Source organism: Pinus tabuliformis, chromosome Q, assembly GCF_031772625.1.
Source record: "Pinus tabuliformis cultivar Carrire ecotype Pingquan chromosome Q, CPIR1, whole genome shotgun sequence".
NCBI lineage: Eukaryota > Viridiplantae > Streptophyta > Pinopsida > Pinales > Pinaceae > Pinus > Pinus tabuliformis.
The window spans coordinates 796,220,366-796,292,454 of record NC_142296.1 but is presented as its reverse complement, the minus strand read 5'-3'; the positions used below and the strand labels follow the sequence as shown (position 1 = coordinate 796,292,454).

At 37.2% G+C, this 72,089-nt stretch overlaps 1 pseudogene; it reads right to left on the bottom strand.

The window, feature by feature from the left end:
- Positions 1-29,029: 29,029 nt before the first annotated feature.
- LOC149221879 (serine hydroxymethyltransferase 3, chloroplastic-like) lies at positions 29,030-60,639 on the bottom strand (annotated as a pseudogene).
- Positions 60,640-72,089: the final 11,450 nt, after the last annotated feature.

Genomic DNA, 72,089 nt, shown 5'->3' with positions numbered 1-72,089 from the left:
GTCTGATACTAGCAAGGAAGTCATTTTATTGCACTATGAAATTTCTTCTTCCACGACTAACAAATACTTCACCTACAGGGGCATGCCCTTTAGGTATTCTTCTTCCTCAACTGCCTCTTCTTCTTCTTTGGACTCAGATTTTGCATAGAAAACCAAGAGGGTGAGGTAATTAAATAATAGATTTAAAACATTTTTACAGTGTCATTGAATCAGTTTCCCTGAAACATAATCAACCCAGAAGATGAACAAGTGACAAAATAGATGATAAACACATGACAACATAAATGACTAACATATGGCATGTTCCTAAAGGACGAGGGAAAACAAAAAAGATTATGAATGGACTCCCCCTTAAAGAGTTCCTTCAGCATAATTATTTTAATATATTAGGGATGGTACTTGTAAACACAGTTGGTCTTGGTGTATCCATGTGAGGATTAAGGATATATTTATTTCACTGCATCAAGGTCAATACTTCCAAACAATTTTTTTTTTAAATCAAAATTAGATAGATATTTTAAAAATTATAAATTTATTTTATTTTATTTATTTATATATATTAAAATTGGTTTTAAATAATATAATTAAAATTAATAATTTACATCACAAAATTCAATTAAAAAATATATTTCCTCCATACTCTATTTTAGGATTTCCTAATGAAAATTATAATCTATAACATTCTTTAGAGTCTCGTGACATTTCTTTTGTACTCCATTTTTAAACTTCTCAATGAAAATGGTTTCTATAATATGTTTTATAGTCTCTTGACATTTCTTTTGTACTCTATTTTAAAAATTCTCAATAAAAATGACTTCTATAATATGCTTTATAGCCTCTTCTTAATATTTCATGTTGCCTTTATAAAATGTTCCATAATAATATTCATGCAGGCCTAACTAATAAAAGGAAATAAATGGAAGTAAATAGGGAAAAGTGTAAAGTGTTTACAAAGTAGCCAATTTTATTTTTATGGATATTGTTACAACTCTCTATCTTCCATGATAAATTAAAGGTTTAGAGGTAACTAGTTTATGCTTGTTCAAATCCTCCTTTACAAACATGAAAAATTAGGAATTTGCAGTTAATATTGCTAGAATTATAAATTATTCCTATTATAATTTGCACTATAATCCTGAAGCCCTTCACTATATTATTGAATCCCAATTTCTTTCATATATATTTATATGTACGCCCAACTTAGAAACTATTAGTGACTTTGTGGCATTCGTCATCATAAAACATAATATTATAGTTTGAAATCTTGTTTAAGAATAACAAACCTAAATTTATTAGTCATAGAAAACAATTGTACCATGGCGAAAAAATTACATTTTTGCATACAATGATGTGAAGTTTCTTAAACATATTTTTGTTCATGATCATGTAAACAATTTTATATCTAATTTCTAATGTTGTATAAGATGAGTGTTTTTTGCAATGATGGTTATGAAGCATATAATAGTTTTCACAATTTTATATCTAATTTCTAATGTTGTAGAAGATGAGTGTTTTTTGCAATGATGGTTATGAAGCATATAATAGTTTTCATTTATGAGAATTGCAAAAATTGAGTAAAGTATATATATAAGAGAATAAAATTATTTTTATAAAATATAAAGAAAATGTTTTATATATCAAATTTATTATCATATAAAATATATTTATTTATTGTAGATACTATATAATAATTTTTTTTATAGTGTGTGCATAGTATTATAGTGTGCTTTATCTATGGTGATGAATTCAATGAGTTTTTACTTTTTTTTAATAAAATATTTGATAAAGTTCATATAAATGGGATTTTGTGTTTAAGGTGTTATGTGTGGAAGGATGTTCATTTACATAAGGTTATCTTAAAAGATAATGGCTAGATACATAGAAATAACAATGGTAGGATGAAATGGAGGCCATAGAGCTAAAGTGTATTTAGAATATCATAAGGTGAAAAGTTTCATAACATTGAACTTTTAAATTTTTTATGTAATTTCATGATTAGAATATAAGCTTTTCTGAAATTTTTCAAAATTAGATTAGGATCTTATTTATTGTTAATATCACTATTTGTGATTATTTTCTAAGTGAATAGTTTCATGGAGGTGGCGGGGTTGAGTTTGATGGAGCGGAGAATAACTTATTATGTGTTTTGAATGGTTCAATATCTATGCTTTCGCTGGATTGAATTAATCTAATGTGAATGGAAAATGCTCAAGATTCGTGAATCCCGATTTTCCATGGTTCATGTATGTGCATGTCAGTTCCCTATCATTATGATTTGATAGAGGTAACAACGATGAACATGGGACTGGACTGGTCAGTATGAGCTCAAATCATTAAACAAATCTAAAAGTCCTAGATGGTGGGAACATGATAGATGGTATATTCATAAAAGATACAAATTTGACAAATGATGTTTTTTTTTAAGATGCATGACTAGATATCATGTGGGCTCTACCAGTGCATGTTAGAGTCTTTCCATCCATGCGAGAAATATTGATAACCACAGTTTCACATTTTCAAAGTGATACATTCATAAAGAAGATTAAGAGATCCAAAATTTACCATTTATGATAGATAAAGCTACCATGATTTTTAACAATAGTATATTATTAACACTAAATTTTTTTAAGAAGAGAAATTGATTTATAGAAATAATATTTGTAAAATATCAACAAAATACAATAGTTAAGACAAAAAAAATTATCTAGAAATGTGAAAAAACGAACTCATGGTGACTTCAATCCATAATTGAAATTTCATTGCACATTATCTTAAATTCATTACAAATATAATAGATACCAAGAAATTGAAATGCAAGGAAAAAATACATGGAGCATGGTGTCTCGTGGTTCTTTTAAATGGATGAGCTTACACATGAGACTTTGGGGTTTTAAATTCCTTTCATGATAACATGTGTTAACAAATTTGTAAAGATGGACAGGTTGAGGTTAGTCTTAACTTAGATTTAATTGCTAAGATGGATTTAATTCTTGAAACACAAATACAATCAGAAGTACTTGAGTCACAAGGATCTACTCAATATAGATCTAGGCTCAAATACTACATACATATTGATTTATATGTATTTTTGGTAGGCCCTAGAAGAGATTGATTAGTTGGAGAGGCAGTGTGCTAGGTGTGTCCAGTAGTATGGAGTAAATGACCTCTTAATGCCACATGAAAGCATATTGAGATTTCAATCCTTCAAATATGTGGTCAATGCAATGTTTGTAGTGTCACTTGTAAATAATATTGATTGTAGAATGGTAGAGAAAAATCTAGGTTTTCATGGTGGTGTATACAATCACTTGGTTTGGGTGCATTTACCCACTAGCATATGATTTATCTTGAGGTAACTTGGGTTAGATATTTTTTGTATCTGCCACAACACCCTCCAAAATTTTGGCTTACACTAAATTTCAGAGCGTTTCTTGGTCTTGCACATTATTGTTGCAAACATCGAAACTCATTTCATGTACTTTATTGAAGTATTTTTCTCCCCTTTGCAAGTTGGGTAAATTATTGTCTTTTGGCATGATTTGTTGTCACACAATCTGTAGAAGCATGTTCTGATATTTTAAAGGGTATATCTTTTTGTATATGATTTTTTCTAACTATGTAAACATATGTCACACTCATTCACAAAGTTTTAAGCATTGTCGCACTAGTGTCATCACGTTCGTCCCAAAGTCTACCTTAAGTGCCGCACTTATCGTAATTGGTCATAAAGTTGTTACACTGAGGGAAATGCATTGTTCATTGGTCATGGGTTATATATGTTGTTGTGTCATCAAGTATTCTAAGTATGAGATCACAGTCGAAGTGTTATCATTGTTCACATCAGTCTAACTGGTCTTACACTTCGCCATTTCTGAGAAGGCTTCCCGACTAAGAAATTTGGCTTCACCTGGCCTCTCTGAACTATGCACTACGTAGTTTCAATCCTCTAGTTGTGACCTTTCCCCTCGGAACTGTGAAAGGCATAGTTCATGCCTCCCATTACTGTTGCACTATGTAGTTTTTATGCCCAAGCTCCAAACTTGACCTCCATAATTGTGCAATCATTCCTCCCTGCCTAGCCTTCACTATGAATTGCGTAATCACAAGCCTCAAGCTCATTCCCTGATCCTCTTAATTGTGCATTTTCTCAGCATCCCACCATCCCTTGTCTCCTGAAACCGCGCAATATGCCCTCTCAATGCCCTTCCCCTCAGCCTGTACCACTGGCTCTCAAAACTGTGCAGTTTTTTCCCTCAATCTTTCCTGAAATTTGCACTGTGTAGTCTCACAACTCAAGCCTCACCCCTGGCTACTTGAAATGTGCAGTTGTTAAATCATTGAGCCCTCTCTCCCAGCCTGCCACTTGATTCCGGCTCAAGTAGTGGATCATAAAATACTATCTTAGACTAGGGGTTTTCAGACTAATGGTGTCTCGTCATGAGTGAATTGCATATGCAGGAACTCTATATTACCATGGAAATATGATGAAGAAGGAGATTAAGGAGGGAATCATGCTAAAAGACACACTTGTAGCTAAACACACTAGCCGATCAAACAATACAAACGAAGAGACACTATTTTGTGACCACCATTCAAGACTTGAGACCCTTGAAGATTCCCCATCACGAAGGCATGCAGAGGTGAAGAGAAAAGAATTCTCATGAAGACATTTAGGACTTAGCAGCAAAAGTGGCTTGACATTTCCACATCAACAAGCATTCTATGTCAGCAATGTCATGTCATGTCATGTCATGAGTGGTCACATGCCACACCTTGTGGCCAATTATGTAACATATGTTTCAAAAATGTATTAAATTGAAAGTACAAATTACATGTGTGGAATACGAAGAGTCATGTAAAGTTTAAAATTCATAGGAATTCAAACATTCATGAGGGTATATGAAGATTCACAAGGAAGGTGAAGCCTCACCTCCTCATTTTTATATATACTCCCTCGTTTTAAGAGAAAAATTATTTTCACCTTGGCTCCTCTTGCAAAGCATTAGAGAGATAAGCTAGTTCTTTTGGGGAGCAAGGATTGTCTCTAACGCTCCACTACTGGAGCTAGTGATGTTCATTATATACATGTTTCTTGGAAATTTTACTTAATAACAGAAGCCTTCAATGCCAACATGTTCTTCATGCATGGATTATGAATGTTTGTAAGACTATTCTCTAGATGTTTGCACTTCATGTTTTCTTTCACATGTGCTAAGATAGTTGAACTATTTCGGTTGTTTTAGTACTTAAATATTTTAGAATGTGTCATAGTGGTTGTTATTGTTGTCCCATCCTTGTGGACTACTCCATAGGATATTAGACAAACTTTTCTCATTTGGTGGTTGCAACGATCGTCGCATCCTTTGTGAAATATTCTGATGGATGTTAGATGGATCCTTCTGGTTCATGTGTGTCTCTTCTTGGGTGGTACTACTACCTCTCTCTTAGAGGCTCACTTTCCTCCCCTCTCCGCAGTAGAAGAAATTTGACACATTTACAACTGAACACTCACTAAGCACACCTTCTTTCTTTTTGAAGGCACCATTGCATCCCTCTCTCTTGCTAACAATTAGAGCCAAGAAAAATATTTAAGAACTTGAAACTGGGCCTTTATACCAGATGGGACTCCTACACCAAATGGTGTGAGGTCTAATTGGGACTTCATATCAGGGAGAGCCCCTGAATGTTGGCAGGTTCAACACCATCAAAAATTCATGTGCTAGAAGTAGGGAAGCTAGACTTTTATGGTTGATAACCCCACCAAGATGAATCTTACTTCCTCTAGTCAAGGAAGTAACAATTCCCAACAAATCTCTTATGCACATTCCTGAAGTTCGTAATTCTTCTTATCCTAGAACTGCGCAACCTTACAAAGCCTCTTACAATCATTTCTAGGCCATCCACCCCATCTCCGAAAGTTTGTGAGAGTTATTGGATTGATACCCGAAATAGAAACTCTTCCATATTTTCCAAAGAAGAACAAAACCAACCCCATTGGGATAGTAGTCTCAACATTTGAAGAGTTGTTTCTCGCCACCCTTGAAGAGTTAGCAGACTCTAAAGAAAATGCAGAAAAACCAGAACAACCTCCAACCTTCAACGGTGGTGACGGTGATAATGAAGTGCTCTCAGATGACATTTTCCATGTTGTGGGTGGAGAAGAAGAAGACTAGTCAGATATGAAGACAATGCCGAAGACATGTCAAACCAAGATCTGGATTGGATGTCTTAGGACCAACTTACACTACTAGGTTTGTTACACAATATGCCAAGGCATTTGGAAAATCTCCTAACGAAGTACGACCCTAAAAAAATAGTAGAGGCAAAGGATCATTTAGAAAACTTCTACCTACATCTGCAAACACTTTAGGTATGCTATGTTGATGTTTCATGTAGACTCCTTATGTATACCTTAGATGGCATAGAAGTTGTAGGGTATCATAGTATTCCTCTGAATTCCATCCAAAACTGGAGGGGGTTTAAGAAATTTTCCTTTAGAAATTTGTTGATGACAAGACCCCCACCATGTTATTTAAAGAGTGGGAAATATTAAGATGGAGCACAAGGAAAAAGAAATATTTCTATCATAGGTTTAACTGTATTATGAATAAGTTCCCAACAAATACTAAACCTCATTACTCCATCACCATCGATTATTACACTTCTACCTTGCCAACCAACATTGTGCAGTTTGTAAAGATAATTGTGAAACGATATCTTTGGCTACTAGTGGCTACAAGGGTTGATGACTAGCCAACTAGAAGAGATGATGGGAGAAAAATTTTCTCCTATGGGGTCACCCAATTTTTTGTGGGTAAAATTTGGCTCTAACTAGGACATGAGCCCACCGTAGAGTGCATAATAAATGTACTCTAACCGGGAGTTCGTGAGAACTCCATCAATCCCTGGGACCACAGACTTGTAACCTACACATTGCAAAAAACTTATTTGGGAGCATGTGCACTAGGGGTAGGTTATTTCCCATGTTTTATACAAGAGTATAAATTCATATAGAAAATAAAATTTGTTCTAAATGCAATATAATCTACATGAAACATGATATGAATGTTATTAACATGACAACATGATATGAAATGCACCTAAACTACTATGAATGATATGTGGATGTGCTAAGTATAGTCATATGATCAATGTAGCCAACATATGATCAAATCAATAGAACACACCTTGTCACTATGATTCATTATGAGATAGGACATGAAAACTTTACCCCCACCCTTGCAAAATTAGCATGTTGAATCATGAGGGTGAGAGGTGGGAAAATAATATTATTGTGGATTGTGAAAAGGAATCATGGATGTAGGGGAAAAAGGGGAATCAAACCTATACCATTGAGTCATCCCTTCAAGCTTGAATAAAGAGAACTCAATGATCAAGTTTAGGCATTTCCTCTCAAAAACCTTATTACGTATGCATCTCTCCTTGATGTTCTCTCTTTGATGTCATTATGGGCATGTTGGAAGGAGTGTGATGAAGGAGATGGATGGCAGGAATGACCATGACAACTAGGTTTCTTGATCATAAGGAAGGTAAGGCAAGACAAGTCTCTCATTAATATCATCATCGGTATCATAAAATAGGTCCTTGTCACAATCATGGCCACTATCCTCCCATTTCCCTTCTCCTATACGCAAGTAATCTCTAATGTAAACCTTCAGGGGATGAATAGGATCACCCTTTTCAAGGTGTTCAAGGTGTTCAAGGTGTTCAAGGTGTTTGTTGAGCTGCCTTTTTATCTATAGTTTTACGATTTTTATCAAATAATTCTATGCTTGTGGCTAGTGTTTTTAATCATTATTATCTTATTAAGTTCATAGTTAGAGGCATTCAAAGGCAATAGCTATTAAATTATGAATTATTCTTGTTAATTATTTTGAAGAATGTTTTTTTTAAATGTCAATAATAATATGCCATCTTGGTGGAAGTTGAATAAGTCATGTACTAGCATTTTTCATACCTGTAGTGCAGGAATGCTTACTAAAACACATTTGAGTACATATTCATCTCATGAAGAAGCAACTCGAATTCAATGACAAAGATTGAAGAAATTGATGGAGGAAGTCAAATAGAGTGATGAGATTATACTCTTCATAGACGAAGTCCATAATTTGACTGGTGATTGGTCTAGTTTCAATTACTGGGCCTTGTAAGAATTCTGGCATAATTGTGCAGGTAATTGGGGACCTCATTGCACCAATGGACAATAGTTTGTGGAAAGGTGACATCAACTTGTACTAGTTGGAGTTCACAAATGTAAATGGTCCAACCATCAGCAACGGGGGGAGTTTGGATGGAAAGGGAGAAAACCTTGTGAAAACCCTGTTTTCTATAACAATGGCTCCGAACATCCAACTGTTTACATTATCAATATTATCTTTTTTCCCCATTTTTTCATTTGGGTTTTCTCCCAAGAATCGTATGGATCAGCACATTATCGTGCTCATGGATGATCTAACCATCAAGTCATCTCATTCAATTTTCTTCAAAACACTCATAGATCGCAGTTTCGATTTCGACTACAAGCTCGCACATGATCACCATCTCACGCTCCAAAGATATGGCTAGTACTTGTATGATGGAATCATTCTCTTTGCCCCCTTTGTTGACAATCTATGGGGCTCCTTGGATTTGTCTGCAATTTTTGACTTTTTTGACTCCGACCATGATTTGATTCTTGCTGCTAACACTACCACCTCTGATCTCATTCATGATATCACCACTGACTGTGGGGTTGATTTGTTTCCATCAAGGAGTGAGCAGAGGATTTAATACGGAGAAACATGGAGGATCCAAAGGAGAGGGAGTGGAAGCATATATGTACGTTGTGAAGGAGCGATGTAAGGAGAGACTGAAGGTAACAAGCCTCCCGATGCACCCTTACAGCTTCTAGACATTCGATAGGAAAAATATCCACCTCTATTGAGCAATGCAGATGAGTCACCGCCCTGGCTACTCTGATCCATACGACAACATCTCCGTTAATCCCAGTGACATCCCCAACATTGATGGGATTCATGTTTCCTCTTTTAACATCCATATTCCAAATGGCCACATCGGAACAGGAGATGATTGAGCATACCATCAAAACGATGAAGTTAAATTACTTCTAGAAGCTAGATTCGCACCAATTCGAACCCCATTTGAAATAAATCTTCTCGATGTAATATTAACCAATTTGTATTAATTATAAATTTATACACCATGTAACAATCAATCTAGTTAATTAGGGGCAGCACAGGTGCTATAAGATTGAGATTTATGTACTAATAGAAAATTTGCACAGGGTGTGGGATTGCAAAAGAACGCTAGGCTATGGAAACATGTACATTGCATTATTTGCAGAGACTGGATTTCAATTGTGTCTGGAGAGGAGTCTGAGCCCAGTGGAATGATCCCTGGAGGGGATCACTGGAGCCTAGCATTTAATTGTTTCACATTTCTGTAATTTGATTTTAGTAGTAATATGATTCTGCATTCAATTTACATTTACAGGCTATTTCGAATTTCTGAGATGGTGTGTTGATTTAATTTTTACAGTGAGATCGAGCTGTTTGTTCGAGCCCATCATCTAGTTCGTTACCTAGACTACTTAGGATTTATTTATTCTATTACATTTTATTTCTTGCTAGTGTGATTTACTTCACTGCATTTTATTACATGCTTGTGTAATTCATTTGACTGTGTTTCATTTCCCGAATTGTGTGGTGTGCTTTAAACTTTGTTCTGCCATTTCATGATTTCCTTTATGTTTTATATTTAATTGCATAGGTTTGATTAGTAAATTTAATGATATCGTTAATTTATTTTTTTTCCAGTAACTAGACTAAAAATAGAGTAGAGATAACAAGTGCTTCTTTTCTCATTTTCACTATTGCCCTATTCAATTTATTTTATAACGAAACATATTTTGATTTGTATGGATTCAAGGTGAGAATAATAATGGTATGAGATAAACAAGGTTTTCATTTAATTCATTATTCATATTATTGGGCACTTATGAATTGATTTTGGAATTGTAAGACAACAACATTTATTTAAATACCAAGATTAGATTGAATACATTTTTAACATAAGTAAAGTGTCCAACAACTTGAATATATCCTCACTCAATAATTTAAATTATGGATTGAATATTTCCATACCCTTATTATTCCTTTCTAGCATCATTCGAAACAAGCATTTTAAGTACAGATTTGAAAATAGTTTGAAATTGAATTTGTTTCATGCTTTTATATTTGCAACATAGCTATAGTCTTTTAAGAAGCTTTGCATTCTTTATTTGTTGCAGTGTGTTTACTTTGGAATGTCTTTTCTTGAATGATTTAATTTTAGAATTTTTTTAGGATTTTCATCTTACAAATCCCTGAGGTCATATTATAGCATATATTTTGCTACGTCTCTAAGTATCATGACCTCGGATTGACAATTTAAATGTGAGTGTAAATCTAGCATTTATGCCTCCCAACAATGTTCATCACCAAAAAAAACATACATGAAAGGGATGGGGCTTGCCTCAAATTCTCTTCCCAAATATTTATCTTCATCATGATCCTCACCATGCTCCCTTTTAAAATCATCCTCGAGATATTCATCAATGTCTTCATCCTAACGATCTAGGGAGGACTCTTCATCTTTCTCATGGTGTTCTCCTCCAACTTCTTTAGGACCACCCCACGCTTCCTCTGATATATCAAGCTCTAGAATTTCTTTGGGAATGGAGTGAAATTTTCGATAGGCTTGGTTTGGATTGCAATATTTATCCCAAACAACATCACACAAAACATTTACTGAATAGTACTTGTAACAGAGCTCAAGAAAGAGGATATCGATAATATTTTCTTCATATTCATGCCATAATTCATCGAATTCCTTCCTTCACTTACTGCATAGGTTCAATAGGAGATTCATATCAAGGAAATCCCTAGTGAGCAGCCTACAATATTTCTTATATTCATTCACATTCTCATGAAGTATTTGGAATTTTTATTGATTCAAGCCCTCGTTACTCTCTTTACCATCATAAGGAAGTTCATGTACTATTTCTTCATCATTAGAATGATATTTTCTTTGTTTTATGTGATCTATAGGGTATACATTAACTTGTGGATGGTGATGGTCTTATTTAGCCTTTTCACCTTTAGAAAGACAAAGGCAAAATTAGCTTATGGCCAAGCCTTTATGTGCATCTTCATCAGTGAATAATTGTGGCCTCCAACACTGAAGAAAAATTCCAATCAAAACTTCAAATGAAGTGATGCTTTTAGGGTCACATAAATCATCGACTTGACATGTCCCAAGAGAAACAATGAATAATTTTCCAAATTATCTTCATGAATTATATTTACTTCTGAAACATATGTGATGAACCTTGCTATATGATCAAGCGTTGACAATGGATTACGATCAAATTTTGGGATGTTTGGTGTAGAAATTGCATCACAATGATTTGGATATCCAGAAATCCATTAACATCCAAAGTGGGGAATATCTCATGCAAATTCCAAGAATCCATTTCCTTGAACCTTGCATAGCAGAGAGATGAGGAGTCACTAGGGGGAATTCAAGGTGCCTTGAAATATGCTTTCTCCACCCTACAAGCATTGAATTTTGGATTTCAATGAAGAACAAGTGATTTATTCTTCTAATGGAGTATCCAAAGTAGGATCTCTCTTGTTATATATATTCTATTCAAAGGGAATAAGATAATTCATCGAGTCATGGGGAGAAAAAATTGCTTTTGTCCCTAGCAATGACACCAAAAATGTTGATGCAAAATCTATTAGGCCCAGAGAGGGGTAACCTACAAGGATATTACTAGACCAAGAGAAAACAACGAGGTAGTGGCCCACCATCACCACAGCCAAAACCCCCACTCTTTATAGAATTTCATTGATGGGAGGAGTCTCAGTATGTGTATGGTCACCTAATGGGTATTCTAGGTTCTAGGCATGAGGTGACGTGAAGAGGTCTCCAAGGGAAATACTCAATTTTAGGTTGAATAGGAGGTGATTTTATTTCCCTATGGAGACCTAGAATGGGGCATAAGGCATTAGGATTAATTAGTAGGTTGAGTGTTGTGATGGCCAGAGTTCAAGGCAAGGAGAAATGGTTTCTAACAATCATTTTCAATGGCACATGAAACCCTCAAACAAGACCCCAAGTTGAAGCTAGAAACAAACTAGGGTTAGCTTAGGGCCAGTAACTAAGGAAAAGAAATTTATGGAAAAAATTGAAGTGAAATCCTACCAAAAGAAGGGATTTTGTTACAACCACTATTCCCTTGGCATTTAAACTCTTCAAATCTGGAAATTACTTTTCCATAGGAATTCCCACCAAGCCCTATCTTGACCACTTGGACTTAAAGGGAATGAATTAGGTAAGAGAGAAAGAAGAGAAAATTATATGGATGAAGAATGATTTGATCACCATCAAAGGATTTCCAATGCCTTGTTCCTTGGAATAATGGAGTCTATGAGTTGATTGAATAGCTAAAAGTTGTTAAGGAGAAAGGATGATTGATGCGCTAGCCTATAATACCCTAGCGTTTACCTATGTAATTGATAAATAAGTTTCATGGGAGAGTTAATCAAAGTTCACCAGTAAAACTATCATTCACATTCTATTCATGAGTAATTCATGCAATAATGGTATATAGAGTCTACCAAATAGATTTTCAACTTGTTAGGGCATAATAGAAAACCATAGATTCAATGTATTCCATACATTATACATAAAGGAAAGATATATCCAACAAAATAATCACTTACCAGATAAAATGCATGAAATTCCATCCATTGATCCAAGAAAATAGCTCCAAAGAAAAACAACTAGCTCCAAATGTCAAAATGCATTCATACATCCAATTTACTCCACAAGAGAAGAAGGTTGAAATCTCAAGAGGTTGAAATATCTAATCCAATCGCTGATAAGATACAAATGATTCATCACCTCTATTTATAGGATAATTAATAATGTTGTTTCTAACCTAAAAACCCATAAAACAATACAATATTCCACAATGACAAGTTAGGTCACAAACCGACCTACTAGCTTAGACAAAACCATAAAAAAATTCCCACATGTGTGAGTCGTAGGGCAATAATTGTTGATGACATCCATGAATGAGGCTCTATAAGGAATTCATTGAGGGATAAAGGTAGCATATGCAGTGTAAAGACCTTTAAAATAATGATGTGAAGGTTGACCTTCACATTTCTATCAAATCTCACTATGGGCCCCAAATTTCATCTTGGGGATCTGAATGTGGTCTCCAGGGTCTCCAATTGGGAAACGTGCCCATATTTTCTCTAGCATTGGGGGATTTTAAAGTGATGCAAGACCTCCCATGTATTAGAAGTTGATACCATCATCATCTAAGCTCTAGATTAGCTACCATATCTCTAGAGTGATAAGGTCTTCCATGGGCACCCTGGATCTAATGTATGATATCCTGAAGAATCGTGAAATAGTGTGAAAAGTGGTAGAACATACTAGTGTCCATGGGTGAAAATGTCATGTTGCTACTTCTTAGAGACCCAAGGCTCTCAATGGTTCACCTGTGAGTGTTAATATGCTCCTTTGGAGGCATATGCCCCAGTTACGTTTCCCAACTCATAGTTGTGTAACTGCCTAACAATCACATCATAAATTATAGCAAGTAAAAAATTATTATGTACAATAATCATTTATGCATATAACTGGACCAATATTAAAAGTAATGGGCTATTTAAAAATTTAAACAAGACTTATTTTCTAAATTTGGGGCTTCGAACTCGCAATGGTGTTACCTCCCTATGTAGGCATGTCTAAAGGAAAACATTATTAGGTGTTTCCATCCCCCAAAGGGAAGTTTCATTTCCTCAGTCTACCCTTCAATCAATAGGTGTTATATGAATAATTATGGTAACAAAGGGGAGAATATTTAATGGACAAGTGTCTTGATCAAAGGGACCAACATGATCAAGATTCACAATCTGAGTGTATAGATGTGAGGAGGGTGAAATCGGGGATGCATGAGTTACCAACCTGGCCTTTTCTTTTCCAGCTCTCATGTGCACCTTTTAATTTTTCTTAATTTTTCTTTGTATTACTTCTCGTATACCAAAGAGTTAGAGCTTGCTTTGTATGATGTATAACAGTTGTATCACCCCTTAACTATGAGGCATTTCATTTCTAATCGAGGTTGGGACATGTAAGGGTTCCTTTCATGATGTATAGGAGAAATATGGTGCTCAGAAACTAGGTGATGACCATAAGGGGTGAGGTAGAGCTCATGCTATAATTTTTCCACATGCTAATGTGTATGTCCCAACCATATTTTGCATTTTGATATTCTTTTTATTTTTCTTGTGGCCATATATGTTTTTTCCTTTTTGTTTAGTTGCATCAACCTCCTAGGGAAAAGTTTAAGGCCCTACCCAGGTATGATGATGTATGGGTGTTAAATACTAGAGAACTAATGGTCAGTTGAACCTAAAGAATGGAAGTGGAATATTGGGCCTGTAATATAAGATGGAAAGTGGTAAGTATGGAATGGGGATATATGGAACACACTATCTCAATTAGGGATTCCCAAGTAGTGACCCTCCTACACCCATTGGGCTATTAGGGGAGGTCCCACTATATTAGGATTGAAGATTAACCCCCACCATTTATGGTGAGGGAACAAGATCACGATCAAAACCCCTCCTCCTTCCAGTTTACCCCATAATCCATGCCAAAAATCCAAATACAAACAAGCATAAATACCTTATTACAAAATGAATAAAGCACCTTTTGGTCAGAAGCCCACCTTTGTTCATGTGCTCCTACGAGATGGGTAAGAAGACATATGGCTATTGCATATGGTGGATATATGAATGGAGCATCTTCTTTGGCTAGTGGTGGTTGTAGGAGTTACTGGTTGGCTAGCTGGAAGAGATGGTGGGAGAATATTTTTTTTCCAAAGGGGTCACCCACTTTTTTGTGGGTAACACAGATTAGAAGGATCACATAGAAGTTACACCCTATTGGGATGATATGATAATCACCATGTTGAAGTTAGTAACTCCACCAATCTGGTTCGCCCACTTGTAAAATAAAGTCTGTCAAGAGCACTCGCAACCAAGTTCTTGTAGGAGACAAAAAATAACCAGCATAGGCAAGATGAAAACTTCTTGGATTACATGAGGGAGTACCAGGTGATGGGGGCAGAATTCCAGGCCCAAATTTCACTCTAATATTGTTGTGTCATACAGAATATAAGAAATCTAAGGGATTATAAGAAGTGATGGATGAATAATGATATTCCAAAGAAGGAAAGGAAAATCAATATTACAACTTTTAATGGGACTTTTAGAGGCACAGCTAAAGCATGGGTGCAGAAACTTGATACCTATTTTCATCTCAACCCCATGATGGAATCAGAGGCAATCTAGTATGCCACACTACATCAAGAGGGTGAAGCACATGAATGGTTGTATCACAGGTTGACTACATCTAATGTTCTCTCTCAATAAATTCGCTAAGGAATGGTGAAATGTGCTATCCAACCACATAATCTATGGTCTTAATAAAGGGTTAAAACTAAAATTTTCCAATGTTGGGGCACAATTGTGAAAATATTAGGTTGGCTAGTGCAAAATAGCCTAAAATTGGGGGTTTCATACATAACTCTCCACATGAGGAATCCCATGGAGAAAACTATAAATATATGCGAGTGTAGTTTTTAACCCTGTACAAAAATTACCTGCAGACAAATTTTAAAAATAGAAAATAAACAATGACAAGAATATAAAACAAATACTCAAATATTTCCCCTAGATCCCAAAATCAGGACTACCATATTGATTTTTCAGTATGTTCCTTTCAATGTTACAATACATATATATACATGTCAAAGCATTCGTTGTAGGAATTTACAAGGTAAGTTCCTCAGAAAGAACACCAAAGGACACCGCTCACAAATAGATCACAGATCAATACACTAATATTGTTGACATGGTTAAAACTCTCAAAGAGGGAAACATTCCACAGCCTGAGCCAATGTGGCCACTTCAGGAAATTTATTAATAAAAGAATGAAAATTTACATAAGCTTCTCTCCTGAACGGTTACCCTAAAAATGACCCTCCATGCTATTTAAATAGAGATCATGGACCAATCGGGTGTTAACACACGGATCAAGTGTCGATAATACCAAGGAGAGAATGAACTGTTGGATCACTACATATCGTGACCATCGGATTGTAAGTTACAAAAGTACATAGTAAAGAAACACACTTTACCTAACTCTACACTAGACCAAGTTATACTTAACTACTTCCTATGTGTCAAAATATCCTAACATCCCCCCTTAAGAACAACTTGGGATAGGATTGAAGGATTTACAAATATGAAACAATAGGAGTAGGAAGGAGGCATTAGAGCCTATCACCCCTTAGTGACAACTTCCTGAACTCCAACCATAAATCAAAGTTTAGTAAACTTCGCCTCTATGAGATCCTTTGTAAAGGTCTCTGCAACTTGATCATCTGTTGAACAATATTGCACTTCAAAAACATGATCATGAGTGAGCTTTTTGATGAAGTGCATGTGTAGTTCAATGTGTTTTTTGTGTTGATGTTGGACTGGATCTTTGCATAGTTGAATGGCACTTTGATTATCACACCAAAGTGTAGTTGAATGCTGCTGCTGAAAGCCAAGCTCTGACAGGATTTGACGAAGCCACAGGGCTTCCTTACTAGCTTCTACAGCACCATGATACTCTGCTTCTGCTGAAGAAAGAGAAATGGCACTTTGTTTCTTGCAAGCCCATGTAATAGGTCCTGAACCAAGAGTGAACACATAACCTACAGTAGACTTCCGATCATCAGGGTCACCAGCCCAATCAAAATTAGTGAAACCAACCAATAGAGGAGATGCTTATGCACTATAATGAATCCCAAACTGAACTGTGCCTCAAACATAACGAAGTATTCTTTTAGCTGCTTTCCAATGACTTTCATGTGGGTTTTTCATAAACCGAACAATAAGGCCAACAACAAAGGGAAGGTCAGGACAAGTATGGGTCAGATACAAAAGTTTTCCTACAAGTTGACGATATAAGGTAGCATCAACTTCAGGGGAAGTACAAGTGAATGAAAGTTTGGCTCCAGACTGAAAGGGAGAAGGGGCTAGCTTAAAATCTTCCATGTGAAAATGGCATACAAGATCACAGGCATAATTGGATTGGGAAAGGGAAATACCTTCCTTGGATTGCAAGACTTGAAGACTAAGAAAATAATGCAAATGTCCTAAGTCTGTCATTTCAAACTTCTTTTTAAAGTTGGACTTCACATGGTTTATAAGGTTGGGATCACTACTAGTAAGGATAAGATCATCAACATAAAGAACAATAATGATAAGAAACTTTCCCACTTTCTTGGTGTAAACGACATTGTCAGAATGACACCTAGAAAAGCGAGTTTCTAAAAGAAAGTTATCCATTTTTGCATACCAAGCCCGAGGAGCTTGCTTGAGACCATAAAGGGATTTCTTAAGCTGACATACAAGGTTGGAGTTTGTTTGTATAAAGCCAGTAGGTTTTTCCATATAGATTTCTTCATGCAAGTCCCCATGCAAGAAGGCAGATTTAACATCCATCTGATGGACTTCCCATTTGAAAGAGGCAGCAAGGGAAAGAGCAAGGTGGATAGAGTTCATTTTGGCAACAGGGGAGAAGGTTTCAGTATAGTCAATGCCTTCAAATTGTGGAAAACCCTTAGCAACAAGACGAGCTTTATGTTTATCAACTTTTCCATCTAGTCCATACTTGGTTCTGTAAACCCATTTGCATCTAACAAGTTTTCATCCCTTTGGTATAGGAACAAGATCCCATGTATCATTTGCCAATAATGAATGATATTCTTCATTCATAGTTGCGTCCCAATATGGATGGCCTAAAGCTTCTGCAAAGGTGTTAGGATCATAATTCACTGAAGCTTGAGCCAGTAAAGAAGAGGCTCTATCGATCTGAGAATGTGTATGTCGTTGATCTATAGGATCACCGACAAGATCACCTACTGCATCCCGAGTAGCACGGACCCATTTTGGAAGCTGAGGAGCTGAAGGAGGATCCTGAGAAGGTGGGGGAGGATTGTCATCCTCGCTTTCATCATCTGAAGAAGAAATATTTTCAAAAGTAGAAGAGATAGAGAGAGGTGGCACATCCGTCGGACTAGGCTTGTAGGCCGATATATTTTCAGCAAACTTTACATCTCTTCTAATGATAACATTTTTGGACTTAAGTGGAATAAGCCTATATCCTTTGACATCTTCAGAATATCCAACAAAAATACATTTTTCACTCTTAGACTCTAAAGCTTAATGTTTCTCATCTGGAATATGGGCCCATGCTTCACTTCCAAAAACACGAAAGTGACTTACATCTGGTTTAATTGAGCTCCATGCTTCTTTTGGAGTGATATTCTTTAAAACCTTAGTAGGAGTGTGATTTATTATGTAATTTGCATAGTTAATTGCTTCTGCCCAAAAATTAAGACTAAGTCCTTTAGAGTGAAGCATACAATTAGCCACTTCCTTTAAGGTGAAATTCTTTCTTTCAGCTACACCATTTTGTTGTGGAGTATATGGAACAGTATGTTGCATTTGAATTCCATTCTCAGTGCAAAATTTGATGAATTTTTTGTTAACATATTCTCCACCATTATCAGATCTTAGCTTAAGAATTTGATGTCCAGATTGTTTTTCAATGAAGGCCTTAAAGGCCAAGAACATGTTAAATACTTCACTCTTGAGTTTTAAGAAGTATACCCAAGTGCATCTGGAGAAATCATCAATGAAAGTTAAGAAGTACTTGTAGTCAGAGAATGAACAACTGGAAGTGGACCACATAAATCACTATGCACAAGCTGTAAAGGGGCTGAGGCATGCCAAGAGGCACGTTTTTCAAAACTATACTGATGATGTTTTCCAAGTACACATCCAGAACAAACACCATCTCTGCAAGATACCATTGGAAGACCTGTCACCATATTTTTTTTACATAGATTCTGAATGGAGCGATAGTTTAAGTGACCAAATCGCTCATGCCAAAGTTTTCTCACTTCATCGTTATGAGCAACAAATACCGAGGGAATATTTGATGACCCAAAGTTGTTAAACTTATACAACCTTGTAGAATCATCAGCAATGCCAGTAGCTAAAATCTGTTTAGGATCTCTTAGGTCCTTAATTACAACATCGTGAGGTGAATATCCAACGATTTTACCTTCACCTGAATGAGTTGTCTGATATAAAAATAGAAGGTTATAGGATAAGGTTGGAACACATAATACATCATTAAATTGACCATTGTCTATATGAACAGTTCCAGTCCCTACAACACCAAGAGATATATCATCACCAACATATATATTTTTGGTGTTACAATCATTTAAAGAAGAAAACATAGCTTTGTGTTTGGGCCATGTGATAAGAAGCTCTAGAATCAATGAGCCACTCATGAGAATGAGAAGAAGAAGATACATTTAGTGCATAGCCAAACCAAGATGCTTGAAAACCACATGCAAAAAGTGTTATTCCTGAAGATGAAGTTGAAGTTGAAGAGTGCTCCAAATGGATGTTATGCTTCTTCATTGCTGCTTCCAAGGCTTCCATCTTCTTAAAGAATTTGGATTCTAAGTGGCCATCTCGATTACAAAAGTGGCAATGTCTATTAGTCTTCTTCCCTTTGTTTTTATTTTCCTTATCATTTTCTTGAAACGATTTTTCATTTTGAGACTGGAATTGCTTAGGACCCTTATTTGGTTTAGGACCATTCTTTTTAGGATACGACTTCTTAGGATTATTTGAATTTGGTTGTTGCTGAGCAGTTAAGGCTTTCTTAGAAGAGTTTCCAAGATTAAGAAGACCAAGATGTAAGAGTTTTTCTTGTTCTCTTATTAAAGAATTACAAAAGGCATCAAAGGAAGGGGACTTGTAGGCTTGTCCTTAAGAAATGAAGGCTTCTCTTGTAGAATGGAAGGTGGAAACAAACACAAAGTAGGCTGGTCCCAACCTAGTAAGAATGGAATAGATAAGTTTACTATCTTCTTTATTAACCTTAACACCTTCCAAGAGAAGTCTAAGGGTCTTGAACTTGGAAAAAAAATCTTCAATGGAAGAAAAATTATTGGGGTCCAATGTAAGCAACTCATTTTCGAGTTGATGGGCTCTAAGCTCATTTTTAATTCCAAAAACTTTAGTGATATGTTTCATTGCTTCATCAAGAGTATCAAGTTCTACAATATGGAATCTAAGGTCTGGAGAAATAGACATCCCTATCAACCCATGTTCTTGATCTTGCCTATTTTCCCATTTGGCTACCTTATCTTCATCTTTCGGTTTGGTTTCTTGGCTTGAGGCTATTCTGTAAAGAGCTTTACTTCTAAGTAAATCCACAATGTAGGACCACCATTGGAAGTAGTTGGTGCTGTCAAGAAGAACTTGGCATAGACTTTCCATTTTAACATAAACTGAAGCTATAGATGCTAAAACTAAGTGTTCTGATGGAAAGATCTCTAAAAATTAGATTGATTAAAAAAACGGCTTCTGGATGAAGAAGTTATGGCTTTTTGAAGAAAAGTTGTTGAAGATGCCGATGAAGTGCGGGAATGTGCGGAAATGAATGATAATATTAAATTTAAAAAAATCCATCCCCTTTCCAAACTTAATCTAATTAGCTCAACAAAGAGAAAGACTTGAACTCAAGACCTCTACTCTCATAAAGTATCTTTGGAACAAGTGAGCTAGATTAAAAGGTTAGTCATTTTTGGAAAAGAGGAAGGGATTTTATTTTTTTAAGTCACCGAACCTTGGGGTGCGTGCTTACTTGAGAAAGCTATTTTTGCCTACAAAATAAAAAACACAAAACCCAACATGGACATACAAAAAAAAGCAAATATTATGGCTTGAAGTTAGCTTTAGCCGGAAACTAAATCTTTTCCTCAATGTTTCTGATTTTTTGAGATCACACTAAGGTGCGGCGAAAAAGAGCATACGCATGAGAAAAATCCTTCCTTTCTGTTTCTGATTTGCTCAAATTGCATAGAGTCGCGAGGCAAAGAGCATATGTAGAAATGAAAGGTATAGATTTGGTAATAAAAAAAACAAAGAGCTAAATAAACCGAAATAAACAGAGAGAAAATAACTAAAAACTGCAAATAAACACTGTATACCTCCAGTTCTTAAGAATGACGTATCTAGGGCTACTGGAAATCTTTTCGCATGAAATTAAAGGGGTTCCTCACTGGAACAGATGCTCCTAACACAATATAGCAATCCTCTCAGCCAAAAAGCAATCAGAAACATTAGATCTAGGAAATGGTAGTCGAATGCAGTTCTACCGGCTTCAGATTTGGATCACCAACAGATGTGGCCCTCAAATAGCTCTGATACCATGTAGGAATTTACAAGGTAAGTTCCTTAGATAGAAAACCAAAGGACACCACTCACAAACAAATCACAGATCAATAAAGCAGTATTGTTGATGTGGTTAAAACCCTCAAAGAGAGAAACAACCCACGGCTTGAGCCAACGCGGCCACTTCAAGCAATTTATTAATAAAAGAATGAAATTTTACATAAGCTTCTCTCATGAATGATTACCCTACAAATGACCCTCCATGCTCTTTAAATAGAGATCATGGACCAATCGGGTGTTAAGCCACGGATCAAGTGTCGGTAATACCGAGGAGAGGATGAACCGTCGGATCACTACATATCGTGACCATCGGATTGTAAGTTACAAAAGTACATAGTAAAGAAACACACTTTACCTAACTCTACACTAGACCAAGTTATACTTAACTACTTCCTATGTGTCGAAATATCCTAACATTCATAAACCCCAATCCATTGACCTAGATTAGAACATAATCATAGTTCCCTTAACCGGATCTACAAAGTACCATGGGCAGAAAACCATCATGCCCAAAACCATGTGCAAAACCCATGCACAATACCATAAGTAGGTTCACCCACTTAATATAGGTAGGGAAAATTTTAAGAACCACCCTAAATTTATATGTATAATAAATGGGCAAATCCCCATGATACATAGGGAAATGGGAGGCGACTTTATCAATAATATAATATGTATATATAATTTTTTCACGAATCTCTCACCATATTTTATTATCTTGTAAATTCATGGCAAATATTTCATTGAATTATAAAATCTTTTAAGATCTTGGCAAATCTTTCACTGAATAATAAAACATTGTGAAGTCTTGGTGAATGTTTTGTTAAAGTATGAAACCATATATGATAATAGGAAAACATATTCATTAAACTGTAATATACTAACATACATGTTTGGGAAAAAGAAACATAATTTTCTCTTCCTACAAACAATGTTGTAAGTTTCAGTGGTTGTGTTTGTCAAAATTCTTACTGTACACTCTTTCATATCCTTCTATTAATTTTGATAATATTCCACAAAAAAGTTCTTGTATGTGTTGATATTGATCACCAATTTTGTCAAGGTAGGAGCGATTAATATTTTCTCTACCACTGTTTTCAAGCTATGAGAGATTAATGTTTGTACAAATTTTCTTTTACTTTTCTCCCAAATTTTGTTTCCTTGAGTGTTTCCATCACTACCTTGTTGATTCCATATCAAACCAATTTCTCAAATGCCAACCTAATTGTGACAAAGGAATTTCTTGCTTCTACAAATTTGCAGCCTCATTGTAATGAGAAGTTGTTATAATTGCAGGAGCAACTTAGCAACACTTTCATTCACTCTCCGAGTAGTTTTTAAGCCATCAACCTTCAAGTCGTTCATCCTTCCATATGATATTTTGTCATTACACTCTGTTCTTCAATAAATATATAAGTTATGAAAGTAATTATACCATGTCATGAAGTGTTGAATCGAGGGAATCCCATACCCATGAACCTTACATGTGGTATTACGATGCAATCTTTTGTTTTCATTCATTGTTGTTAAAGTCCCTCCCCTTCAAGCAAGCTTTATGAAAGTAGGAAAATGAAACAGGTCCCCCTTACTTACCAACCTTCCTTTCTCTTACCTGAATAGTTTTATATTACCCAACCAAAAAATGGTTCCTACCTTGAATGATGGAGTTTAATACACCAACAATAAAAGATTTATGTAACTCTGTTCCCCACCACCTGAACACCTTATGGCCCAGCACGAATGAAGGCATGTTAAGGATTTCTTCATTAGTCTTCGTAAAGATCATTTCAATTCATATTCATCATGGCTTCCGCTAACCACTCATGTAGGATAACTTGACTTGGTAATGCAAATTTCTCATTAATTCTTCCCATCACTCGACCACCTTCAATCATATTCATTTCAAAAATTTCATTTTGATTAGCATTTGTAAAAATTTTATGTGATTTTTGTCATCAACAACTACTATTTTTACTTGAATTCCTCCATCATATTATTAAGTAGCATTGCCATGTTCATCATCATCACCTAATAGATGATAACATGCTTAAGGTATACTCAACATGTTTATAACAACTTTTTCATCTTTATCACCAGGTATTTCAAAAACTTGGCTACAATCCTCACCATTGGTAAAAGCATCATAATTGACTAGCCAAATTCCATTTCACCTACATTCCACATTAATATTAGAGGGTTTCAAGGTCCTTTCAATAGATATGCTAGAAATTTCAATTGTTTCAAACCTTTTTACCTCTCTCCGTGGGTACTTTTCCATCCAATTTATTCTCTCAAACCTTAAATAATTCTTAAAAGGCCCAAACACACTTCTGGGGATTTCAACTTATGAGTAATGTCTAAGCAGTGCCAACACTATGTATGCCTATCGTGTTTTCCTCTGTGGTTTGTAAAACTATGTTGTTGTGATGGCCATAAAAAATTAACATGTTTGTAAGATAGATTCTTCCAAGTAAAAAATGACAAAATGGTATAGCCAAATCATAAACAATTATTTAGTCATCCATGCATTAGGATGTGCAACCACGGATATTCCTTTCTCACAATACTTGACATGGTTCTTCATATTTTTATTTTCCTAAAAGAAATATAGCCTAGACATTGGTAAACCAATTGTAATTTCACAACAAAATATAGTTATCCACGTTGTTGTTAGGAAACACTTTGGCACATTTTCACTCATTCTCTTGGCATTTATCCACATGCCACAATTCCTTCCAACTTGGAAAGGAAACTCAATTGCATATATATTTTGTAAATTGTATGAATGGTCTTTGTATGCCTTGGATAGAGTGTAATAGAACTTGGTCAGAATTGTAGGGTGTAAATCCATAGCTTTGTCTCTATTTAGGATTTCAATTGTTCATAATTCTAGCTCTTGATATATTTTCTTAACTCCTGCACACCCTAATTTCCCCAAAATCCATCTTTGAATGGACTCAAAGTGGAGCAACGTTAGCCTTAAGTTGTATCAACTCTAGGTCATGGCCAATTTCAAGTATCTCCTTACACCAATCAACTATTTCCTCCTTTTGTTCAATTAACACTGTAATAACCCCTTTCTTCTTCTTCCTTGCATGAGGTATTTAGCCAATAATGTATTGATGCTGGTGAGTTCCATATTTTCTCACTGCAACTCTTATTAAGCATCCATTGAAGTCAACATCATCAATTTCCTTCAGCATATCCTATTTAGTTAGGCCTCTGTTAACACTAATATTCTTGGTCAAACTTGCACCTTGCACTATAATTCATGCAAAAGCACCATCTTCAACATCTACATCATATGCTCTTCAGATTTTATATCAGTATGCTCTTAAAAACCTACCGGATTTAACTCCTCATTTCAGGAAGAGTTTTGAAGATGATCAACCCTTGTCACTGGATTTCTTACCCTCACAAGAGCAACACTATTTTCTCATGCATGACAAAAAAACATTAAACAAACAAATATTTTAGAATAATAGAGGTTGATGCAATGCATAGAAACAAGGAAACGAAAAACTTTAAGGTAAACATAGGTAACAAGAAATAAAACTTTAAAAGGAGAGAGTTTATGAAATGGTGTTGATCCCTAACTAAAGATTTGTGGTGAGAGAAATGTTTGCAATGACCTATAGAGCAGTATTTTAAACTGATTTGAAGAAATGGTGCTTCCATTAATGATGGTTTAGATTTATAATTCTCCATTGGAAATATCTATTGATGAGTCCCAAGAATAAAGATACATTGTATGAAATTCTGATAGTGATATAAAGAGCTTTTTTGTAAACTGAGTTGCCGCAATGGTGCTTCCATGAATTATAGATTAAATGTATAACATTCCATTGGAATGCTGAGTGGTGAATGGTCATTGAGAGGGATTGCATATGCAGAATGATGATATCCGTGTCTACGATTGATTTGATTATGATCTAGGGGCTCTTAGTTTCTCCTAGCCAATGTTGGTGCTTCTAAAATGTTTAATGGCTCTGGCGGATTGATTTGATTAATGGTCATTTTGAACATAGTTGAATACGTTACTCCTTTGCATTATATATTGAAAACTTAGGGGTGGGTCATGGAAAGCATGAATCATAAGCATTACCTGTTCATGTCTGATCAAATGCACAAGGGGAAAGAAGCATTGGGTTGTATATGGAATTGAGGTTATACATATTGGAACATCATTTACTGCAGACATTCTCCAGCAATCAACCTCTCCATCAGATGTGATAGATAATCTGTACATCAAAACTGAACCTTGTTGGATTAAACATTTGATGGTTCTTAATGTATAAGGATTTGAAGTGTCTTTACATTGGAGCATTTAAATATGTGTTTGGACATGATGTTTTGTATGGTAGTGAACTAAGAGTCACTTTCTAGACAATTGTATACCTAGTGAGTTTATGGACTATTTTTAAACTTGTGAGAATTCTTTGTTATTTTAATACCACTTTTATAATGTGTTATTGGTGTGTTGTGTTATGATTTGTTATAGATTCAGAGGTCAATGTCTATCTCCACTATTGGTCCCCATTCCACTACTGGCTTCCCTCCCCTATTTTATCACCTGCTCCAAAACACAAACTCATGAGGCATTGATTACAATTGAATAGAACCAATGAGAACTTGACAATAATATCAATGGAGTTGCAACAATAAAAAAAACATAATTAGGTCATTGTATCAGTACAATACATTAAGCATTCAATAATTCTTGCGAGAACGATCTCCATTACAGCAGGAACAACTGGGGATCGTGACATCAAATACAAAAAGATTCAAAGCATTGATAAACAAGAGGTGTTGCTTAAGAATAATGCATTACCCCACAAACAACACCTCATATTTACTTTCAAATGTATTATTACACCACAAACAACACTTCATGTTTAATTTCAAATGTATTACAATGAACAACAGAGGAACTGCCAACATAAAATCCTAAGAATCAAATACATGCATAACCCAGCCGGGACTTCTGTGTTTTGGCAGTGGAGTAATGAAAAATAATCCAGACTGAAAAAAATGTTATATTTTTATGAATTACATATCACAACAGTTGTGTAGTAATTAAAACAAATCATGCACAATAACCACATTATCATACATAAATTCCCATTGAAAAAACAAAGTGGCTGATCAAAAGCAAAAAACTCTCAATTTTGCAGTTTGCACCAAAAAAAACAAGCCCAAGAATTTGAGATGATGACTAGACATAGGAAAATAATGGCTACTATGCAATAACTGAGTTGCCTAAATAATGTTACCTTATTCGACCAATAATACTCAAAACACAAAAGTGCATTCTACCATTTTTGAAAGAGTCAAGTTGGAATGTACATGGAGATGAAGGTTTCTCATTAAAACACCATTACTATCTGATAAACCACCACGGTTGTAGATGACTTTCAATACTGATCTTCGACACCTGACCTAATGCAAGCCTGAGAAATTAAATCATATTACTTATTCCATCCATGACACAACAAATTTTTTTTTATATTCTACCATTTTCGAGAGAGCCCAGCTAGGATGTATATGCAGATGAAAATTTTGCATTGAGAAAGAAATCATTACTAATTCAAAACATGAAGTTTTTACCTAACACTCAATCATGATGTTTAGAACCTGAGTTAATGGAAACATCCTAGTACACCATGCCCATCATTCACAAAAGCTTTTACAACTTGCAAATTGAAGGAGAGATTAGTTGGAATATAGTATATGCAAATGAAAGTTCACCAAGGTATAGAAGCAGTTACTCATATGTTTCACAATCCTAGTTTGGAAAACTCCCATTATTCTTTTTAGCACTTCCAACTGAAAACAATCTCTAGCAATGTGAGACTGCACTCACTATAATTTGCGCTACTTTGAACATCCAGTTGGTTGAAAGGCCTTGCATTTGGTGGTCACACAAAAATTTGAGCATTCAAGAGTCAAATATTTTGAAACAAAACTTAACCCATGTTCATAATTTAGATACTATGATTCTATTTAATAATACCCTCTCCTCTTAAGACAATTAAGACTAGAAGACTATTAAATCAAAAGCTAAATAGTGTTGTCAACAAGGTCTTACCTAGTCAATGAAAGAGGGGTGTTGTTATCACACCCACTGAGGTTCAACTCCCCCAAGTGACATGTTCACCTCTTGTGGACTAGCATACCTCCACAAGGGGTTGCTTATTGTGTATGGGACCAATTACAAGTCCTATGCAATTTTGAAAAAATAGATACCACCCATTCATGGTATATTTTACAATCCTCAGGCACATCACATTGCGTCTCACAGCCTTAATCCAACAATCCTTGCACTTTTTTCTTCACCCTAAAACTCCATAAAAAATTATATATACACTTGTTTAGAATAAGTGAATCCAATGGTAATTGGATCAAATACTCCACTTATTTTTTTGTTTTTTTGGCTCTCAAATTTGTCTCTATATACTTTGCATTCCTCTGTCCTATAGACTAAATGAGAGATTGACTCTATAGACTCAATAAACTCAGGATGTAGCTTCCTAATAGTGCAAGTCCCAATCAATCTAATATACTGACTAATACTAATTAATTCAAAGCAGTAAGAGTAGTCAACCGGTCAAATGAAACACAGACAGGGTGTGTAAAGTGATAAATTCAGTAATCAAACCTAGTGTAAATACCTACTCAAGCTACATAAATTCTATCTATAAACCATGGATAGGGTGGTAAATTCATTGTATAAAGGGTGTGCACAATAAATGTAACAATATCACTATCTTTCTATTTATTCCTACCTACGTCTTTATGCCTACTATTCCTATTACTTAGTCCTAACCAATAGAAGAGAGTCTAAATAACTGCTCAGGAAAATGAAGGATTGAAAGGGTGTACCATAAAAATTATGTAGACTTTTTTTTCCAATAAATAAAATAGAAAACTCAACATCCATAACACAAAAATAGAATCTGTATGCTTATACTGGGAAAGCACATAAATTCAAGAAAAATACAGATCTCAACATGGTTCAATGCTATAATCCACAAATGGGACCAATTCTTGCCAGCCTATGTGAGATGATGAATGTAACAATAAAATCTTAGAAGCCCAATTGATTTCAAATGTGTCATGTATACATGGAATCTGTGCATGTGTAGAAGTATCTTAGTGAACACGCTTTATGAAACTATGTAATTGACCCAATATCTGGGCCCTTGAGAAGTATGCAATATTGCTTTCCAAGCTATATAAAATATCCATATTCACACCACATAAATAAGTGCAATAATAACTTCCATACAAGTTATCAATATATTTCAACCCAAAATTCTTGTGATGAACAAAAGAGAGTCGTACATAATTTCCAATAAATAAAATGACAAACTCAACATCCAACACATCGGAATAGAATCTGTTAATGCCAATGCTGGGAAAGCACATAAATTTAGGCAAAATTCAGCTTAAAACATTATTCTTCACTATAATATACACATGGAACCAAATCTTACCAACCTGGTTATCGTCACTGAAGCCCAACCTTTAATAAAGGACACTTCTGATCTTGTGAGCACGTCATATATCTAACTAAGATTTTCAGCGCCAACACCAAATAATGGAAATTGGCTAGAAAATGATTCAACCTTCTTTTTGAGATCAACAATGCTATTTCGTAGCTGGAAATTGTCTGACTTAATAAATTCTATAAAATATTTTAATTTTGTACTTTTCACAGCGCCCTTAGCCTTAATGTCTATCTGCACCGCCTCATGGATAAAATCTGCAACCCTAATAAAGTCATCCTCAAGAAGCCCACAGGTGGTTAATGCAGGAGTCCCTATGCATATACCACCAGGAATCATAACACTTTTATCACCTGAAAATGTAAGGTATTAAAGTAAGCTATATCATCCCCTGGAGAAAGGAAAATCAATGAATCCCTTACATCTTAATATACAAAGAAAAAATTCATGTAACCTGGAACAAAATTCTTGTTCAGTGTGATAGAAGCAACATCCAAAACGTCCTCTACTCTTGCACCATCAATGCCCTGTCCAAGCCCATTAATATATACCATGTTACATTCAACCAACTCAATCCAATAGAAATCAATATACAAGTAGTTTGTGTACTCCAGCATATGAACAGAGGATCCTTACCAAGGGCCTCAAATCAACTAGAACTAGGTGATTTTCACTACCACTAGACACGAAATTGTAACCCAAATCTATTAGGATCTTTGCAAGGGCTTAGCAATTTGCTACAACTTACTAAAATTATTTTATCTTTGATAAGAAACAAAATCCATTCAAAAAATAATTCACATGCATGAATTTTATAGAAGCTTAGACATGTGAGAGTGCTACACCTGTACTTGATAAGCCTTGAACTATGCAGTTACATCATGTTTTAAACAAACAACCAACCCTCCTATGGTATGGTTGTGTGGTCCTCCCTATAAAGCCACAAATTATTTCATGTATCTTTTAGAAACGAAATGATACAAAAAATCGATATATCCAATATTATGATATTAGTGAGCAAGAGAACAATATGGATTATGGAGGAAAGGAAGGAGAACTCAGATTGACATGTAACCCTGTAAAAACTACATTTTTGATGGTTGTCTCTAGGTCAACCCCCAATACTGGTTCCTTCCTGAAGAATATCATGCCTCCCCAAGGACCTTGTAAAGGCTAAAAATCATAACCCTCCAATCCAAAAATATTTCAGAATGGAAAATATCAAAAAGATAAAAATGAAAGGAAAAAAGTGAAACAATTGACAAACAATTCAAGGAACATAATGAGTTTCATCGAAGCTTTGATCTAGTTGTTGGCATTATGATACAGGCATTGTCCTTGACGGAAACTCACTCAGATGAAAGATCAAAGTATAGCAGGTAAACAACAAAGAATTACAGATCAGTCTTCACAGAATGAAGAAAGAGAGGTATACGCAAGTTCACCATTGACCAAGCTATGTATACACATAGGTTTACTGTATACAAGTCGTGTATACGTACACACGCACTTTCACAGAAGGAAAAGCGTGTATACCTTGGAAAACTAAGTTTTTGGTCTAAATTATTTGGTCCATGGTATTTTGATCAATGGTATTGGTCCAAGGTATCTGGTCTGAGGTATTGACCCTAGGTATTTGGTCCAAGGTATTAGTCCTAAGTGGTTTTGGTCCATGGTATTGACAAAGGCCTAAAACTATAAAAGGAGGAGAAGATCATTAGGCCAGGGTGTGCAAGTATCGAATATCTGATGAAGTGTGAGATCTAGTATGCAGGTTAATGGGTTATGGTGCATTGTTGGATCTGAACCAAGGATGAACCTTAGTGGATTATGAGGGATCAGATCTAATAATGGATCGGGATCTTAAGGCGTAAAATGAACTATCATTATGTGTTTTTGCTCATGTATATTCTAGATCTGAATATTGACACATATATTATTCTGTAAATGATATGATCTGGGTATAACTAAAGTCTTGAATGGGTGCAAAACTCTGAATTTATATTTGCAAATGTATACATTGGTTGACTTTGAAAAGCGCGTGTACACAGAGGTTCGACACATGGAAGTAGTGTATACCTTATAAAATATGTTTCAACTGTTTCTCTTTACTGTTGCAAAGTTCGGGGTTCTGGTTTGGGTTCTGGTTACTGTATTCTGGTGACAGCATTTTGAATGATCACATTGATGGGTTGTCTAAGTGAATGATTTATTCAAATGTGGTTGGTTCAAAAGGTGATTGGTTGATGCAGATGTATTTTATGATTGAATGATTTTGTTGATGGATCCAATCTGAAAATTTATAAAACGTGGTCCCTGGAGGAAGAGAGAAGGTCATAGCCTTCTGTAGCTCGGTGCCTACCTACTAGCAAACATATTAGCTAGTACAAGAGCCAGGGGGTTGTATCTCCCTTCCAGGAGAAGCTGAAAATGAGAGAAGGTTGTAACCTTCTGCAGGTAGAAGCCTGTGTGCTAGTATAAGTCTGCACCAGTACAAAAATTGTAAATAGATTTTATTATTATTAAAAGAAGACAGAGACGACAACAGCAGGTGCTTTTTACCCACATTGGGTTTCCACCTTATATCTTGGTATTCATGTGTGTTGCTTATGTGTGATGCTTTGTTATGCTTTTATTTCACTTTCTAATGAATTCCTCATATACTGGTTAAAGTTCAATGCATGATAAATTGGGTAAATCAAAATTTATTTGCATATATGTTGGTTGCCTTAAGTACAGTCGTTTATACACACTAATTCACTTAGCTAAAGTAGTGTATACAAATCTATTTTGAAAATTAAACTATTGCTGGAAATAATACTGATTCACCCCCCCTCTCAGTATTATTTCCAATAATTGATTTCAGAGCAGGTGCTTAGAAGAAGCTTGATCGCTTGAAGGAAGATCCATCATCATGAGTAATCAAGAAAGCAGAGGATCCATCAGACCGTCAATATTTGATGGGAGAAACTTTATTTATTGGAAGATATGAACCACGACCTATCTTCAATCACTTGGAATAGATGTCTGGGAAATCGTGGAAGGAGGATATACATTTCCATCAGTAATTCCTATAGATACGACAGGTAAAAAGAAATATGAAGCCAATGCCAAGGCTATCAATACATTATTGGGAAGTTTGTCACAATCAGAGTTTGTCAAAGTTATGCAGCTCAAATCAGCCAAAGAAATATGGGACAAAATCGTTCTAAGCTACGAAGGAGACTCTCAAGTAAAACGTGCTAAACTGCAAACTCTCAGAATTCAATATGAAACTCTTAAGATGCAAAATGATGAAAGTATAGCTAGTTACTTCTTATGTATAGATGAGGTTGTTAATTGCATGAAGAATCTGGGTGAAGAGATAAAGGAAGTTACCTTAGTTGAGAAAGCTTTAAGGTCCTTGTCTGCTAGATTTGAATCAAAAGTATCTTCCATAGAAGAAAAACAGGATCTACAGACTATTACTATGACACAGCTTCACGAAATCTTAACTTCCTTTGAGATGAGAAAAGGAGGCCCATCAAATATGAGAGAAGTTGCATTTAAAGCTTCAGCAAAAGGAAAAGAAGAACTCAATGAATCAGGACATATTTCAGAAGAAGAAGATGAAGTAAACTTGGTCAAGAAGCTTCAACGAGGTTCCGGAAGATTCAGAGGTAAACTACCTTTCAAATGTTTTTCCTGTGGTAGAGTCGGTCATTATGCTACCAAATGTTCTCATAAAGATAAATATGATAAAGGGAATGAATCTGCAAAATGGAATAGAAAACAAAGTGTAAGTAAAAAGAGATATTATACCCATGAAGATAGCGATGGTTTATCAAATAGTGATGAAGATGAAAATAGTAATGACTATAGAATTCTAATGGCTTATGAAGATGATAATTTTTGGGATGCTTTAGATGAAGATGACCTTTATGAAGAAATCTCTAAACTCAAAATCTGTTTAGAAGGAAAGAATATGATTATAGATACCTTGACATACCAACTTGCTGAAAGAGAAAAACACAATGAAAAACTAGAATATGAAATTGTGGGTCTAAGAAAGGATCTTGAGAAAACAAAAGATCTCAATCTTAGATTTGCTAAAGGATCAGAAACCTTAAATGAAATTATCAAAGTGCAGTGTTATCCTCTGATAAAGACAGGTCTTGGATATACTGAAGAAGCATCTCAATCGCAGAAGTCGTCAACCTCCACTAAAAGCTATCTTGATGCATCAAAGAATAGTGAACAGTATGACAATCGTCAGTAAAGGCATAAAGAAGATCACCAAGTAAATCAGGTCCAAATTACTTCAAGGATGAACAGAAGCCACAACCAACCTCAGGTAAATCATACTCAAACTGCTTCAAAGATAAATATCAATAGAAACTACAATCACCAGGTCAATAGATTCGATAATCGCAGGAACTTCTTTAATGGTAAATGTTTTTCATGTCATAACTTTGGACACAAAGTTTCTCAATGTGTTGCTTACAAGACCATCATGACTAGAGAATCACGAAATCAAAAGAATGTGACAGGGATCAAGAAAAATTCCTACAATAACTTTTCTCTTCTTGAAAATGAAATAGAATTCTCAATCTGTAACAACTTCGACCATTAAGAATCTGAATGCAGGAGTAAATTTCGGCAAATATCTCAAAAGGAGCAAACTCCATTAAATCCCAAAATATTGAGAAAGAAAGATTTGCAAACAGAAAGACATGGTATAGCCTTTTATGCAGAAGGACAAGAAAATTAGTGGTACATTGACAGTGGATGCTCAAAATACATGACAGGTGACAAAGAAAAACTTCACTCATGTAATGCCTTAGAAAAGGAAAAGAATGTCTCATTTGGAAACAACACTCCTGTTGTCATAAAAGGTAAAGGCTCTATTTTCTTGAAAGAAAAGCTTAAAGCTGAGAATGTTATGTATGTTGATGGTCTAAAGCATAACCTGTTGAGTGTCAGTCAAATGTGTGATCAAGGAAATGAAGTGGTATTCTGATCAAACGAATGTTTTGTTCATGAGCTTGATATAGGAGAAACTGTGATCAAAGGTACAAGAACTCCAAACAACTTATACATACTCAAGGGAGGACAACAACAGTGTTATCTAAGCAAAAATGATGAAAATTGGCTATGGCACAGAAGATTGGGGCATCTAAGATTTTCTCAAATAAGAAAAGCATGCAGATTCCAGGTTGTTCGTGACCTTCCTGATATTAGCATTCCTAAAAATACAATATGCAAATCATGTCAATTCGGTAAGCAAACCAGATCTCACTTCATCGAATAGGAAGGGTCAGCTAGTAAGCCTCTTGAACTTGTTCATACTGATTTATGTGGACCATCAAGGAAAAAGTCACCTCGTGGAGAAGAATACTTTATATTGTTCATTGATGATTTTTCCAAAATGTGTTGGATAGGTCTTCTAAAGCATAAATATGAAGCACTTGAAAAGTTCAAAGCCTTCAAAGCTTTGGTTTAAAATGAATTAGATCGCAAAATCAAATACCTCAGATCCGATCGAGGAAGGGAATTTACCTCGGATGAATTCTTTGACTTTTGTGAACAACATGGAATAAAAAGGAAGTTCTCCACCGCAAGGACTCCTCAGCAAAATGGAGTGGTAGAAAGGATGAACAAAATTGTTCAACAAATGGCTTGAGCTATGCTAGATGAATCTAGAACTCCTGTAACCTTCTGGGGTGAAGCTACATTCGCCGCCATAAATATTCTCAACCAAGCAAATGTTTGAGTAAACAACACTCAAACTCCACATGAACTTTGGTATGGTAAGACTCCTACTGTAAAATACTTCAAAGTTTTTGGAAGAAAATGTTACATCAAAAGGACCGATGAAAAACTTGGTAAGTTTGAACCAGAGCAGATGAAGGTACTCTTCTTGGATACTCTTCCCGAAGTAAAGGATATAAATGTTATAACAAAAGACTTGGGAAAATCATTGAAAGCATTGATGTTGTGGTTGATGAAGCATGCAAAAATCCAAAACAAATAAAAAACGAAGATTATGACAATGAAGAAGATGAGGATCGTTTTCCCACATCAAATCACACTGATTCTGAAGAAGAAACCAATGAAGCACCAGAAGAAGAGATAACAGTAGAAGAAAAGACTCCGTCCAGGTATGTTCTAAAAAATGATCGAGAAACTCAAATTTTATGGGAAAAAGGGGCAGGTGTGCAGACAAGAAGAACTATTACAAAAGCCTTAAGCTATCTAGTGTTACTATCTTCCACCGAACCTCAAAATGTAAATGAAGCATGCAAAGATGAATGTTGGGTCAAGGCCATGAATACAGAACTTGAGCAAATTGAAAATAATAATAGTTGGGAATTAGTTCTGAGACCTCATGATAAGAATGTCATAGGAACTAAACGGGTATTCAAAAACAAGCTGAACGAAAATGGAGAAGTTATTAGAAACAAGGCCAGACTTGTTTGTAAAGGATATGCTCAACAAGAAGGTATAGATTTTGAAGAAAATTTTGCACCTGTTGCTAGACTTGAAGCCATAAGGATGTTTCTTGCTCTTTCTAGTTTTCAGAAATTCAAAGTATACCAAATGGATGTAAAATATGCCTTTCTTAATGGAGACGTAGAAGAAGAAGTCTATATTGAACAACCAGAAGGATTCACTCTTTGAAATGATGTAAAACTTGTATGCAGACTTAGAAAGGATCTTTATGGTCTAAAACAGGCTCCAAGGGCCTGGTATTACTGTCTTGACAAATATCTCCACCAACAGGGTTTTTCAAAGGGGTCAGCAGATAGTAATCTATATACAAAGATTGACACTGATAAATTGCTAATAATTGTTGTTTATGTTGATGATATCATTTTTGGTAGCAATGAAGAACCCATGAGTCAGAATTTTGCTTCAGTAATGCAGAAAGAATTTGAAATGTCCTTGCTTGGTGAGCTTACCTATTTTCTTGGTCTACAAGTTCAACAAAACAAATATGGTATTTTTCTCTCACAAACCAAATATCTCAAACAGATCTTGAAAAAGTATGGCATGGAAGATTCTACCAATATGTACCCCAATGGTAATAGGATACAGTCTCAGCTCAAATGATGAATCAGTAGAAGTACATCAACCAACTTATAGATTGATTATTGGCAGTCTGCTTTATCTAACGGGTACCCAACCTAACATCATGCATGCAATAGGAATAGCTGGAAGATTCCAAGCAAATCCAAATGAATCACACCTTCATGCAGTCAAAAGGATTTTCAAATATCTTCAAGGAACACAGAACTTTGGCTTATGGTATCCTAGAGATACAGATCTTACACTTCATGCATATACAAATGCAAATTGAGCAGTGTTGATGAAAGAAAAAACACTAGTGGTGGTGCATTCTATATGGGTTATAGGTTAGTGTCTTGGTTCAGCAAGAAACAAAGTTCAATTTCATTATCTGCTGCTGAAGCCGAATATGTGGTTGCTGCATCTTACTGCACACAACTAATTTGGATGATGCAAACCTTGCAAGACATTCAAATCACATGTACTCCACCCATCTCAATTCTATGTGATAGTACAAGTGCCATCAGTATTTCAAAGAATCTAGTCATGCACTCCAATACCAAGCACATACCCACCAAATATCATTTTCTACGTGAAAAAGTGCTTGAACAGAAGGTCAAATTGGAGTATGTTCCCTCCAAAGAACAAGTTGTTGATATATTCACTAAACCACTACCCAGAGAGACATTTGAATATCTCAGACAAAAGATGGGAGTAGTTGTTGCATCATCCTGTTGTTAAATCCTATTTTCTTCAGAGAAAGGTGGTTATACGCGAGTTACATGAAGCGTAGTCGCGTACATACGCGTGTTTTTGTGGGCACAGTCACATATATGTTGGTTTGAAGAAAAGTAGTGGGCCACACTCAAAAAAAAGGGGGTCTGCTATGGTTCTGTCAATTATCTATTTGATGATGGTTTCAATCTGTAGATAACATGTGGAAATATATTGGTCCTCATAAAGTTGTTGATAAATTGATGTATGTTTGATTGATGGTGATGCTTTGATATCTCTTACTGACATATGCAATGATTAGATCTGATAGTGAACAGGTGGAACAGGTTCAGGGGGAGAACATGGTATGCTTCTAATAAAGCATTGTTGGCATTATTGTAGGTTTTAACCCCGTACAGAAATTACCTGCATACGAATTCTGAAACACATAAAACAAACAATGCAATACAATAACACATAAAACACATATACACAGAGATTTTCCCCTGAATCCCAAAACCAGGACTACCAACTTGATTTTTCATTATGTTCCTTTCAATGTTATAATACATATTTATACATGCCGAAGCATCCAATACCATGGACTGAAAAACCATCGCGTCCAAAACCATGGACCGAAAACCATCACATCCAAAAACATGTGCGAAAATCATGCACAAAACCATAGGTGGGTCCGCCCAACCTAACATAGGTTCCAAAACCAAAATTTTCTAAGGTACTACCCTATGCCCCATAGAGTGGGGTTACCTGCACCCCTCAAACCCCCTATGATCCCCCTGCTATGCAATCGGCGCAACGAAGGAGGGGCTTCGCCCACCCTCTAACCCCCCTGTTAACTACGTGGGCTAGTCATGGAAATAATATAACACAACCCAACATTCTCCCACTTGTTGTTTTCATTCCATAGGGGGCCACAAGAGAGCTTAGTCATTTATCCAACCCTGCAACTGATGAGTCTCATAAATGGGTAATTATATGGGCTCATTTTACTTCCTAACCTAGTCAAATCAACCTTTCTCTTATCTTATTGTATGATTTTCTGATTATATTAATGCTTATAGGGTGAGTTGAGTTATTTATTATGCCATGTGGTCTAACATGTATTTAATGCAAATTATTGATGGGTTTCGAGGTCAAAGTCAAGGATCTAGTGGTCAAACTGTAGCAATAATTCGAAGTAGATATAGGAGAGGACTTATATGAGGGAATCCCCCTCATTTATTACTCCTCACTTCGAACTCCCCTTCATTCAGCTCGGAGTACAAGCAGCCGAATCATGCACTAGAAAGTAGCTGAGCAAGTGGAAGATAATTGATAGTTATCTCGAGTTTTGGGAGCCAAGCCTCCCTGATTTTAAGGAAGTTGTTGGTAGCTTTAGATGTATAAGTAGAGAGGCCTAGGGCCTCACTAGGGTCAACTGTTTTTTTCTTGTGTAAACTCTGCTCAAATTTCGATCTTACCATTTTTTTACAGTTTTATGTAATCTTGCTGTTTTTTGATAATGAGGAAGGAATCCTTTTTGAGCTAGCACTGAGTTACCTCATAGGGTTGAAGCTCTTGGGTTAGGGCACAAATCCAAGTAGCCAAGCTTCTCTTTACTTGTATTTGTATGCTTTACTTGAGTTTGTAGATTAGTTTTCTGTTAGATGTATTTCTCTTATGGTTAAGAATAGGTTGCTTTTGACGATTTAGTAGCTTGCTTCCATTTGTGCTTTCTGTAGCAGGTTAAGCAATGATCAGAGAAGATTAAAAGGGCTATAAATAGTGCCTTATCCTCTCTTCCTCCCTCTGGGACCATGATTTGAGGCAAAGACTCTCTTGCTGCCCCAAAAACACAAATTTTCCTCATTTCTAGGACTTCTAGTATTTGCAGCTCTCTAATAGGTTGATAGTCCAGTTTTTCTTTGCTTTAGATCTTCTTTATCATGTTCACTTCCTAATTTGCAATATTCCTTTTGCATGTTTTCCTTTCTTACAACATTTCCCAACATTTCCTTCTATACATCATAGTTTAGGCCATTTTAATCCAAAACTTTGTTTTCCTAGGATGCACTCATTTCATTGGTTGCTTGACTTTATTGGTTGACTGTCAATTTCTATGTAGCGGATCTCTTCCAACAGTAGGCCAGCTTACCAACAATCACACCCTCCATCTGATCCATGCCCTATAGGTCTCCCAAACCTCAGCTCAATTTTGCTCTAGTTTCCTTCATTTTTCATAGAACTTCTTCCTCTCTCCTTGAGCAAACCCAATCATCTTTCTCTCTTCTGGTGATTCATGGTAGACCTTAGGTGCCTTAACACCTCATTGCAACCTTCATCCACCTTTTCCACCCACTCTCACACCCTCAAGACAACGAAAATTGCTCTCGGCCTCCTCCTGTAGGCCTCCTATAGTTTCCCTGTTTCCCTCGTGTAGTTTTCCTATGTCCTCCTGTAGTTTTTCCTGTAGGCTTTCTTTTGAAGGCCGAGTGTGGGAAAATCCTCCAGAAGGCCACCTAAGACCTCCTAGGACCCATCCACACCATCCTACATCCTCCCAAGCTCCAAAACCACCCTCTAACTCCACCTGTTCGCTGCCACACTCACACACAATCAATTAGATGCATGTTAAATTCACATAAAAATCCAAAAATATGTTTTTTTCTTATTTAATTCTAGAAATAGCATGGTTAGATGGTGTATACTCCCTTGAGTAGGTAATGGAATTTATTTCATGGTTTTCATAGTGTTTCTGGCAAAAGTAGAATTAGCTTGTTAAGTAGGGTTTACTAGGTTTTTCTTTACATTCGAATCTTTCTCCTTCCTGCAGTTAGAATAACATCTGTAGAGTAATCTTCCTTTCCTTTCATCATGCATAGAGATTCTTCTGAAATCTATAGAAGTTGGCTTGAGCTCCTAGTGATCTCGCTCCGGCTAACCAAGTGACAACCTGCAGTGATAACTAGTACTTGTGCATATAGCACCGATGATTCCAAGTTTGTTACGAACTATCGAGTTGATAAAAGTAAAGTTGGAAGCCCAGGAGTTGCAGCATTCTTGCTGCGATACCGGCGCTCACCACTTTTTGGCACCGTTTCTGGTGAAGCGTCAGAGTATTATGCGATTACTGTTTTCTTCTATTTCCTATTACAACATTCTGCCAATAGTTTATTTTTGCAAAAGTAGACTACTCATTTCTTTTCTTTTAGTTCTGCGTTTCCTTTCTTTCCTTTTCAATTCTACAAATTTCCATTCAGAAAGTTCATTTTAGCTAGTTGCAATTTATTTTGTTCAATCACAATTTCAGTTTCTGCAGGTACTTTCAGTGTGGGAAAAAGAAACAAAAAACCAACCAAAAATATTTCCTTTCATGCCTTGTAGGAGTAGAGATAACTCAGGAAAATTTTTGCCCAACACCCCCACTACTTCACTCAGCCAACCTTCTCTCTTCTTCAGTGGCTGCAATCAAGAAGAACCCTTAAGTGAAAATCCAAACATATTTGAAGAACCTATAGTGGAAGAAGAAGAAGAAAACATTCCTCTGGAATCAATGGCTGAAAACATAAATGCTAGGGGAAATGGAGAGAGAATAGAGGGTACCTTCCCCATTCGGGAGACCAATGGGGACACCAAAATGAAGAATATAAGTCCTTCAACCCTACCTCACTTCCACGGTCTGACTACAGAAGATCCTAACACCTTCTTGTTTGAGTTTGTTGTCATCTATCGAACTTATGACTATGCAGAAGAGGAGCAAATGTTGAAACTGTTCCCTTATACTCTCAAGGACATAGCACTACGCTGGTTCATGGGATTACCTGGAAATAGCATCACAAATTGGGCTCAGATGCACCGGGCCTTTAACAACAAGTATCAAGACTATTTTAGGGCAAAATATACTAAAGAACAAATCTTCTGAATGACCATAGGAAGTGATGAGTCCCTGGAAAACTATGAAGAGAGGTTCCAGCTCAGTTACAAAAGGGTCAGGTGTACACTTGACCCTAGGTCTCTAAAGTTGGTCCTGCTCATGGGAATTAGGGAAGACCTTTTAGACACCCTCCATCTACTGGCCAGGGGAGACATCTACCAACCACCCTATAAGGACATAAAGATTGTTTTTGGAAACCATTCTAGAGCAACCAAAAAGAAAGGTAGGGGGAGCCAACCCATAGCCAGTACCTCTTCTTCCAATTCATCCATTAAAGGTGAATTTGGAAACATGCTGGAAGACTTCAAGAGTGAGATGCTGCGAACTCTTTCCATGCAAATGGATACCTTACATATCAAAAGGAAACAAGAGGAAGCAGAGAGGGCTTTGGCCATCATTTGAACTAGATGCACCAGGGGGCATCCTAGGAATGAATGCCCATTGAACTCTATAGAGGTTTGTTTAGTCTGTGAAGAAGATCATTCTACAAATAAGTGCCCTTCCTTGCCCGGACTTAAAGATGTATACCAAGGGGCCAAAGGAGTCACTAAACAGATCTATTACATAAACCAAAGGAGGTCGCATGGACCTAGACCATACCAGCAGGGGATGCAAGGGACATCTCAGGCATACTACAACCCCAACCAAGTCACCTCCATACCTTCTTGGGGCCCCCCTGCTCATCCTTCCTGGTCCATGCCTCCTCCTTGGTCCTTCACATCTCAATATCATGCCCAACCAACCACCCATTCATTTCAATCCTATGCTCAGCCGTAACCTCAGTGGAATGCATCTCATCAGGGGTGGAGGCCCCAATACAACTCTCCTCCTGCTCTTCTGCCTCCACCACCTACCCAACCACAACTGTTACCTTCTGCTCCACCAAGGTAACCCCAAATGCCTGCCCAGCCAAATCCGAACCCGAACAATAAACAGGCTTAGCAAGTGTATAGTGGGGAACCATCATACCCAACTTATGTTGTGGATATTCAAGAAATCAACTTGCGAACCATGAAAGTTCTCCCAGATGGCCAGCCTCCACCCAGGGAGGTTGAGGAAGATAAAGAGGAAAGCGAACCTAAAGCAAATCCACCCTTTCTTGAGAGACTATCCATGACAATACAGCCTACCCCAGAAGAGACTAAACTCCTGGAAGAATTGAAACATTTATGCGTGAAGATACCACTTCTCCAAGCCATAAAAGATGTGCCTATCTACAATAGGTTGATCAAAGAGAAGTGCTTTAGGCATCCAGGAAGGTGCAAGAGAGATGCCCCAACCATCAATGTCATAGGACAAATGTCCAACCTGATGTTGGCGCAGATAATCTGTCCAAAATATCTGGACCCTGGAAGCCCAGTGGTTGATGTCCACATCAATGGCACAATGGTCCCACACACCTTGATTGATCTAGGAGCTTCCATTAATGTGATTAAAAAGGACACAATGCTCAAACTTAACCTCCAAGGCTCCTTGAGGAATACCACGACAATGCTGCAGCTAGCAGACCGCTCCATAGTGACCTGTGAGGGGATCATGGAAGATGTTATCGTCTCCATTGATTCCTGGGAGTACCCTACTGATTTCTTAGTTCTCCAGATAAAGGCAAAGCTCACTGAGTATCCTCTCATTCTGGGAAGACCTTGGTTGGCTACAACCGATGCCTACATCAGTTGCCGAGCTGGGAACATGACCATAAAGTATAGGCACATGTCCAAGTAGTTAATCCTATATCCTCCTGCCCAACCCTTGCTAGAACATGATCGACCTCACTGATTGGAGGAGGAGGATGAGGATGAACTTCATTTTGCACCACTTTGTACATTAGAAATCGCCATGGGGGGAACCGCAAGATGAGGATGATATGATTGAAAATTTGATTCAGAATCCACCCCCTAGTGTATCACCATTAAAAGACATAGTAAGAGAAACCAAAAACAACCCCTCAACTGATCTTTGTGTGGCTAACCCCACTTCTCTTCGTGTTAAAAATATAGAGTTCGGCCTAGAAAGAACATTGAAAATCAATCCATCCCTATCTACTTCCCAGGAGAAGGATGTATGTAGCATACTGATAAAGCATCTAGATGCCTTCGCCTGGTGTTATAAGGAGATGAAGGGAGTGCACCCTTCAATATGTACTCATCATATATACATCAAGGAAGATTGCGAGCCAGTCAAGCAGCCTCAAAGGAAGATGATCCCAGCACTTAACGATATTGTTAAGGAATAACTACAGAAATTGCTGGATGCAGGGTTCATCTATCCCATCTCTGACAGTGAATGGGTCTCTTCTTTGGTGCTAGTGCCAAAGAAAAACGGTAAGTGGAGAATCTGTGTCAGCTATCGAGAATTGAAAAAATCCACTAAAAAAACCCATTTTCCTTTACCCATCATAGATCAAGGGTTAGACGGTCTGGCAGGGAAAAAGTTTTTCTCCTTCCTAAATGGGTTTAATGGGTACAATTAGATTCAAATCAACCCGGAAGACCAAGATAAGACCAATTTCACTTGTCCTTGGGGTACCTTTGCATACTGGGTCCTTCCTTTTGGTTTGTGCAACACTCCAGCCACTTTTCAAAGAGCGGTATTGAGTATATTTTCTGAACTAGTTCATGATGTAGTAGAAATATACATGGATGATTTTACTCCTTATGGCTCTGACTTTCAGGAAGCTTTATCTAACCTAGGAAAATTTCTAGATAAGTGTATTGAGATGAACCTTTCCCTCAGTCCGAAAAAATGTGAATTTTTGATGACTGAAGGGACCGTGCTAGGTCATGTGATATCTCAACAAGGACTGCAGGTGGACCCCAACAAAAGTGCCATCATCCAAAGGGTCCCACCTCCTCAAAAGGCGAGAGATGTCAGAAGTTTCCTAGGCTTAGCTGGATATTACAAGAGATTCATTAAAGACTTCAAAAAGATAGCCTCTCCTTTGTTTGGCCTCCTAGGAAAATATGTTGAGTTCATATGATCGGAAAACTATCAAGAAGTCCTAGATACCTTAAAGAGAAAGCTAGTGACTGCCCCAATTCTTAGAGGTCTAAACTAGGCCCTACCCTTTCACATTCACACAGATGCCTTGAACAAAGCAATAGGAGCAGCCTTAGGCAAACTGATGAAAAGTTACCTTATGCCATATACTTTATAAGCAAAAACTTGTCAAAGGAAGAGTTAAACTATACAGTGACCGAGAAGGAACTCCTAGCTGTCATGCATTCCTTAAACAAATTTAGACATTATATCACAGGCTATCAAACCTTTGTGCACACTGATCATGCTACAATTAGATATTTAATGAACAAACCAGATGTAAATGTTGTTGCTTTTACTGTAGCAATTTTATCTGACCATTATTGATAAGCCTAGTAAAGAGAATGTTGTTGCTGACTTTTTGTCTAGAGTAAATTTGTCTGCAGGTGAAGAAGGAATGGTGGATGACCAAATTCCAGATGAAAACCTATTTGTTATATCAGTACTCTCTCCATGGTTTGCTGATATAGCAAACTACTTGGTTTCAACATAGTTCCCACCACACCTATCCTCAAAAGAGAAGAGCAAGATGGTAAGGAAAAGCGCCCCTTTCACCTAGATTGGAGGCAATCTCTTCAAACTTGGCCCAGATCAGATCTTGAGAAGGTGTGTTAGGGAGGAGGAAGTCTTTGAAATTCTCCTGACCTGTCATGACGGGCCTTGTGGAGGTCATTTTGGAGCAAAAAGAACCGCCTTCAAGATATTGCAAGTAAGCTACTACTAGCCCACTCTTCATCAGGATGTGAGGAGGTACATGAGCTAGTGTGATCGGTGTTAGAGGATGGGGAAACCCACTCCAAAGGGTGAAATGCCCATGCAACCTCAAGTGACCTTTGAGCCATTTGAGAAGTGGGGCATGGACTTTGTGGGGCCTATCAACCCCCCTTCAAAGCAGAAGCAGTACATCATTGTGTGCACTGACTACCTGACAAAGTGGGCGGAGAAAAAAGCAATCAAAGTAGTGACAAAGGAAAAAGTAGCTGAGTTTTTGAGGGAAAACATATTCTACAAGTTTGGGTATCCAAGAGAGTTGGTCACAGACCAAGGCAGTCAGTTCACTTCCAACCTAATTGAAGACCTGCTCACACATCATAAGATCAAGCACAGGACTTCCACCCCTTACCATCCACAAGCCAACGAGCAAGTGGAGGTCACTAATAGAGAATTGGAAGGGATCCTAACCAAGGTAGTGAGCAGCAGCAGAAAAGACCAGGCGGACAGATTAGTTGAGGCCACCTGGGCATACAACACAACATGGAAGACCACCACCGGGTTCACACCCTATGAACTGGTCTATGCTTAGAAGGCTTTGCTGTCAATAGAGTTTGAATTCAATACCCTAAGGATGGCAGCTCAACTGGACCTAGACCTCAGCCATGCACAGAAGGAGAGATTACTTCAGCTCAATGGATTGGATGAATACAGATTGCAAGCCCTTCTCCATACAGAGGTAGTTCAGTTTTGGAGAAATATATGGCATCACAGAAATATTAGGGAGAAGCAATTCCAAGAGGGAAATTGGGCACTACTCTATGATTCAAGATACAAGGATTTCAAAGGCAAGCCAAGGACAAGATGGCTAGGACCCTACACTGTGGAGAAATGCAATGACAATGGTTCAGTTCTGATTAGAACCATTGATGATGAAGCCATCCCCATGCTTGTCAATGGACATCGGTTGAAATTTTACAAGAAACCCCTCTCCAAGCGAGATTTTATTGAATATTTGAATAAAACAGTGATGGTAGTGGAGCATGTCTTAGCTTCCACTTCACCCACTCACTGAAGAAAAAAAAAAGAAAAAATAAGGACTCAAGTGAAAACCTCCATGAGGCGCTTGAGTCTTATTATTGGGTTGAAAACCTCTTCTGAGGTGGCCCAGTGATGTCAAAAAAAAGGAAAAGAATAAGATCCCTAGGTGAAAACCTCCCTTGGAGGTGCCCAGGGTAGGCAATTAAGGTGAAAACCTCTTTGAGGCACCCTAGTTGTTTTAAAAAAAAAAAAGAGAGAAAAAATGAATTTTTATTGCATTGTAGGTTTGTAGGAGGACTACAAGGAGCAGAAGAAGGTGCCAAGGGGACACTAACATTCATACCAGCATCCATCTCATCTTCTCCACACCTTCCTCCATCATTTTTTTCATCTCTTTCACCCCACTGTACCTCTTCTTCCAAAACTGTGTTTTCTACAGGAGGCTCCTGTAGGAATTACAGAGAGCCAAAAGTGTCTAGAGGAGGCAGTTTAAGGGACAATAAAAGCTTCATGAGGAACCTATAATCCCTCTTACCATCTTCAAACCTCCTTGCCATCATTTCCAAGCCTGCATCACACTCCAAGCATCATTGTTATTTTCCCCCTTTCCAAGAAAAAACACAGAGAAACAGTTTTTCAGTTTAAAAATAAAAGGAGGAAAGGGCACCATTAAATATACCTGAAGCTTACCTACTATCCCTCCATCATTCATATCCACCTCTGGCATCATTCTTGAGCTCCAAGAAAGGGAAATAGCTTAAGTTTCAAGGGGAGAAGCAGCTACAAGAGCTCCTATAGGAATTCCTGTAGCAACTGATCCCATAGAAGTCCAACACCAACAGCAAGGGACAGCACATCTAAAGGTTGAAAAGGCACATGCAGCTCAACTCTAGCAAAAGAAGAACCTGTAAAAACACACAACAACACATCAGCAATCAGAGACAGCATGCATGAAGGAAAATGATGGCATGTAGCAGAGAAAGCCACAACACCTCATAGTCGATGGTAGCAAATACACTCGGATTACAGGTAAGTAAATAAGTCACTTCTCTATCTGCATCCGTGTAATTAGGAATCAGACGAAGGCAACGAGATGGTTGAAATCAAAAGAGGGAAAGGTGGCCAGTTAACTTGGCCACCTTCATTTAGTTGACTCCACTTAACCGACATATCACCCACACTTGTGCACAGTCAACTCAAGCAAAAGATGCAAAGGACAGGTAGTGGGAGGAAGAGTTAACTCCAACACATTAATGAGGAGATGATTATGAGGGAGGGTCATGATGACCAAGCAGGTGGGGACCAATGGTCCTAATCTGGGCAACACACACCTTGCCAGCTCAGCACTCATTACCGAAAATAGCCATAAAAGGTATTGAGCACTCCTCCCCACGCATTATCACCACCTTTTCTTCCATTTCTCCTCGTAACTCAGCCACATAGCAGTCTTATTCGGCCCCCACAGCCTTGTATCCACCATTCTCCATTGATTTCCTCCATATATTTGCTCTCGGCATTTTCTACAGGAGCACCTACAGGAAATCTACAGGAGGGACAACGTGCTTCTACAGGAGGGGCAGTGAGTCATTTTGAAGGGATAAAACGTGATTTTTGGCACGAATTTCAGTCTGAAGAGGTAGGGTTCATGAATGCCCTCTATTGAATATCAAAATTTGAAATATTTGGTCCCAAAATAAAGATAAAATGAGTCTTTAAGAAGGTATAAATACATTAAAAAAATTATGTTTAAAAAAAAAAAAAAAAAAAGACACACACACACAATCTCCTCTGTTTTTCTATTTCACTCAAAATTCTTTGTCTCCACCTCCATATTTGATTTTTCAAAAGAAGTAAAGGTAGTATGACAGCGGGGTTTATGAGAAAAGAGCCCACTAACTCCACTAGACTCCACGCACATCCTCAAGTGGTTGAAATATTTACAAGGGAAAATTGGATGAATTTCTTCGATAAGTTTAGTGGGTTTGATGATGAAATTGTCCATGAATTTTCTCTCTCTCTGGTCCCTCACACAAGAATTCATGCTACTGTAACCATTAGAGGCCTCTCCAATGAAATAACCCCTAAATTCATCAGTAGGGTCACTACCCTTCCTCTTGGGCTGCCTTGGAGTAAAGATTAGAAACCAATTGGCCAGGCTACCAAGAGGAAATTTTTCCAAGATAATGAAACCCCTGTTGAAGTCAAAAATGGAATTAGGATGGCTAGTATACCATATCCCTGGGATGAGGTTAGCTTCCCAATGATCAAATACATTTTTTGTGAGGGGGCACAACATTGTTTATGGATATCATTTTAGAATCCTCCAAGAATTGAGATATGGCATGGATACCCCAGCACATCAAAAGCTTAGTATCCCTTACTTTCTCCTTCAGTCCCTCATTGACTCCAGCACCAAGGTACAAGCAAGAAATTCATAGAAGCTAGCTCACCATGGCCTAATCAAAATCCTAGTAGAAAAATCCCTCCATACCCTTACAATCCCTATAGCATGGGAAGTTTTCAGAAATATGACAGCTGAGGATGACATCAAGGCATTAACCTATGATGTCAGTCCTGCTGTTAGTGAGGAGGGAGAACAACAAGGAGGAGAAGATGAAGCCAGTGGTGACATAGCAGAGCAAGAAGGGAAGGAGGAAAGAAAAGAAACAGAGGAAGGAAAAGTTGAAGAGACATAGCAGGAGGGGGAAAAAGAGACAGAAGAGGGATAAAAGGAGGTAGAGAGGGCAGAGCAAAGAGAAGAGTCCCCTGAAACTTGGGAAAGAGAAGCAACAGCTAACCTCACTGCCCTCAGTACACTAGTCAAGCAGAAGCGGAAGAGGAAAAGAAAAACCTCCATGTATTTCAGGGCAAGGAAGAGTACCAGAATTAAAAGAGGCAAACATCAGCCCTCATCAAAGACTCCCATTAACATTGAAGATTCACCATCTGCCAAGGTGAAAGAATCTCCTTACAAGACACCCATAACCTATGAAAGGGGGACGACAAGACCTGCTACATGGAAGGGAAAGGAAATTCTACAGGACCCCAAACTAGACTTAAAGGAGGCTAAAACAATCCTACAGGAGACACTGTCCAAACTACAGGAGACACAAAAACTTGAGGAAAAGATAGGAGGATAGCCAGAGGTGAAAGATGAAGCACAAGAGCTACAAGAACCTGACCCCTAGCCTAACCTTACCTCCTATTACAATCTACTTGAGGGAGGCAAGATAATCCCACGGAAATTTGCGATTCCACTGTTTTTTGAATTGGAAAAAGAGAGAGTGAGAACGCATAGGTGGATGCAGATAGCCAAGTCCAAAGGAGTTGAGGATATTGGCCATATAAAAAAAAACTCAGGGAAATGGGCAGGGAATTGAGTTCTCTCAGAGAAAGAGAAGCCATTACAAGAAGCCACCTTGAAAATGAGAATGAACTAAGGAGGCATCTACAGGAGAAAGAGACTCATTTGGCATACATGGCCAGCTTATCCATAGAGGCATTACAATGCAGAAAACCAGCCAAATCTTATGGCCTCTATCTAAAGGATCAATGGATTCAATTCCAAATAAAGACTTTGGCACAAAGAGGAATAATGCCTTTCCAAAACTATAGGCAGTTCATGGATTTGTGTGACCAAAGCACCTCTGAGGACAAAGAAAATATGGCAGAGTTCTATCTACACATCATGGCCCTCACAGACCTGAATGTGTGGGACCCCAATGCCAAGCTAGGGGATCTGCAATTAATGGCCATGGTGTCATGGATGAGCCATGAAGAATTGAGGGCAACAGAAATGAAAATATTGTTAATAAGAGAGCATAATGAACCATTGATGATAAGAGTTGAGCCATCAGACCCTATTACACTCATTAGCACACACAACCTACTTGCCAATGACCCTCAAATTGCCCCTAAATATCTAGCCAATTAGGAACAAGCCATTGCACACTTTGAAGATATGTTTAGGCTACTTGGGGAGGACTGTGTGCATACATGCATGAGAAGATGGAACACCCTACACCATAGCTTGCAGATCAAGGAATACCATTCCCCCATGAGGCTGAAGGAGGCATTGAAAAGAGTTCCAATGTATAAGCGCTCCATGCAAAGGTTGAAGGTCAACTGGATTGGCCTCAAACTGAGTCCTCCACTCATATTAGGCATGCTGGAAGGAAAAAGAGAAGAAGAAGAGGATGAGCAGTGGAAGGACATAGACATAAAGGTAGGATTTTATGGCAAACATGAGTAGACCACATCAGAAGCCTGGAATGCTAGGGAGGCCACCAGGGCCATAAAAGACAAAGAGATTGACTAGGTTTCTCAGAGGATGAGCAACACCTTCAGTAGGGGGGTGATGATGAGCTTCATAAATGGGTAATTATATGGGCTCATTTTACCTCCTAACCTAGTCAAATCAACCATTCTCTTAGCTCATTGTATGATTTTCTGATTATATTTATGCTTATAGGGTGAGTTGAGTTAGTTATTATGCCATGTGGTCTAACATGTATTTAATGCATATTATTGATGGATTTTGAGGTCAAAGTCAAGGATCTAGTGGTCAAACTACAACAATAACTTGAAGTAGACAGAGGAGAGGAATTATAGGAGGGAATCCCCCTCATTTATTGCTCCTCACCTCGAACTCCCCTTCATTCAGCTCGGAGTACAAGTAGTCGAATCATGCACTAGAAGGCAGTCAAGCAAGTGGAAGATGATTGATAGTTATCTCGAGTTTTGGGAGCCAAGCCTCCCTGATTTTAAGGAAGTTGTTGGTAGCTTCAGATGTATAAGTAGAGAGGCCTAGAGCCTCACTAGGGTCGACTTTTTTTTTCTTGTGTAAACTCTGCTCAAATTTCGAGCTTACTATTTTTTGACAGTTTTATGTAATCTTGCTATTTTTTGATAATGAAGATGGAATCCTTTTTGAGCTAGCACTGAGTTACCTCAGAGGGTTGAAGCTCTTGGGTTAGGTCCCAATCCAAGTATCCAAGCTTCTCTTTACTTGTATTTGTATGCTTTAGTTCAATTTGTAGATTATTTTGCTATTAGATGTATTTCTCTTATGGTTAAGAAGGTTGCTTTTGATGATTTAGTATCTTGCTTTCATTTGTGTTTTCTATAGCGGGTTAAGCATTGATCAAAGAAGATTCAAAAGGCTAGTAATAGTGCCTTGGCCTCTCTTCCTCCCTCTGGGACCATGATTTGAGGCAAAGACTCTCTTGCTGCCCAAAAAACACAGATTTTCCTCATTCCTAGGACTTCTAGTATTTGCAGCTCTCTAGTAGGTTGATAGTCCAGTTTTTCTTTTCTTTAGATCTTCTTTATCATGTTCACTTCCTAATTTTCATTATTCCTTTTGCATGATTTCCTTTCCTACAACATTTCCCAACATTTCCTTTTATACATCATAGTTTAGGCCATTTTAATGCAAAACTTTGTTTTCCTAGGATGCACTCATTTCATTGGTTGCTTGATTTTCTTGGTTGACTGTCAGTTTCTATGTAGAAAATATCTTCCAGTAGTAGGCCAGCTTACCATCAATCACACCCTCCATCTGATCCATGCCCTATAGGTCTCCCAAACCTCACTTCAATTCTTCCCTAGTTTCCTTCATTTTCCATAGAACTTCTTCCTCTCTCCTTGAGCAAACCCAATCATCTTTCTCTCTTCTGGTGATTCATGGTAGACCTTAGGCACCCTAACACCTCATTCCAACGTTCATCCACCTTTTGCACCCACTATCACACCCTCAAAACAGCGAAAATTGCTCTCAGCCTCCTCCTGTAGGCCCCCTGTAGTTTCCCCGTTTCCCTCCTGTAGTTTTCTTGTGTCGTCCTGTAGTTTTTCCTGTAGGCTTTCTTTTGAAGGTCGAGTGTGGGAAAAGCCTCCAGAAGGCCACCTAAGACCTCATAGGACCCATCCACACCATCCTACATCCTCCCAAGCTCCAAAATCGCCCTCTGACTCCACCTGTTCGCTGCCACACTCACACACAATCTATTAGATGCATGTTAAATTCACATAAAAATCCAAAAATATGTTTTTCTCTTATTTAATTCCATAAATAGCATGGTTAGATGTTGTATACTCCCTTGAGTAGGTAATGGCATTTCTTTCATGGTTTTCATAGTGTTTCTAGCAAAAGTAGAATTAGCTTGTTAAGTAGGGTTTACTAGGTTTTGCTTTACATTCCAGTCTTTCTCCTTTCTGTAGTTTGAATAGCATCTGTAGAGTAATCTTTCTTTCCTTTCATCACACATAGAGCTTCTTCTTAAATCTATAGAAGTTGGCTTGAGCTCCTAGTGATCTCCCACCGGCTGACTAAGTGGCAACCTGCAATGAGAACTAGTACTTGTGCATATAGCACCGACGCTTCCAAGTTTGTTACAAACTACCAGGTTGATAAAAGGAAGCCCAGGAGTTGTAGCATTCTTGCTACAATACTGGTGTTCACCAGCAATTCCCATTGTTTCTCTACAATATTTTTCAAAGTGTCCACCTTTACGAGCAACACCTTTTTGTCTTCTATCATATCCCTCACAAAGTGATACTGAACATCAATGTGCTTTGTCTTTGAATGATATGCATGGTTCTTTGCCAATAAAATTTCACTTTGACTGTCACAGTCTATCCTTATAGTTCCCTGTACTAACCCCATACTTGAACACAATCTCTACAACCAAACTGCTTCCTTGCTTGCATGAGTGGCTACCATGGATTCTACCTCTGTAGTTGATAGTGGCACTACATATTGTTTCTTACTCATCTAACTGATTACACCTCCAATTAGGTTGAACACATACCCAATTGTAGATCTTCTCTGATCCAGATCTCCATCCCAGTCTGCATCAATAAAGCCATGAATATCCAACACTCTGTCCAATCCTGGTCTTCCTTGATAGCACAAACCATAATCACTAGTGCCACGCAAATACCTAAAAACCCGCTTCACTATTGTCCAATGCTCCTTTCCTGGTTTTGACATAAACCTGCTCAATACTCCCACTACATGTGTAATGTCTGGTCTAGTACAGACCATTGCATACATCAAGCTACCAACTGCACTTGCATATGGAACACAAGACATGTCCTCTTCCTCTTCTTGTGTCTTGGGACACTATTCAGCAGATAACTTTACACCTACAGGAATAGAAACATTCACCTGTTTACTATCCTGCATAATAAATCTCTGCAATATTGTCCTGACATACTTCCTCTGGTTTAACCAAAGCTTCCTCTTTGCCCGATCTCTTTTAATTTCCATGCCCAAAATATAGTTTGCAGCACCAAGATCTTTCATGTCGAATTTGGAGGACAATTGGGTTTTCAAATCCTAGATAATTTATTTGTCATTTCCAACCAGCAACATATCATCCACATACAAGACCAAATAAATAACACGGTCACCAATTAATTCAAAATACACACAGTGATCTGCTTTGCTTCTAGTGAAGCCAAGTCCCCGTATAAATGTATCAAATTTTGATACCACATCCTTGGTGACTGTTTTAACCCATACAAAGACTTCTTTAACTTGCATACCAGTTCTTTCTTACCCTTCACCGCAAAGCCTTCAGGTTGCTTCATGTAGATTTCCTCTTCTAGATCCCCGCGAAGAAATGATGTCTTCACATCCATCTGTTCTACCTCAAAATAAAAAGTAGAAGCAACAGATAAAAGTAATCTAATAGAAGCTACCTTGGCAACAGGAGAAAAAAATCACCAAAATCAATTCCCGGCACCTGGGAATAACCTTTTGCTACCAACCGAGATTTGTATTTCTCCACCTTTCCTTATGCATTTTTCTTCTTCTTGAACACCCATTTGTTGCCAATGGGTTTCCTTCTAGCCAACAACTCCACCAAATCCCAAGCCTCATTTTTGTGCAAAGATGCCATTTCATCAACCATGGTCTCTTTCCATAGTTTTCCATCCTCTAAATCTAATGCTTCCTTCATAGCCCTGGGATCATCATCAGTAATAGATAAAGAAAAATTTGAACAGAAAGAATATGGACTACACCTTTCTAGCTGCCTTCTTTCTCAAATTGATATTCTCACACCCAGAGTTTGTGGCTCTTCATCTTCTAATTCCTCCTCTACTGTAGAGTCTGATTCTTTCTCCTTTAGATCAAACTCTATCTTCTCAGGTTCCTCTGGTTGGACTTCATGTTTAATAACATCTTTCACCTCTCTGAACACCACATCTTGGTTGTACACAACCTTCCTTGTTACTGGGTTCCAAAGCTTATAACCCTTTAAACCATCCTTATACCCAATAAAGATGCACTTTTCAGATTTACTATCCAACTTGGTTTGTTTCTCATTTAGAACATGTACATATGCATCACACCAAAGTACCCTTAGATGTGAAAGAGAGGGTTTCTTACCAGTCCATACCTCTTGTAGAGTTTTATCCTCCAACGTTGATGAAGGTGATCTATTGACAAGGTAACATGTTGTCTCCACTGCCTCTGCCCAAAATTCTTGTCCTAACCAGGCACCACTGAGCATGCTTCTTGCCCTTTCCATCAACATCTTGTTTATTCTTTCTGCAACTCCATTTTGTTGAGGTGTATATGAAGTAGTCTTCTACCATGCTATACCACACTTCTTACAGAATTATTCAAATTCCTTACTGCAAAACTCTCCACCGTTATCTATCCTCACACCTTTATCTTCTTCTCTGTCTAGTTTGCCACAAGAGCCTTGAATTATTTAAACCTGTCAAAGACTTCAAATTTCTTCTTAAGGAAACATATCCATGTATTCCTTGAGAATTCATCTATAAATGATACATAGTACACATACTTACCCAGTGATGGAACTTTCACAGGTCCAAACACATCATAATGCACGAGCTCTAATATATGTTTCGCCCTCTTACCACTAGAGGGGAAACTGACCCGATTCTGCTTCCCATATACACAATTTTCACAGAAATCAAAATCCAAAGAGCTATTACTCATACCTTCTACCATACCTGTACCATGAAGTATTCGAAGGCCCTTCTCCAATATGTCCAAGCCTTTGATGCCACAGCATGGTCTTCTCTCTAGAAACCACTAGATTTTCTGCTCCACTTTCAAGAACCACAGAACTGTTGCACCCATCAACAATCATGCTACCTTGCAGCTTGTACAGAGTTCCAATCCAAACTCCTCGAATCAATACCAGTGCTCCCCGAACCATCTTGTAGGTATCCTTCTCGAACACTGTTTTTACACCTGCATCATCCAACTTTCTTACATAAATCATATTTCTAGCCAATGCAGGAATATGCAAAACACTCGGATGTGTTCTAACCCTTCCACCTTGCAATTTCAACTTTACTTTTCCACGACCAACGATTCTAGCCTTCCTATCATCCCCTAAGAAGACATCACCACCATCGTATTTCTCATATTCACAGAACCACTCTCTATGGGGAGTGAAGTGAAAGGATGCAGCTAAGTCAATCAACCATGCCTCATGATCTACATGTGTACTTGAAGAAGCCAAGTACACATCCCTACCTTCATCTAAGGTGGTTTTCGCCTCTACAGAAGGAGCATCATCAGATCCCTTTTTTTTATCAGGAGCTTTAGATTTACAGTCCCTTTTGTAGTGTCATTCCTTTCCACATTTCCAGCACACCACCTTTACAGGTTTTCTTGGAGATTTAGATCTCCCTCTAGATTTAGATCTCTCACTCGATGACTTATTTTTATTTCTGCTCTGGGATCGTCCTCATACAAATAAGGCATCACCATTCTAGCTCTCCATATTTTTCTGTCCCATCTCCTTCGTCAGCAAGGATAAGATTATTTCATCAAACTGCAAGGTAGTTGCATTGCTACCTATTGCAATAACCAGACTATCCCACGAATCTGGTAGAGAACACAACAAAAAGATGCACTTATCTTCATCTGAAATTTTAATATCAATAGGTGCTAACTGACTTACCACACTATTAAATGCGTTCAGATGCTCTATCACCGAGTCTCCATCTTTCATCCTCAGGTTATACAACTTTTTCCGAAGGAACAGTTTATTCACCAAAGACATAGATTGGTACAAAGTCCCTAACTTGTCCCACAAATCCTTTGTCATCGCTTCCCCTAATACATTCAGCAATACTGAATCTTAGACACACAATCGTATTGTGCTCTTTGCCTTCCAATCCAACTTCTTCCATTCTTCATTGGACACTTCCGTTGGTTTAGTACCCGGATCTACCGTGATCCACTAATCTTTATCCACCAACATATCCTCCATCTTGAGTTTCCAAACTCAAAACTCTGATCATTAAATTTCGTGATCTCTATCTTTCCACTGCTCGCCATCTTCTTTCACCACTAGAATCGATCTCGCAGATCTCCCACTGAACAGGGTCTACCACAGGCCCGAGCGAAACCCCTCAGCAACAAATGCATCCCCTTGAAGCTAAAACAACTCTGATACCAAATTTAGGTTTTAACCCCATACGAAAATTACCTACATACGAATTCTAAAACACATAAAATAAAAAATGCGAGAGCATAGCACATATACACAGAGATTTTCCCTTGGATCCCAAAACCAGGACTACCAGCTTGATTTTTCATTATGTTCCTTTCAATGTTATAATACATATTTATACATGTCGAAGCATCCAATACCATGGACCAAAAAACCATCGCGTCCAAAACCATGGACCGAAAACCATCATATCCAAAAACATGTGTGAAAATCATGCACAAAACCATAGGTGGGTCCGCCCAACCTAACATAGGTTCCAAAACCAATGAGTGCCCCATAGAGTGGGGTTACCTACACCCCTCAAACCCCCTTTGACCCCCCCGCTACGTAATTGGTGCAACAAAGGGGGGGCTTCGCCCCCCCTCTAACCCCTCGGTTAACTACGTGGGCTAGTCGTGGAAAGAATATAACACAACCCAAAAATTATGTCTAGAAGTCTTTGATACTTAATGATTTCTTACTTTATGATGATAGGTTGATACTCACATATGATTATCATGGTTGATGATATGGGATGTTCCCTAGTGATGATATAATGAAGGTTCTTGTGGAAAGATCATGCAGTTCTTGATGAAGATGTCTATGGTGTTTTCACATACATATGATATGATTTTGTGCTACTGCTTGGAGATATGACATATGCTTAGTTGATTCATGGAAGGTTATGATAAGGGAACGAAGCAAGTTGATCTTGATGAGGTCAAGAGGATGAGTTGATATATGCCGACATACTTTGCCACAGGTTGATGATATCTTGGGTACTAATGATGGACATATACAGGTTGTTGGTATGGATGTTGTTGACAGATGTTGCTGATGGTGCAGATCATATGATAGTTGCTGATGATTATCATGGTCTTATTTAAGATATTTGGTCTCTGTTATATATGTCATGAATATCATTTAATGTAAAGGTCATGAAAAGACCTAATTTGTAACCCCACTATGCATGGGATGGATGATGTAATGTTTCTTATTTTTGTCATGTATAAACAATTGGTATATCCCCACTTGGTTGGGCGGATGAGTCAAATTTGGTATATCCCCACTTGGTTGGGAGATGGATGTATGTATGAGTTCTTGGTGATGTATGTATAGAGTCATGTTATTTTTTTAGAACATCTTTTTGTAGACTTTGCTTGTGCTCAGGGGGAGCATGGAATCGATCATGGGAGTTCAATCAGCCCACTTCAATATATGAGAATTCAACATTTACTCACGGGGAGCATGACCCTTTTCCCTTGATGTCAAAGGGGGAGAGTGACTTGGTGTGGTTCTTGCCATCAAGTCCAAAGGGGGAGATTGTTGGCATTATGATATAGGAATTGTCCTTGATGGCAACTCACTCAGATGAAAGATCAAAGTATAGCAGGTAAACAACAAAGAATTACAGATCAATCTTCACAGAATGAAGAAAGAGAGGTATACATAGGTTCACCATTGACCAAGTTGCGTATACACACAGGTTTACTGTATACAAGTCGCGTATACGTACACACACACTTTCACAGAAGGAAAAGTGCGTATACCTTGGAAAACTAAGTTTTTGGTCTAAAGTATTTGGTCCATGGTATTTTGATCCATGGTATTGGTCCAAGGTATCTGGTCTGAGGTATTGACCCTAGGTATTTGGTCCAAGGTATTGGTCCTAAGTGGTTTTGGTCCATGGTATTGAGAAAGGCCTAAAACTATAAAAGGAGGAGAAGATCATTAGGCCAGGGTGTGCAAGTATTGAATATCTGATGAAGTGTGAGATCTAGTATGCAGGTTATTGGGTTATGGTGCATTGTTGGATCTGAACCAAGGATGAACCTTAGCAGATGATGAGGGGTCAGATCTAATGATGGATCGGGATTTTAAGGCATAAAATGAACTATCATTATGTGTTTTTGCTCATGTATATTCTACATCTAAATACTGACGCATATATTATTTTGTAAATGATATGATCTGGGTATAACTAAAGTCTGGAATAGCTACAGAACTTTGAATTTATATTTGCAGATGTATACGATGGTTGGCTTTGAGAAAAGCACATGTACACGCAGGTTCGACACATGGAAGTAGCATATACATTATAAAATATGTTTCAATTGTTTCTCTTTACTGTTGCAGAGTTCTAGGTTCTGGTTTGGGTTCTGGTTACTGTATTTTGGTGACAACATCCTGAATGATCAGATTGATGGGTTGTCTAACTAAATGATTGATTCGGTTGTGGTTGGTTCAAAAGGTGATTGGTTGATGCAGATGTATTTGATGGTTGAATGATGTTGTTGATGGATCCAATCTGAAAATTTATGAAACGTGGTCCCTGGAGGAAGAGAGAAGGTCATAGCCTTCTGTAGGTTGGTGCCTACGTACTAGAAAACATATCAGCTAGTACAAGAGCTAGGGGGTTGTAGATCCCTTCCAGGAGAAGCTGAAAATGAGAGAAGGTTGTAACCTTCTGCAGGTAGAAGACTGCATGCTGGTATAAGTCTGCACTAATACAAAAATTTTAAACAGATTTTCTTATTATTAAAAGAAAACAGAGAGGATAGCAGCAGGTGGTTTTCACCCACATTGGGTTTCCACCTTATATCTTGGTGTTCATGTGTGTTGCTTATGTGTGATGCTTTATTATGCTTTTATTGCACTGTCTAATGAATTCTTGATATATTGGTTAAAGTTCAATGCATGATAAATTGGGTAAATCAAAAGTTCTCTGCATATACGCTAGTTGCCTTAAGTACAGTCACGTATACACGCTAGTTCACTTAGCTAAAGTAGCGTATACAAATATGTTTTGAAAATTAAATTATTGATCTGATAACACTGATTCACCCCCCCTCTCAGTATTATTTCCAACACTCGTAGTGATAAGAAATAGAAAGAACAAAAAAAATGAAAATAGGAAACTAAATCAAAGAACATGTAAGAGAATCAAAAGGAAAATATACACCTCTTAACTCTATAATCACTCATCCTATGATGGGAATGACATATTTTTTTTAGTTCTTCATCATTTATTTAACATTAATGGGATTATTTTTCTTCTACAAGGGGGGAATGGAATAGATAGATAGCATTAAGATAGATCCAAAAAAAGATCCATCTAATACAATCATATTTTTAATCGAAAGGGTGAAGTGTAGAGAAAATCAATAACATCAACTCACCTTGTGCATTGTAGTTGTTACTATGTCACAAAAATCAAATGGACTCTCCATTATAGAAGCAACGATGGGACCATTTGTTTGTGCCATGTCCATCATTAAGTATGCCCCAACTGTATTGTCAATCTTCCCAAACCACAAACTTTTTAGTACTAAAATCTTTAAAAAAATCCAACATTACATACTATAAGAACATATTAATAAAATATGCTAGAATAAACATTGTTGGAAAGAGAAATTTTTTAAAGGACCTCCATTATAAGATCTGTAGAAATACCTAGCTTCAATACCTTCCTCATGTGAGGGTAATCAATATCTCAGGGATATGCACTAGCATCAGCAATGATAAGCTTGATCCTAAAAAGGGTGGCATTCTTCTCAAGCATATCATAGTCAATGAATCCTATAACCCAAGAAAACAAACCCGACCATTAACACTTTGAACACTTCCCCAAAAGATTGGTTCAATATTTGTCAATGATGGAATTGTTTCCCTCCTAATTATTATTACACTGGAAATGTGAGCTCACCTGTGGACTCATCTAGACGATATGGCATTGATTCAAAGTAAATTGATGTACCAGATACTCTCTTTTTTGCTATCATGAATCCATGAGATAGATGTCCTCCATTATTAAGTCCAAACCCTAAACGTTGCAAAGAAACTTTTCACATGTTACATGCCTAAATAGGAATGATAATCTTATCAAAGGAGGTTCGTAGTTCAAAACCATACACACCATAATGCGATGATGTGGTTGGAGGAGAGTTTTATAAACAAAAAAATTAGCCGGGGATCGAGATAATGGTTCAAAATTAACACCCCATGTATTATTGTCAAGTTGGAATGCTTCTAGGGCCCTCTGCTAGAAAAGCCTCTCACTTTGGTCAATGAATTCACTGCCATCATATTATATGCATGGCATAAATCCCAACCCAACACAGTAGTGAATAAATATAGAAAAGTGTCCAACAACTGTATCCATCATTGTGATAACAGATACTCATGCAACAACTACAGGTCTCTACACTATAACGCTGAACCTAGAAACCATTACACACATGTCAAACATTCAAACTAAAAAGTTAGGCCGAAAAGCTAAGAGAAAATGAGTTTAACAAGAAAAAAATACCAAGTGGCAAGAAGAAACTGCCAAGCAGCTCAGACACAATCACAATCATGATGGTGCCATTATTCACATTCCAAGTTATACCTTTAGGTACTTACCTCTTACTAGGGAGTCCTTCTGAATACTTGTTTGTTAGACATGATCCAACAACTTCCATAACTGCCCAAGATGTAAAATTTTCAGAAGAAATAAGTTCCAAGTCATTGAATTGCGACTACTTTTCTTTCTCAACTATCATATTCATTTGTGAATCCAGAACTTGATGTATTACGGATAATTCTCTGGAAGAGGTAGAGATGAAAGACACCAAAAGCAACACCAATTCTAATTTGCCTCCTGCATGTTGCTGACTTGGGTTCGAAGTGCATATAATATACAGAACAAGAATATCACACATGCAGGAGCAACTGACTTGGGTTCGAATCGTAGATAACATATAGAACAAGAATATCACATATATTCGCAGATAATATATATAACGAGAATATCACCTTGGAAAGCACCAATGAAGAAAGGCCATGGATAAGTTTTATCAACCTCCAAATTGCAACCCACCTTGGAACTTTAACCTTTGGAGTCATTTTTATGCCTTCATATAGGTATTTCATTTGATGATGTACTTGAAAAGGAGGGATCTCCTTGTCGACAAAATTGTTATTCCTTCTTTCCTATCCAAATGGCTCTAGAGGCAATCAGGGGTAATGATCTATGTTATTTGAGTGCTCTATCATCAAATAGTCCAACAAGGAAGCCTCCTTCCAAGTACCCTATCCTCAAATAAGGGGAGAATAACACCCCATACCTCTTGAGAAAAAATACAAATGAACACCAGCACGTGATCTATTGTTTCCCATTCACATTTGCATAGAGTACAAATTCCAGGACCCTACCTTGCCCTATTTTGTAGAACCTCTCATGTCAAAACATTATTCGTTAGGGCCAACCACATAAAAATCATGGATTTCATTGAAGATTTAACTTTCCAAATATTCCTCACCACCAAGCTACTACTATTGCTTCATCGTCAAAGATATCCTTGTACCGAAAGCTAGCTGTCAAAAGTCATATGGCAGGATTGTTGGACCATACAACTTTCTTGTGTGAAGAAGACACAGAGACAAATCTTTGCTCCTAAATGCAACCAATGTTGAGTTTAAAAAAAATTCTTTATTTTGTACTGAGCAACAACAAAATATACAGAATTTCCTTGTGACAGAGTTGCTAAGATGGGATCTTCATCTACAAACATTTACCTATCAAGATGAGAAAATGAAAATCAAATTTCTTTCTTATTCCATATACTCCAACTGCGAGATAAAAAAAAGCACATCAAGTTTGTTTACCCAAACACGCCAACAAGTAGCGAGCCCCAACTATATAATATAAGAAAGTAATAGGTATACCAAAGGCCTGAAGGGGATCTAATGGAAAGAAGTGACCATCAGAAGCCTTCCAATCAATATATAAATATATAAATGTAGATTTATTATTATTTTAATTGGAAATCTTCAATTAAATAATAAACTTTAATTACGTCTCTTCCAATCTAAATTGCTTATTAGCATATTTCACTACCTTCATACATCTTTCATTTTTAATAGTGTTGTAACATGTGGATTAATTTCATTTTTGGTGCACAATCTCCACCTTTTAGGACAATATGGTGGAGTGGCCCAACCCCTACAGATCATTACGACAAACTAAGAATAACAGAGAAGATGAAAGGTTGTACAAAGCAGCATATTTTTCAAACAACTAATCTAACATCAGTACCTTAACTTTTTCATGAAGATATCATATTGACAACGTTTGAAAAATGGTGGGAAATCTGGGTAGTGACTATCTCTCTTTTGTGAGGGTGATGCAGAAATAGGATGCAGAAAGAGTGATAAGATTTCACTGTTTTGATTTTTTTTTGTTAAATCAGAAAAACCAATATTAATGGAGATATTGGTATTTTTTACTAAATTTTGTGAAGTGACTAAATATAGCTTTAACCATCCACCTTAAGATGTTTTTTACAATATAATATCCTAAGTCTATTTAATATCTTCATTATCATAAAAACCAACCTATATCCATCTTAAATCCACATCTACCAAACTCTTAGAGGGATGAAATCTATTTATCCCTCTCATGACTTGGTAGACCCGGAATTAAGATGGATCTAAGCTGATAGAATTTCCCCTTTCAATAGTCTATGCTCACATGAATAACATGGTATTACGATGGGTCAATACCATGAGTTATCATAAACCTAGAGCTTAAAAACTACTATTAGTAATTTATAAAAATAAATAAAATAAATAATTGATTTTTATTTTTATTTTTTATTTTAACCGAGTTAAAATGTTTAAGTGACATTAAATTACAAGATCCATTTTTTCACTCTATGCTAGTTTGCATATCAGGATATTTGATCCCTCTGGGCACTTAATAGATCCAGAGTAAAGATGGATCTATGATGGTTTAATTCCCCCCTTTCAATAGGCTACATTCCACGTGAATACCATGGGTCAATACCATGTGCCATCTTTATTTTTATTAATACTAATATTAGAGTTAATAATGTTTTTTTAAATGGTGTTAATAATAATTTGGCCCATGGTATGGGCCCATAGGCTTCACCTAAATATAATGCATTTTTTGAGTGTTCGTAAATATAAGGTGACTTATGGAGTAAATATAAAAAAAATGTTTTATTTATTTACCATACCTTTCGTTTATTTATATTTTTATTTATTTACCATACTTCTTTTATAAATATGGTATTTGGCCCATAGGATTCACTTAAACAAAACCTCTTTTTTGAGCCTTCTTAAATAGAAAGAGGGTTATGGACTAAATATAAAAAGAGGTTTTATTTATTTACCATACCTCCACTTTATTTATATTTTTATTTATTTACACCATTGTCATCGATGAAAACTGGATTTGAAAACATGGAGCTGTTCACAGAAGAAATCAGGGTGATTGGGACCAAATACAACCTCCCAAACTAGAAAATGGGCGATTGCAAACGAATTTAACATTGCAAAGCAGAAAATCGGGAAATTGTAATGGAATATAGCCTCTCAAACCAAGAGAATCGGGTAAAATGAGTCTTTTCATCCCCTTTTATTTGGGCTAAAATGAAAAAATAATTATTTTTTAAATAAAAGTTGGGCTAACTATATGAAATGGGTGTTTTATAAAAATTTCACCCCTCTAAAATGAAAAACCCCTTAAATTTTTCCCTTAGGCTAAAATTCGCCCCTAAAATTTACTGTGAATATAGGGTCCAAAACAAAATTCGCACGGCGCTGCCCCGAACCCTGTGCAGAGGGGCTACTGCACTCCTTGTGACCCCCCTGCAAGTGCAACTAGTCATGGAAAGAATATAACACATACCCAACATTCTCTCACTTGTTGTTTTATTTTCCACACAGGGGGTCACAAGAGAGCTTAGTTATTGGTCCATCCCTGCAACACCCATTATTTCTCTACACCAAGAAAACTTCTCAATGCTCATAGACTTCATCAATGCATCTACAACATTCTTCAAAGTTTCCACCTTTACTAGCAACACCTTTTTGTCCTCAACCATATCCCTCACAAAGTGATACTGAACATCAATGTGCTTTGTCTTTGAATGATAAGCAGGGTTCTTTGCCAAGAAAATTGCACTTTGGTTTTCAAAGTCTATCCTTATAGATCGTTGTACTAACCCCATACTTGAACACAATCTCTCTTTACTGTGTGGTGCCTAAGAAGAATAACCAAAAGAAAGGTCTTTCAAGCCCGCTCGAAATGACGTCCCAAAATGACATATATAAAGGCCCGTGCGCAGCAGAGAAGATAGAACAAGAAGGTGGGCCACCGGTCCAAGAAGTGTTTCCAGTCAATTTGAAAAGTCTTTGCCAAATACACATTTTTATAAATTTCTTCCTTGTTTTCATGAGTGGTTGTCGTGTATTCCGCCTCTGTAGTTGAAAGTGCCACTACAGATTGTATCTTGCTCATCTAACTAATTGAACCTCTAAATAAGTTAAACACATACCGACTTGTAGATCTTCCCCGATACATATCTCCAACCCAGTCCACATCAACAAATCCATAGATGTCCAAGACTATGTCCAATCATGGTCTTCCTTGGTAGCACAAACCATAATCACTAGTTCCACGTAAATATCTGAAAACCTGCTTCATTGTTGTCCAATGCTCCTTCCCTGGTTTTGACATAAACCTGCTCAATACTCCCACTACATGTGAAATGTTTGGTCTAGTACATAGCATTACATACATCAGGCTACTAGTTTCACGTGTGTATGGAACACGGGACATGTCCTCTTCCTCTTCTTATGTCTTGGGACATTGTTCAATAGATAACTTTACACATACAAGAATAGGAACCTTCATCAGTTCACTATCCTACATATTAAACCTCTGTAGTATTATCTCGACGTACTTCCTCTGGTTTAACCAGAGCTTCCTCTTTTCCCATTCTCGTTTAATTTACATGCCCAAAATATAGTTTGCAACACCAAGATCCTTCATTTCAAATTTGGAGGACAATTAGGTCTTCAAATCCTAGATAATTTATTTGTTATTTCCAATCAACAACATATCATCCACATACAAGACTAGATAGATAACATGGTCACCAATTAGTTTATAATACACACAGTGATCTGCTTTACTTCTGTTGAAGCCAAGTCCCCATGTATATGTATCAAATTTATGATACCACATCATTGGTGACTGTTTTAACCCATACAGAGACTTTTTTAACCTATAGCCTTAAGGTTGCTTCATGTAGATCTCTTCTTCCAAATCCCCATGAAGAAATTTTGTCTTCACATCCATCTATTTTAACTCAATACAAAAGCACAACAACAAATAAAATTAATCTAATAGAATCTATCTTGGAAACAGGAGAAAAAATATCACCAAAATCAATTCCTGACACCTGGGAATAACCTTTTTTACCAACTGAGATTTGTATTTCTATGCCTTTCCTTCTGCATTCATCTTATTCTTAAGCACCCATTTTCTTTCAATGGGTTTCCTTCCAGTAGGCAACTCCACCAGATCCCAAGCCTCATTTTTGTCCAATGATGCCATTTCATCAACCATGGCCTCTTTCTAGAGTTTTCCACAATCTACTGCCTCCTTGACAGTTTTGGGATCATCATCAATAATAGATAAAGAAAAATTTGAATGGAAAGCAGATGGACTATACCTTTCTAGTTGCCTTCTTTATCAAATTGATCTTCTCCCATCTGGAGTTTGTGGCTTTTCATCTTCTGATTCTTGTTTTGTTGTAGAGACTGGTTCTTCCTCCTTTAGATCAAACTCTATCTTCTAAGGTTCCTTTGGTAGGACTTCATGTTTAATAACATCATTCACCTCTCTAAACACCAATATTGGTTGTGCACCACCTTCCTTGTTACTGGGTTCCAAATCTTATAACCTTTTAAACCATACTTATAGCCAATAAAGATGCACCTTTCAGATTTACTATCCAACTTGGTTCTTTTCTCCTTTGGAACATGTACATATTCATCATAGCCAAATACCCTTAGAAGTGAAAGAGAGGGCTTCTTACCAGTCCATACCTCATGTGGATTCTTATCCTCCAATGTTGACAAAGGTGATCTATTAACCAAGTAACATGTGTCTCCATTGCCTCTCCCCAGAATTCTTGTCCTAACCTAGGACCAATGAGCATGCTTCTTGCCTTTTCCATCAGTGTCCTATTCATTCTTTTTGCAACTCCATTTTGTTCAGGTGTATAGAGTAGGTTTCTTTTGTGCTATACCACACTTCTTATAGAACTCTTCAAATTCCTTCTTGCATAACTCTCCACCATTATCTGGCCTTAGCACCTATATCTTCTTCTCTATTTGGTTTTCCACCAGAGCCTTAAATTCTTTAAACCTGTCAAAGACTTCAGATTTCTTCCTGAGGAAATATAAACATGTATTCCTTGAGAATTCATCTATAAGTGATACATAGTACACATACTTACCAAATGATGGAATCGACACAAGTCCAAACACATCATTGTGCACAAGCTCTAATATCTCTTTCACCCTCTTAGCACCAGAGTGGAAAATCACCCAATTATTCTTCCCATATACACAACGTTCATAGAAATATAAATCCAAAGAGAAATTAGACATAACTTCTACCATACCATTACCATGAAGTATTTGAAGGCCCTTCTCTCCAATATGTCTAATCCTTTTATGCCATAGCATGGTCTTTTCTCCAGAGACCACTAGATTTTCTGCTCCACTTTCAGGAACCACAGAACTATTTCACCCATCAATAACACTGTTAGGTTCCCATTTTGTCTATTTTTTACTGTATAGTTTTCCATTGTATTACCCTCTTCAAACCTTAAGTGAAAGCCTTTGCTAGGTGTTTTGGCTTAATTACTCCAAAAGGTACAGAATAACTCTCCTCATTATTACATGTTTAATTATTTAACATGTAATCATGCTATCTTTATAAGTATTTCCTGAAGATGATTAAAGTGTTGACTAATTGCTGAAACTGTCTAACTGGCAGGATCACATTATGTCGTTGCTGAAACAACGGACACACCTCAAACAGTGAAGCTGAAACAGCAAGAACAGCACGAACCTTGACGCTGAAACACCACGAACAGCATGCACATTTTGAGGAACAGTTGGGATTTGTGTAACAAATCTGCATCGGCAAAAGAGTCTGACTGATTACTATATTGGTCATGATCTTCATGGTTGTAACAATATTTTGTTATCGAAAACTGGCTTCCTTATTTTTGGCACAAAAGGGTTGAAACTGAATGTATGGAAATCTGTTGTAATAGATGTCTCCTCTATAAAGAGGAGACATCTACATAAGAAAAGGGGGGTAACAACTGGTAACACAGAACTAGTAGTGAAGTGATAGAACTGAATCTCTTTCTGTAATATGGTTTATTGGCAGATGAATACAATCCTGTCCTGAACATTTTATTTTAATTCCTGTGTTCTGGGGAATCTTGTGAGAGGGACAGGGCCCACCTTCATCACAAGATTCACCCATCTTCTTTCTGTTGTGTGGTGTGTGTGTGTGATTTTTATCTACATTGCAGTCACTGCTTCTACTAATATTTACTTTTGCTAAACTCTATTTTCCTTTTAGCTGATTACTGTTGTATATGAAGACTTCACCGGTGATTAGGATTCACAGAGTGTATGTGTGAACTGACCAACAGACACAGGTGCTGAAAGTCCTTACTCTGAGGATAGGGTCCTGATCCTTTGTTGCAGGACAACCATCACTTCCTTTTGCAGACTTTTTTCTTTTAAGATATTTGTTCTTACTTCATTTTCTACAATAGGCTGTAACTACTATGATTGTTGTAACACGAAGTATGGGTTTCATAAGATAGTAGACTGTTTATACTACAGCTTTTAATACCATTAAGATTGAGTACATACAGTACATAGTCACCTTTGAAATAATCAGGCTTTCCCGGATTGATAACTAATGTGGCACTCGACTATTTAATCATTAAACTATTAAAGTGACCAACATTTTGGCGCCGTTACTGGGGAAGGCGACTAAAGATTTTAAGGGTATTAACATTCTTTCTTTAGGAATGCAGGATGCATGAGAGGACCCAAGAAGGTTAACCATTCAGGTGACAAAGGCAAGGGAGGAGGAAGAAAAACTTTTATTGATGACATTATTTCAAAAGCTGAGACATCCCAGAGGTTAAGCTCTCGGAGGCCACAGATCCAACACTCTTCCCAGACAGATTTTCAGACAGAGGAAGTAGTGGGGCCAGAAAGGGTCATAGGATTATCAGAATATACTGAGGAACCAGTGGAAGAAGATGAACGATCAGTGGAAGAACCAATAGAGGAAGTTAAGGTGGAGGAACCAGTGCAGGACATTGAAATTCCAACAGAAACTTCTGAAGACCGGGCAAGCGCATCAGGAAAACAACCAATGGAAGATAACAATGAAGGACTTTCGGAGGAGGCCACAGAATAGAGGGAAGGGGAGAAGATTATCTCTCTACCCTGGAAATCCCCATTGGAGTCTCCCCAGAGGAGCAACTCCTATGAAGAATATCCCACTTTCGGCATTACCCAACTTCCACGAGTTATCCACAGAAGATCCTGATGAATTTCTTTTTGAATTTGATATATTGTGTAGAAGCTATGACTATGTTAATTCTGCTTAGAAATTAAAATTGTTTCCAGCCACATTAAAGGGGAACGCATTAAGATGGTTCATGAGCCTGGGAGCTCATGTGATTACAACATGGGACCAGATGAAGGAGAAATTTTTGGCTAAATACCAAGATTATTGTCAAACAAGAGAAAGGAAGGAGGAATTATTCAAGATGACTTAGAAGGAGGACGAAAGCCTGGAAGATTTCATGGAAAAGCTACAATATAACTTACAGCGATCTGATCATCTTGATATGAGTAAGGACATTCTCAAGTCAATACTGCTAAGAGTGGTACGAGATGATTGTTTAGATATGTTAAATATGCTTGGAAAAGGAGACATATCTAAGGAATCCTATGATGAGATTATCAATCTCTGTAAAAGATGTTCAAGAGGAGCAGCAAGTAGACCAAAGAGCAAGGACAGTACATACTCAATAGTCCAGAAATCAGAAAATGGAGGAGCAACACAGACTGAAATAGGTAACTTACTTGAAGAATTTAAAACTGAAATGTTGAGCTCTTTTGCTTCACAAATTGATACCTTGCAGGTTAGAAAGAAGCAGGCAGAAGCAGAAGGTGCTCTGGCGATTTTCTGTTCTAAATGCAGGGAGAAACACCCACTAAGGGAATGCCCCCTGGACAAGGTACCAATTTGCACTATCTATGAAAAGGACCATGAGACCCAGCAATGCCCTTCTTTGCCAGGAATAAAGGCAGCACTACAGCCAACCGAAGAAGAGGCTGAAGCAGTGTACCTCCTCACACAGAGAAGACAATGGCAACCACGAGGACCAGGTACGAATTCTAACATGTCGTTTAATCGTTGGAATAATCATCCTCCTTTTCAAACAAATTACCCACCCTTCAACCAAATGCAGTACCCACACCTTAATCAAATGAATTTTCCACCCATGCAGCAACCAAGCCCTCCTTTTGTTGATCCGATGATGTGGAATCCCTGGCCTTTACAGCAACCCTATCAATGGAACCCGAATTGGACAGCTCCACAAATCCCATTTCCAAACCAATTACCTCAATATCAGCAATATCTCTCCTTACCATCAAATGCCCCACCTAATAATCAGACAATAAGACCTCAGCTGCCTGTACAACCTAACCCCAACCCGAATAATAATAAAGCTCTGCAAGTAATTGATGTTCAAAACCAACTAGTTTCCCCTTTGCAATGCAATGACATTCATTTACGCTCAGGAAGAATACTTGAACCCATTATTGATGACATCACTTCTGATTCAGATAAAGAAGAAGTCGGAAAAGAAAAGTCATCTAATGCTGAAACAGTTGGATCATCTTCTAATGACAATGATGAAACAGTTGAAACATCCTCTAAAAAGACTGTTGAAACAGCAGAGCCACCATTCCCTGAACAGTTGGCTCTTACCAAAACACTTGAGCCACCTGCTTTTAATTTGTTAGGGGAACTGCAGAATCTATATGTTAAAATTCCACTTTTACAAGCACTAAGAGATGTACCGATTTATGCTATAACTGTTAGAGATATTTGTATTAAGAAACCTGGAAGAAAAGCTAAGGACCCCCTCACAATTCATGTGATGGGTGATCTAGTTGCTCTAATGTCAGAGAAAATCCCTCCTGTAAAATATGGTGACCCTGGTCACCCTACAGTTACAGTTCAGGTTGGTAAAACCTTTGTCTCTAGAGTTCTGGTAGATCTCGGTGCTGCAATAAACATCATGACACTTGAAACAGCACAGTTATTGCAATTAAAAAAATTTATTAGGGAAACCCCAACGATTCTAGAGCTGGCTGACCGCTCCACAATCAAACCTGAAGGAGTCATTGAAGACCTGATAATTTCAGTCGAATCTTGGAACTACCCAGCTGATTTTGTGGTGTTACAAACCAAAAATAATTTGGGGGGTCATCCATTGATTTTGGGGAGACCTTGGCTGGCTACAGTGGATGCCTTTATTAGCTGTAGGTCGGGTTCAATGACAATTTCTAATGGATGTGAAACCAAGCAACTCACTTTGTACCCTCATGATACACCTATGGTTAATAATGATAATTCAGTATGGTTATATTTGAGGATGATGAAACTCAAACCATTTTGACTGTCGGACAAGCCCTAACTTTTAGAGATTCAATCGAAGACGAATTAATTAGTAGTTTTATTTCTTAACCTTCTTCGGTTAACTCTGAAATACATGATCACTTGACTTCAATCTTGGAATCTGAATCATAGCAGAATCTTAAAACTGAAGACTTATCTCAAACATCAGCTGGCACCTCCTCCAAAAGTATAGCAGTTGAAATCGAGCCTGGCAAAACATTAAATATAAACCCTAACTTAACAGATGCTGAAACACAACAGTTAATGAAGTTACTCCATGAAAATAAACAAGCATTTACATGGGATTACACAGATATGAAAGGAATTTCTTCTAAATTATGTACTCATCGAATTTATATTAAAGAAGGATCCCACCCAGTTTGCCAACCCCAACGACGAATGAATCCCAATTTAAGGGAAATTGTGAAAGAAGAACTTCAAAAACTGTTGAATGTATGATTTATATATCCTATATCTGATAGTGAATGGATTTCACCATTAGTGATAGTACCTAAGAAAAATGGAAAATGGAGGGTGTGTGTAGATTATAGAGCTCTAAATAAGGCTACTCAGAAGGACCATTTTCCCTTACCATTTATTGATCAGGTGCTAGATAATTTGGCAGGTAAGAGATTCTTTTCCTTTTTGGATGGATTTAGTGGTTATAATCAGATCAATATTGCACCCCAAGATCAAGACAAGACCACTTTTACTAGTCCATGGGGAACTTTTTCCTATAAAATTCTTCCATTTGGACTATGTAATGCCCCAGCAACATTTCAAAGGGCAGTGATAGGGATTTTTTCTGATATGCTCAATGATTCCTTAGAAATATTTATGGATGACTTTACTCCTTATGGTGTGACTTTTGAAGATGCCTTACAAAATCTTGAAAAAGTACTTAAATGTTGTATAGAAGCACATCTTGCCTTAAGTACTGAGAAATGTCATATGATGATGAATCAAGGTATTGTTTTGGGACACTTCATTTCATTCCTAGGAATTCAAGTTGATCCAGCTAAGGTGCAAGTAATTCAGAATCTGCCTATCCCAAAAACACAAACTGATGTAAGAAGTTTTTTAGGACATGCTGAATATTATAGAGGATTTATCAAGGATTTTTCTAAAATAGCTTCTCCTTTGTTTGTGTTACTTATGAAAAATGCTGAATTTAAGTGGAATGATGGTTGTCAAAAAGCATTTAATGAACTTAAACATCAGTTGTCTACAACTCCTATTTTAAGAGGACCTGATTGGGCACTTCCCTTTCATATATCCTCTGATGCCTCAGACACTGCAATAGGAGCTGTCTTTGGTCAAGAAGAAAAAATATTCCCTATGCTATCTATTTTATTAGTAAAAATATGATCCCTGCTGAACTTAATTATACAGTAACCAAAAAAGAATTTTTAGCAGTTATTTATGCTATTAATAAGTTTCGACATTATATTACTGGTTACACTACTTTTGTGCATACTGATCACTCGGCCATTAAATATTTAATGAACAAATCAGTTACAAATGCTCGAGTTACCAGATGGTTATTATTATTAC